General features: G+C 40.7%; 1 protein-coding gene across 2 annotated transcripts; it reads left to right on the forward strand.

Moving 5' to 3' along the window:
* Nucleotides 1–19,090: 19,090 nt before the first annotated feature.
* LOC145343079 (AN1-type zinc finger protein 5-like) lies at nucleotides 19,091–41,993 on the forward strand. 2 transcript variants are annotated; one of them, XM_080188927.1, is made up of 6 exons: nucleotides 19,091–19,255; nucleotides 24,696–24,857; nucleotides 31,518–31,614; nucleotides 33,214–33,311; nucleotides 39,089–39,214; nucleotides 40,145–41,993. In XM_080188927.1, exons 2-6 carry the CDS (start codon nucleotides 24,707–24,709, stop codon nucleotides 40,291–40,293), a joined length of 621 nt encoding a protein of 206 aa, XP_080045053.1. In that variant the 5' UTR covers nucleotides 19,091–19,255; nucleotides 24,696–24,706; the 3' UTR covers nucleotides 40,294–41,993. The 2 variants fall into 2 exon arrangements, with proteins under 2 accessions (XP_080045053.1, XP_080045054.1); XM_080188928.1 differs by having other exon boundaries at nucleotides 19,098–19,215.
* The last annotated feature ends 16,504 nt before the right edge of the window (nucleotides 41,994–58,497 follow it).

A 58,497-nucleotide genomic window follows, 5' to 3' on the forward strand; every position in this document is an offset into this window, starting at 1 on the left:
TTGGGAAAACATTATAATTGCCTCTGTCATAGGCACATTTCTATTGAATATTCAAGCATAATCCTATTGTGGAGCCTCAAGATGTGCCATGCAGAATCCCAAATTTGCAAAAGGAATTGGCAAACTTTAGAAATAATCAATGGCATCAGAATTGGAGAATTGGACTTTGGTTTCATTTGGAAGGAGATTCTTTTACCGAAAAGATTACTTTGCAGAAAAATACACATAATGATTGATAGACTATTGTAATTGATTATAAGTGGCAACAAATTCAATAGTAAGGAGATGAACGATGCTCCCAATGCAGCATCCAAAATCGACTCAGGCATATATCATTAAAAGTCCCTCATAGAATGCAGCCTTTCTACAATGTTATTAATGCTATCATTTGATTTACATTACTTCCAGCTACTGAGTTATAGAGGAAGGAATGTTATGATCTACTCAGATGTTTCAATTAAGCTTTACGTCAGTGAAATTTCCTCAAGTGCTTAGCTCAGTCACAATCATATTTACAGTTATCAGTCAATCTGCAAAGCAACAAGTGTCAAGACTAAAGCAATCAGTCAATAAAAGTGATCCCTTAGGAATTCTCCAGACAAATGTTTTTAATGAGCTCAACATGAGTGATCCAAAAAGGCAATCTGCAGATTTTAAAGGGCTGGGTATTGCAAAGAGCAATTAAAGATTATCTGGAGACAGGCTGACCTGTGTCAGAACCAAATAGTTATAAATTAAACAACTCTTGGCCTGATTATTTATAGAAATGTGGGCCATGTGGATTTATTCTGTTTAGTTGTCAGAAGAGGAGAATTTGCAGTTTGCATCCCTGTGTGGTTTATTTTTCAAGTTCAGTTAAAAGAAATGGTTACTCCTGTGGTTACCTGAAGGGTTTCCAATGGTTTCCATGAGGAACTTTCTGGGTGACAGAACTTTACTATCCTTTAACCTATTCTCATCCAAAATATTATTTTTGAAGTGCAATACGGAAATGTATACTGCAACCAATTTATTAACAGCCAATGTATTAATGAATGACCAAATAATGAGGTAGACTTTTGATGAACTATCAGGATGTAAAAACAACATAGATTAGCTGCCTATAATAGAAATTGTCTGATTTTTAATAGCATTAATTTTTTTCATGGTTAATCTGCAATGTCAGTTTTGCTTCTGGGCAACAAGTTGAAATTCCATTCCAACATGTTATGCTGATATTTGGTCAAGGGATTAATTTTAGTCAGGTTACCAGAAAATCCTTTAATTAAAAAACAAGATGTGATGCACAGATTGGGTAATGAGCTGGAACTATAGGGAGAGGTTTTTCTTCCCAATATATCAGAACAAAATAGCATTGAAAGTGCAGCCTTTAAATTAGTTTATTGTTCAATGAAAAATGACATTGGAGATGCAAGGACACAGCCATCGGGGACAATCTTACCAAAAAAATTCTAAGTGGCGATTTAAGTTTCTAAGTTAAGATTTAAGATTCTAAGTTTCAGACTTGTTTTTTCAGTGAAAGAGTCAAATCTTATAATACATTGAAAAAAAAAGAGGCAAAGTGTGATTCTCCCCATTTGATGGAGTGGACCAAGTCTGTTCATGCCGGGAAGACGGCTGCTGATTGCTTGAGGGCGCTACTGCATGTGCTTCCTGATTTCCCAGTGCACTATTAAGAATACACAGTGCACTGAGAGATTGTCACTCCCCCCACTCCCAGACGTTGCCTCCCCATCTTTCCAATTGCCACTGCCAATCACGTCCCCCTGGGCTGATCACCATCCGATTCCTAACCGGGCTTGTCACCGCCCTCTTTCATTCCCTCCCCCCTCCTCTCTCCACCAATTGCCACTCCCATTCGCGCTTTCTCTGGCTGACCACTGCCTTTTTCACCCCCCAGTCAATCGCCACCAGCGATCCCCGATTGCAAAGTACATAGGCCCCATGCACTGCCTCCCAAACAGGCTCCAACATTTCCCTTAGACTCTGCCCCTTGGCACTGCCCAGTCCTAGAGTACCAGGGTCCCAGGCTGGTGGTGCCAAACTGGCACTGCCAAAGGGGGACTGCCTTCCCCTGCCCCTGACCACCTGACAGACCCTTAAAATCCTTTCTGAGCATGAAGTCAATTTCACCAGCAAAATAAAGCCGGTAAGATTGCAAGAGGCAAAATAGCCCAATTTTTGCCTCTCACCCAATCTTTCTGGCTTACCTTACTGATTGACCAGTGGGACAAGCTGGTAAGATCCGATTGATTTCAGTTTTATTAGGGCTCCTTGATACCACAGTGAAATGTTGTATTGATGTCAGGGACAGTCAATCTTACTTCACCCTCTGAAATTCAGTCCTTTGTCCATGTTTGTCCATCGAAACACAGAGCCATAGAATCCCTATAATGCAGAAGAAGGCCAGATGGGCCTTTGAGTCTACACCAACTCTCCAAAATCAGAGCATATGTACCATGTCTAATCCACCTAACCTGGACTATGGACGGAAACCAAAGCACCCAGAGGAAATCCACACAGACACAGGCAGAATGTGCAACTCCACACAGGCAGTCACCCAATGCCATAATCAAACCCAGGTCCCTGGCACTGTGAGGCAGCAGTGCTAACTCTTTGCAACCATGGGACTTAATAGTCATGAGAGTTAAGCTCCAAACTAGGATCAATTCATATTACATGCAGATTAATATCACGATCTGCCAATTCTTTAAACTGGTGGACATCTCCTTGCGTATGCTAACATATTTACCCAAATAGAATCTGGGGTGACTTGCCCGAGAAGAATGCTGCGGTTGCCATTTTGTAAACAATACATAATGCCAAAAAATAAACAACTATAATGCAGTTGAACTTTGAAGCACAGACCTTCACATTGCATCAAAGGAATAATTAAAATTATCTGCATTCCATATATAATAAACTACATGTTTATGAAACGTATTTGCAAAAATAACACTAGCTGCTAGTGCAAAAACATGTGTAATAACAACACTACTGGCTTGCCTGCTGCCAGAGGTATTGCTGCATTATTATACCCACTTTCAGCGGTCAACTGGCTAACAGGATGTAAATGAGGCTCAGCTTCTAATATTGGCCAGTCTTTCTGTAGCAACTCCCAAGTTGGCAGCCCATGCTTACTGCCACCTTCCTGCACATGAATTAAAATTCCCCCTCATGTTGAAAGCAAAAAGAAGCCATGTAATAATTACCCAACCTCCCACATCCCAATATTCTCAGGAAAACATAATTGCTCCACATTTCAAAGCCTCAGAGCCTAATGATTAGCCCATCAAGTTCTACAAGCCCAATTTCTGGAGTTAATCTTTCTTTTTTTACTGAAACTCTAACATATGCATCAGAGACAAAGATCCCGGTGTCAGTGCAGCTACGATTATATCTAATATGCAAGAAATGTAAGACTCTGCAAGGGTGCTCATCAAAAAAACCTATGTAACTGTTCAATGCTGATTGTAAAATATTGGGCAAGATCTTGGCCTCCAAACAAAATACAGTCATACCTGGGCTGGTTAACACAGAATAAGGAGCTTTTGTAATGGACCACTTCTCAATGGACACCCAGCAGTTGTCCGATGTAATTTGTTGGTGCAGTCACACCAACACACCTGTCCTGCTCCATTTCCTGGATATAGAAAAAGCATTTGACCTAGTCAGTCAATCAGTATTTCTTTGTTGTGACACTTAAGAAATGAGCATTGGTAACATGTGGGAGGAGGGTGATTGCAATCTTTTATTCATACTTTGCATCTACATCGCACACCAATGACATGAACTCCCTATGTTTCCCACTACATCAAGGAACAAAATGTAGATGTTCCTTCTGGTTATAGAACTTCTGAGAATAAGCATCAGAGTGAACCCAGGCATCTACTTGAATAAAGTAGTAGAAAATGAACAAAATATTCTTTTAACATGTGTATGAGAGTTCTCCGGTCTAAAGGCATTAGACACCCATTAGTCAGCTGAGTTTCTTATGTTGTGGGAGTTAATGCACACTGCTCCATATTGACATGTACAATAAACACCTTGGACTGCAATGGTTCAAGAAGGCAGCTCACCACCACCTTCTCAAGGACAATTAGGGATAGTCAACAAATGCTGGGTTTGCCCACTCATATCCCATAAACAAGTGTAAAAAATACTTAGGGATGTAGAATAGAATCCACTTGTGATCCAAATGGGATATTCACATCTTTCACACAAATGTGTCTTTAATGTCCCTTAATAAAACAGAAAGTAGATTGAATATGAACACCAAAACAAAAGGAATAGATTAGAAGAATCTAGAACAAAGTCTGAGTGGACATTCTCACACTGGAACAAGTAGATAAGATTGTCTGTGTAAAACAAATGATGACCGAAGATGGCAGATGTGATGCCAAAGTCTGAAGAAAGACAGAGGTAACCAGAAATAATTTTGTGAAGATGAAGGATGTGGTAACAATAAGAAAACTCAAGTTTATAACAAGAAAAAATTCATAAAGTGCTACATTCTATCCACTTTCCTGTATGTCTCAGAAACTTGGATAATAAATAAAGATTTGTAGAAGAAAATAGAGGCCTCTGAAATGTGGAAGTGTAAAAAAAAATCCATTTACAGACCAATAAAAAGACCAATGAGGAGGTGCTTGAAATTGCAAGAGCAAAAGAAACTCTAAAACATGATATCCAGAAAATGTCAGTATTTCGGCCATCTGATCACTTTCTTGCTCTCCACAGATATATCCTCAGAAATTTGTCACCATTCTTTCACCCACTAAATGATGATACACATGAAATAATTCTAATTGGGTCATCCCAGACACTATCTCATTGAAGACTGGAGTCAAACAAGGATGTGTCATCACATGAACACTCTTCACCAGTTTTCTTCCCACAATTCTGTATCTTACATCCATCAAGGTCCCAAATTGAGTGGAGATAATTTACAGGATAAAAAGAAAATTATTCAGCCTTTACGCTCTCACTCCAAAACCAAGATCAATCAAGCTATACTAAGGAAGCTAGTCAGTCATTAGGGGCACATAGACTTCCTGAACAAGGAAAATTAGTGGCAAGTATACCTTCAGGCTCAACTACAAGCAATTAACATATACCAGTCAAAAGTGTACATTTGTTTAAAAATTATCTATATCAATTCACAATTAATAAATAGAATTACATAGTGTGGGTCGCCCACAGCACATGAACTGCAGTAATTCAAGAAAGCAGCTCACCTTTACCTTCTCAAGAGCAACTAGAGATCAATAATAAATGCTGGCCAGCCAGTGAGGCCCATTTCCCACAAATTAATTTAAAAAAACACCTGAATATAATTGTCCATTTATAATTTGGGTACATCTACTTAATTATAATATCATCTGAGTCAGCTCTTTCAAAAAGTCGGTGCAGACCCTCATGGCCTCCTTCTACACTGTAGGATTCCATGCATCAAATGTTAAATAAGGCAAAGTTATTACACTTTATTTCACCCAAAAGTGATGGACATAAGGAAAACCAAAAAGGTTTTTATTTTCTGGAAAGCATAAATTTTGAACAAGGGTGAGGACCGTGGGAAAAGATGAAAGAGAAAAAACATATTTAAAGAGAGGTTGGGAGCTGTGTTGGGGAATGATCATGTAAGACTCTGGAAATATATTCTATACTGAGAGGGAGCTGTGAAAGATGCGAAATGAAACAATTTCCAGCCAACCAAGAAAAGTGTCAGTCTGTTTTTTTTCCTAGAAAGCAGGGTTTTGTTCCAAGGGTTTTGGAATTTTCCACAACAGAATGGGAGCAAGAAGCCTGGGATATCCCTTCCCTATGACAAAAATGGATGCCAAATGGTGGATATTTTTTATAGATTAAAGCTCTGTAAGGGCTTTTGACTAAAATGATGTTTATTTGTGAGTCTATTCAAATAGGAGTATTTTTGGGGAATGTTCTATAAGATTAATTTTAATTATAAATTATATGTGTTTAAGATTACTTTCATTTTGTGAATAAATGTTTTAATTTAATACAATATTTAAAATCTCCAAATGTGTTACTGCAATTTGTGGCTCTTGATTGTCGGACATGTATCTTCTCGTAGTAAATATAACTAGGAAATAGTTGTGATAGCTTGCCAAGTTTCTCTTTGGAATTTGGTTTGCACAGCACTTACCACCTACCAGACCATAAACTACAAACATCATACCCTGTTAATCAATTATCTGCAGTGAGACCCTGGAACGTTTGGTCTACTTTTTTTTATCTTGGGAGTTGCCTCTCAATATAGGTTGACACAGATAATGAAACCACCACTGTTTTTAACATACCAGCTCAGCCTTTGGTCAACTGAGGAAAAATGTGTTCGAGAACCAGAAACTCCAAACTGGAACTAAGATCGTGGTTTACCAGATCACAGTGATCCTTGCATTCCTATAGGCATCCGAGAATTAGACTATCTACATCAAGACTTTGGACAAATACCACCAATACCGATTCCACAAAATTTCATCAGATTCATTAGCAGGATGGACAGTCTGATGTAAGTCTCCTCTCCCAAGCCAACATTCCCAGCAGTGAGGTATTAATCACCCAAAACCAGCTTCGCTGATGAGTCACATTGTTTGCATGCCGTAATATTAAGCTACTAAAATAACTGCTCAACTCCAAACCCCATTGCAGCAAGAGAGTCCCAGAAGGGTAGAGAAAATACTTTAACAATGTTCTCAAAGCATCCAGAGAGATCCAATATCTCCACCTAGTTCTTGGGAATTACTGACCCACAACTGCCCAAAATGGACAAGGAGCATTTGGGAAGACACCATGCATCTCAAGCCAGTATTGCAGGAGCATGCCAAGGCCAAGTCCAGACAATAGAAAAAGTGCACAGACCCCAAAAAACTACTCAATCATTCAAAGATCAGCTACCCCCATCAAGTAGAATCTGTGGATTGGGCATGGCACTCATTTGTCATATCAAAATACACAGTACTGGAGTCCAAATAATTGATCCTGAAGAACAGCCTAAGAGGAAGAAATGCTTCCTTTATGTCCAGGGCTCAAGTTTTGGTCTCTTTAAAAAGCTAAATTATGCAGCAGGTTTCACATCTTTGTTATCCTTGAGAGTCTAGCAGCACGGTACCTCAAACAAGGCAGTATTGACAGAAAATGGGACATAGGTTATCACCACTTTATTGCCACAGCATTAAATATGTCCTTCCAACTTTGAATGGGCACATTTGGCACCGGCCAGAATTGCTGGTTCAGAAATGGAAGGAAAATCTGCCACATTGGTGGAGTTTTCTACCATGATCCAAACTGTATATGGTCTTATCTCTGTTTGGTCACAAATATTGCACTGCTGCATAACAAAGATTGCTTTTTCTTTGTGTGATTCAGACCAAATGCCCATCTTGCCAGCAGTATCCTGAAGCTAGCTCACTGAGCTAGGGAACCTTCAGTTTGAGCCTGGGAGTCAGTGGGACAGGACCTGTATATGTACTGAGTTTGTCTGTATATAGTTTTAACATTCCTTCAATAAATCATTGTTGTGATTCAAGGCTTCCTCATTGAGATACCTCATGCTACAATTCTCATGTTTGAGTATGGCAGGCTATTAGCAACTATTGGGAACATTACAGCCATGTCAAATACCATTCATAGATTTGGGTCAGGGCCAGTTGATTCTAAGTATTAAAATCAATATTTGGTCATTAATACTGAAAAATTGAAGAAAAGGTGCAAAGTTTCAAAGATTCTTGGCCATTTCCAACTCTCAATGGGCCTCCTTAGCTAGAAGTTTAAGATCTGTGTTGCCAGGATTTGACAAAAATGATCTTCCAAATTGTTCCACAGCGATCCCCACCCTTCTTGCTTTTAAAATTCTCAGCCTTGTCTTCAAATCCCTCCATGGCCTCACCCCTCCATATCTCTGTAAACCACTTCAATCCCATAACATTGAGATATCTAATGCTGGTCTTATATCCCCACTTTTAATCCCTCCACCATTGCTGGCCACGCCTTCAGTTGCCAAGACCCTTAACTCTGAAATACTCATCCTAGACACTGTTTACAACATATCTCTTTGACCAATCTTTTGATCATCTGATCTACATCTCCTTATATGGTTTGGTGTCATACTTCGTTTTATAATGCTCCTGTGAAGTGCCTTGGGAAGCCTTTATACATTAAAGCCAGCAGGGACATAATATCCGTGAACTTTTCACTTTCTGAGATGTGCTTAATATCTGCTGGATAGATAAATATGCATTGTTGTTCTGCTCCATTACTGTTATTTACTCCATTGGCTTGTCCCAAGACCAGTTGATACTTTCAACTGATTTTGACATAGTTGTAAGTGAGGTTAAAAAACACACATTATATGTACAGAAATACAAGCCAAAAGGGAGCAGAGTAACTATTTTGCTGGTTGAGAACAGTACATGTAAATTGAGAAAGAGAGAGAGCCATATCCCTAAATACCACAAATGTCATGTTGACTGAGTAATCTGATACTCAAAACATTGCAGCTCATAACAGACTGACTCAATACTAATACATGTAACTACCAGAGAGATAGCTTCAGGACACTGCTGGCACATTAGGTATTTGGTCTGAATCATACACAGTAACAATATTTGTTATGCAGCAGTTTGTGACAAAACAGAAATAAGATCATATACAGTCTGGATCATGATAGAGGCAATGGCCTAGTGATATTATCACTGGACTATTAATCCACAAACTCAGCTAATGTTCTGGGGGCCTGGGATTAAATTCCGCCACAACAGATGGTGGATTTTGTATTTAATAACAAATATCTGGAATTAAGAATCTACTGATGACGATGAAACCATTGCCAATTGTCAGAAAAACACATCTGGTTCACTAATGTCCTTTAGGGAAGGAAATCTGCCATCCTTACACGGGCTGGCCTACAGGTGACTCCAGTGCCAGAACAATGTGGTTGACTTTCAACTGCCTCAGATTGCAAGGGACGGGCAATAAGTGCTGGCCAGCCAGTGACGCCCATGTCCCACAAATTAATTTTTAGAAAACTCTAACAGTGTGGCAGATTTCCTTCCATTTCTGTACCAGCAATTCTGGCCAGTGACAAAAGTGCTAATTCAAAAATGGAAGGATATACTTAATGCAGTGGTGATAGCCGATGTCCCATTTTCTATCAATACTGCCTGATTTGAAGTATAGTGTCGTTAGAGTCTTGAGGATAACAAAGGTTTCCCAAGGCCCATACCCTAACACCCCATAGGTGATTGTTCATGTGCATTTTCCTGATAGGCCCCAGGAGGATAATATGATGCACAAATACCCACTCCTTAAAGGGGCCAAGCTACCACAATGAGGATAACACATGAAGAATAGGCAGATGGTGAGGTATCAGAGTACACCTAGCCTCTATGGTGCTGTCCTCCAGTATGTATCTGTGCATTCAGGGGAGAAAACTGTCAGGGATGCAATATCAGAGAACTTTTCTCTTCCTGTGATGTATATAATATTTGCTGAATAATACTAAAACTGCAATTACTTACAGAAAACTGATTTGCCATCATATGTAAACAGAATTAATTTAAATATTCATAATAAACAACATTTATGGCACTTAACTAATCTCTACTGGATATATTCTATGTACAGTATTAACACAAAGGTAATGTGTTAGCTTAGTGTCAGTCAGAAAGAAAGAATTTCCATTTATATAGCACTTTCACATCCTCAGGACGCCTTAGAGCACTTTACAACCAATAAATTATTGTTTAAACAAAGTCACTTTACAACCAATGAATTCTTGTTTAAATTAAGTCACAATTGTTAAGTGGGAAAACACAGCTGTAAGTTGCATAATATGATCCCACGAACAGCCAACATATAAATATCCAGAAAATCTGTTTGTGTTGTTCCTGGTTGACAGTGAAATATTATTCTGGTCAGCAGTGAGAACTTTGTTATTCCTCAAGTAGTTCCATTAGCTCTTCTACATCAACTTAAAAACCCTACAATGCAAAAGGAGGCCATTCAGCCCATCAAGTCTGCACCAACAACAATCCCACCCAGGCCGTATCCCCACTTAATTACTTTGCTAATCCCTCTAACCCTATTGCATCCCAGGACACTAAAGGTTAATTTAGCATGTCCAAGCAACCTAACCTGCACATCTTTGGACTATGGGAGAAAGCCGAAGCACCCAGAGGAAACCCACACAGTGACCCAAGTCAGGAAGTGAACCCAGGTCCCTGGAGCTGTGAGGCAGCAATGCTAACCACTGTGCCACTGTGCCGCCCCAACTTGAGAGGGCAGGTGGAGCAAAAGGCATCATCTCCAACATCATGTCCAAATACAGCAGACCTGGATAATGTCCAGGCTTGGGCTGACAAATGGCAAATAACATTCGTGCCACACGATTGCCAGGCAATGACCATCTATCTCTAACAAGAGAGAATATAACCATCTCTCCTTGATATTCAACAGTATTACCATCACTAAATCTCCCATTATCAACATCCTGGGAGTGGGGTGTTTTAGCATTGATCAGAAACTAAATTGGACTAGCCATATAAATACTATGATACAATAACAGGTCAGAGGCTAAGAATCTTGCTAAAAATCTCTCATCTCCTGACTCCCCAAAGCTTGTCTACCATCCACAAGGCACAAGTCAGAAATGTGAAGGAATGCATTCCACTTGCCTGGATATGCAAATTTCCAACAATTCTCAAAAAGCTTGACCACTATCCAGGACAAAGCAGCCTGCTTGATTGGCACCTTTTCCACAAACATTCACTTCTTCTACCACAAACACCCAGTATGTACCACTCTCAAGATGCATCCAAGGATATCACCAAGGCTCCTCAGGCAGCACCTTCCAACCCTATGACTGCTACCACCTAAAAAGGGGAAGGGCAGCAAACGCACGGGAACACCACCAGCTGCAAGTTCCCTTACAAGCCACTCACCAAATGACTCGGAAATATGTCCCTGTTTCTTCACTGTCAGTGTGCCAAAATCCTGGAACTCCCTCTCTAACAGTACTGTGGGTGTATCTACAGCACATGGACTGCTATAGTTAGAAAATCAGCTAAACCTAACCCTTCTCAAGGCAGTTAGGGATGGGTGATAAGTGCTGTCTAGTCAGTGGTGCCCAGTTCCAAAAAGCTTTATGTGTTCAGATCTCTGAAATGATGAGCCACGAGTTTCTGACTCAGAGTTCAGGGTGCTCCCACTGAGCCAAAACAATATCATGTCTGCCATAGCCTTTATACTCAAACTGCCGTAACAATTATTTTACTATTACATGTACTAGCAATCACAAATGAGGTTTTGTCTGATTTGTCCCAAAGAAACTGCCAACAATTGTTAATATAAACAACAAACACAAGCAATGTTTGATGACCAGATATCATTTCGGGTAAGGAGATCGCTCATCCTTATGCCAGCCACAGAATCTTTGGGAAAACATGGCAATTAATTTGTACTACATGTCATTTTCTGCTTGCATTGGGTAACCTCTTAACTAGAATGTATGCACAAAGTTCACACAACTGTTTAAATCAAGTTTGAGACTTGGGAGAAGCTGCTCTGATATCAAATTTACATGTTTACAAACTTCAGCCTGTCGTATAAATGGACACTATTAGCACATTACAAAACCACTTTCAACATACAGGACAGAATTCCCATTCCCATCTTGGCAAACCAATGTTAGCACCAAACTCGGTCTCAACTTTGCACAGAGTATTCCTCACATGGCCACCTCAATTTTCAATCTGCCAGTCTACTCATGACCAGATAGCTTGCCATCAAGTTAAGGACATCGAGTGGGGTCCCAAGGCTGAAAGACCAATTAAGACCCTCCAACAATCCACCATCTGAACTGCCCATGTATGATTGAGGGAGAGAGATGGGCCAACATGGAGCCACAATGTAAAGAAAAAGTTAGCTTTTTCAAAAAAAATGTAAAAAGCCTCAGCTGCTTGGCCATGATTGTGGAAGTCAAAACCACACAACAAGCAGTTGCAGTTGTGGCCTGACAGATATGACAGTTGTCTGTAAGGATGGGAAGGCAGTGGGGGCAGAAATAATTGAAGATCATCACCCAGCTTTCCTGTGTGAGGTCACCTTGATTCACTGTCCATGATTCATCTCAATATGCAAAGGCCTCATGATAACTCCCAGTCGGTATCAGGAAGAGGCCTTAATATGCCCTTTAACTGCCATCAATTGTCCATCTGCTACTTATGCACAAGCAGCCGCCATTCCTACCTCAATCAAGTTTCTCTAAAAATTGCGCAGCCTCAGGATCATGATGCCAAACTGGCATGTTAGCCAGCAGTGTGAGATTATAAGCCCAGTAACTTCTAAATCAAACCCCACAGATGACTGAAAATCTCACCCCTATGGGGTACAACAAAGTTTGATTCAGATAATGAGTGCAAACATATTTATTTTTTGATTCTATGTCTCAGCAGAGGTGTCCCTTATATTTGATAACCAAAAGCAATTTCATCACTGTGTCTGTAAACAATTGTTCCCACTTGCAGTACTCAATGATTAAAAAATGGCTCAAGTGACTAACACTCTTAAACCTCACCCTGAGGTTTGAACACACAATTTCTAGACTGGTGTTAACATAGTTCTGAGGGAATATCTTATTACTGGAGGTCTTAGTCTTCAATAAGATTAGATTGAAGCTCTACCTGCCTTTACCATTGGGTCAGTTGGACATTAATAAATCTCTGTTGACAAGAGGTGTGAGTGTGTGTGTGTGTGTGTGTGTGTGTGTGTTTGTGTGTGGTGGGGGAGGGGCATTCTCCAATGTCTTAATTAAAATTCTGCTCTTGACAAATATCGCCATTAATAGATCAGTCATTCATTTCATTGCTCTATATGAGATCTTACTGTTCCCAAAATAGCTATCATGTTTGCCTACATAACAACACTACCTGAACTTCAAAGTGGTTAATTGAATATGAAATGCTTTTGGAACATCTGAGAGATGTGGTGTGGTACTAAATCTTTTCTACGTCCCTAATCATGCATCTCAGTTCTCCATTCATAAGTCTTTTGCACTACTGCCAGTGAATTACTGTGGTGGGATGTTAGAAAGGCTAGAGTTACATCACCCAATTTTATTTCGTATTGTGGATAAAATCTCCCACCTCCATTGCACATTCCCAAACAAGTCAACTAAGGCGACAACCTGTCATTAGGAAAATCTTAGGTAAAGGTCCACAAAGTTCTTTTTAACTTTAATCACTATTTTATCATCTTGGTTTTACTGTGCCACAACTCCAGGACAACATCAACAAGCCAGCAGCACACAGTGCCCTGCGAGTGAGCCTCTCATGCTCAGTTGCTACATCAGAAAGTCCCTTTTGTGTGACATCACTTTGGTCTGCTTGCAGTGCAGAGACTAATGTAGTTGAGGTTGAGGCTCAGTCAATTTCTACCAATGTATTTTATCCATATGTAGACAGCAAAACAAAGAGCTATTTTTTGTTTTATAAAAAGGCAGAGAAAAAATTGAGCAATTGTCAGATTTCATAAGAAATATTTGTTTATCTCCATTTCGCATCATGAAAATCAGCTCCGTTTGCATTTATTTATCAAGATATCTTTGTTTTCCTTCATTTATTCTGATGTAAAGTCAGGAGAAGAGCACTTTTGTAAAAAAGAAAAAACCTGCTACTGGGGCCCAACGATTCCAGGACGTGAAAAGAGAGGGTGACACCAGATGGCTAAAAAGTAGCAGGGTAAGCATGATAATTTGTCTTTCTCTTATACAGTTAGATTTAGTGATGGGTGATTTTCCTGAAATAATCAACAATTTAATGTAAAGGGAGCACTTAGCTAACAGTGACCCTGACCTGATGGAATTTGATTTAGGTTTGAGAAGTATAAAGGGTTGCACAGCACAATGACACAATGGTTAGCATCATGACCTCACAGCACCAGTCACCTAGTTTCAATTTCGACTTTGGGTGACTATCTCTGTGGAGCTTGCACATTCTCCCCATGTCTGCCTGGGTTTCCTCCGGGTGCTTCAGTTTTCACAGTCCAAAGGTGTGCAGGATTGACCACAGTAAATTGTCCCTTTGTGCCCAAAGACATGTACGTTAGGTGGATTAGCTTTGATAAATGCTCAGCGTTACAGGGATTGGGGAAGGGTCTAGGTAAGATGCTCTTTCAAAGAAGCAGTGGAAACTTGATGGGCCAAATGGCCTCATTCTGTACTGTAGGGATTCCATGATTCTACAGTCACAACCCAAAGTTTTACATTTAGCTGAGGCAGACACGAGAAGAATGAGGCAGACATTGACCACAGTGGCCTGATAGACATTAGACGATACACTAAAAATGAACAGTTGGAGGTGTTCAAAGAAGTATTTGGTAGAATACCAGACCTGTACATAGCCTAAAAAGTTCTGTTTGTGCAATTAAACAATGTTGATCTGAAAGAGAAGTGAAAGTGCAATAAAACTAAACTAAATGGTTTATATGGATGCAAAGAACAGTCGAGACGATGAGAGATTAAAAGAACTGCAAAGGGATAAAAAGAAAATCATAAGAACTGCAAAATGGAACGATGAGGAAAAGAACTTGTGAGGGCCATTAAGTTATTTGCAAATATACTTCAAGAAAGGAAGTGACTAACAGCATTGTAATTGAAAATCCCACAATTAACGACTTACTAAACAAATACTTTGTATTCATCCTCAGTAAATTAGAGGATGAAAATAAGAAGTCAGTGACACAAAACTAAAAATAAATCAAGGATAGGAATTTACTCAACTTAATGTAGGCTTAAAAAAGGTAATGGAGAAAATAGTTTGACTAAAGAGAGGAAGATCTCCAGGCTGAATGGTTTCTATTCCAGGAGTAAAATGATTTGAAAGGAGTAGATGAGGAAATTATGGAAGCTTTTCTCGTGTTCCTCCAAAAAGCCTATTGATTTAGGAATTGTCCTCTTGAATCAGAAGATAACCAATGTCATTCTACTACTAGGAGTTAAGAAAGGTAGGAGAGACAAACTCAGAAATTATAGCTCTATTAGTGTTGTGTGTTGTCTGGAAGCTACTAGAATCTGTTTTTAGGGGTAGAGTGACTGAGCATTTTGACAAATAAAAACTGGTTAAAGAGAACCCACATGGATTGGTAAAGGGTGAAACACAGCTAGCTAGTCTAGCTGAATTTTTTGAGGAGGTAAATAATGGATTAGATAAGGTAATGTCTATAATAATGTTATTTATATGAACTTCCAGAAGATGTTTGGAGACCTTTAGCAAAATGAGGCATATGGAGTTGGAGATAACGTTATGACATGGATATTTTTTGTTATTTCCTGGAAAGCGAGCATAGGTGGTCAGGCCAGCAGTTGGTGCCCTTGTTCCCTTATTGTCCTTAAAAATGTGATGGTGTGTCACCTTACCTCTTGAACTGCTCCAGTCCATTTGGTGTAGATACATCCACAGGGCTGTTAGGAAAGCTGGTCCAGGTTTTTGACCCAGCAATTAGTTCCAAGTCAGGATGACGTGTGACTTGGGAGAGAAACTTGTGGTTATTTTTCTCATGTGTCTGCTGCCCTTATCCTTCCAGGTGGTAGAGGTCATGTATTTGGAAAGTCTTCAATAAAGAAGATCAATACTGCTTTTAAAGGCATTTCCTTTATTATGTAAATAACTCTGAAACCCAGTGAAGCTATTGTAGCAACAGTTTTACACAATCATAGGAAACTCTGACCAAATAAGCAATTGATGTAAAATCAGAGAAATCAGCACTGCAATCTTCCGACGAACGAGAAGCATTATTGACACATTAGTCTAATGATGCTTTACATCTGCATTCAGGAAATCTACAGAGTTCTGCTTCACATATACAATTTGAGGAGGGGGTGTAGTTACAATAAGTGCCAGAAACTGGCAGTAAATTGATTTAAACCACTATGATAGACAAATCACACAACAGTATGCTTGTGACAGGAAACAAAAGGAGTAGAGGCATAAAAGCTTACAAAGAAAAGCAAAATACTATAGATGTTGGAAATCTGAAATAAAAACAGAAAATATTGGAAAAACGCATGTGTAGAGAAAAATAGCATTAATGTTTTAAGTCTGTATGGAGCTGGGAAGAAGAGTCATATGGACTTGAAAAGTTAACTGTTTCTCTCTCCAGAGATGCTGCCAGACCTGCTGAGTTTTTCCTGCATTTTCTGTTTTTATTTACAAAAAAAAGTTAGACTATTGGGACTATTAGTAAGCTGAAACTACCATGGTAGTTGACTAAATAAACAGATACAATGTATAATTCGGCTTAATTTGTAAATTAACTATCTTTTCAGAGAATCCCTACAGTGCAGAAGGAGGCCATTCAGCCCATCAAGCTTGCACCTACAACAATCAGGTCCTATCCCAGTAACACCTTGTATTTATTCTGCTAATCTCCCTATACTAATGGTCAATTTAGCATGGCCAATGCAGCTAATCTGCACATCTTTGGACAGTGGGAGGAAACCAGAGTGCCCGGGGAAAACTCACGCAGACACGGGGAGAACGTGCAAACTCCACACAGACAGTCAACCGAGGCCAAAATTGAACCCGGGTCCCTGGCACTGTGAGCCAGCCATATTAAACCACTGTTTCCCCATGCTGTCCTCTTAGGGCTCTAGATAACAAAACTTTTTGCACCTTGCGCTCTCACCTGTGCTATTGAAAAACATTGAGTGAGCTTTTGTGCTAGGGGGAGATGATAGAAGAAATTAATTTCAATCATACATAGCAATATTTATGATTGGTTTCTTCTATAGCTCCAATAAGAAAATAACTAATGTGGCCCTGTGCCAACAATACATTTGGAATAAGTTTTAGAAAGAGGAAATCTTAGTAATTTCCTGTGAACACGCAGGTTGACGGGGGAATACCCAGTATTCTTTTGTAATCCGTATGTGGTTACCCTAAAATCGAGTGATTTTTCTTTTGTTAGGCAAGGGTATAACATTATAAAACCAAGATGATTATAAGGTACAGATCAGCCATGGTGTAAGTGAATGGCTTGAGGGACTGAACTCATCATGTTCCAATATTTATAGGATGAAAAGTGGACTGAAAGTATTTTGAACAAGGATGGTGAGAGGTCAATGTGCATTTCGAAAACTTATAGAGCTCTTCCCACATAAAAGATTAGCATTTAAAATTAAAATGCATGAATTGAGGGTGATGTATTGAGGTGGATCGAAAACAGATTGGCAAACAGGAAACATAGAGTAGAAATAAACAGGTTGTTTTCCAAATGGCAGATACTGCAGGGATTAGTACTGGGACTCTAACTATTCACTATATATATTATGTTGATTTGATTTGATTCGATTTATTATTGTCACATGTGTTAGCATACAGTGAAAAGTATTGTTTCTTGTGTGATATACAGACAAAGCGTACCATCGATAGAGAAGGAAATGAGAGAGTGCAGAATGTAGTGTTAGTCATAGGTAGAGTGTAGACAAAGATCAACTTAATGCAAGGCAGGTCCATTCGAAAGTCTGACCGCAACATGGAAGAAGCTTTCTTGAGTTGGATGGTACGTGACCTCAGACTTTTGTATCTTTTTCCCAATGCAAGAAAGTGAAAGAGAGAATGTCTGGGGTGCATGGGGTCCTTAATTATGCTGGCTAGTTTGCTGAGGCAGCGGGAAATGTAGACAGAGTCAATGGATGATTAATATTAATGATTTAAATGAGGGAACTAAATGTTATATCTCCAAATTTGCAGATGATACAAAGCAGGGTGAGAGGGTGAGCTGTGAAGAGAATGCAGGGATCCTTCAGCATGATTTGGACAAGTTGGCAAATGAATGACAGATACAATTTGTGAGGTTATCCACGTTGGTAGTAAAAACAGGAAGGCTATCTGAATGCCCACAAATTAAGAAAAGGGAATGTGCAATGCGACCTGGGTGTCCTCGTGCACCAGCCACTGGAGGTAATCTTGCAGGTGCAGCAGGCAATAAAAATGGCAAATGGTGTGTTAACCTTCATAGCGAGTGGATTTGAGTGCAGGAGGAGGGATGTCTTGCAATTATACAGGGCCTTGGTGAGGTCACACCTGAAGTATTGTGTGCAGTTTTGGTCTCCTTATCCAAGGAAAGATGTTCCTACTCCGAAGCGAGTGTAAAGAAGGTTTACCAGACTGATTCCTGATACAGCTAAACTGCTGTATGAGGAGAGATTGAGTCGGTTAGGATTATATTTGCGTGAGTTCAGAAGACTGAAGGAGGATCTCATAGAAACTTGTAAAATTCAAACAGCGCTATCTATACAGGGTGAATGCAAGAAGCATGTTCCCGATTCTAGGAGTGTCCAGAACCAGAGGTCACAGTCTGAGGATACAGGGTGGACCATTTAGGACAGAGATGAGGAGAAATCTCTTTATTTACAGAGATTCAGCTTGTGGAATTCATTATCACAGAAAGTAGCAGAGGCCAAAACATTGTGTATTTTCAAGTAGTTAGATATATCTCTTGGTGGGAAGGGGATCAAAGGATAAGGGGGGAAGGCTATTGACTTGGATGATCAGCCATGATCATAATAAATGGCAGAGCAGACTGGAAGGGCCAAATAGTTTAAACCTACTCCTATTTTCTATGTTTCTATGAAGAGGATTCGGGTAGGCTGGGACAGCAAGGGTAGTGAGTTCAAAAAACAAAGTGTTTACTGCAATTGTGGCATTGGAGCAAGACAACATCTGATGATAGGGAACATGTGTGACTGTGTTGGGGACGTTTAGAGAGGATTAATGAATAGTCAGATGACACATCTCAGTGAAGATTTGTGTGGCTAGCACAAGGGTACTGCTGGGCAGAGTAACAACTGTAGTTTGAAGTCTGCTAATTTTAAACTGCAGCCAAACATCTAAATAACAAACACAGACAAACAAGCACTGTGCCCCATACAGGGCAGGAGGGACACACGTGCCTCTGAGCCACCTGCTCTTCCGGGAAGGGAAGGGGTGGAGACGGGCTCGCGCTCCGCCGCCAATCGGAGCCCAGCAGAGCCTCTTTGTGACGTCAACCTCCTCGCGCTAAAGAAGGAAAGAACTAGAACTTCTTCCTGCAGAGGCTGCGAGATACACCAGAGTGAAGTGAGTGAGAGAGCTAGGTTCCGGAATACACGGGACGGAGAGAGAGTGAGAGCCGGGCTCCGGGATACATCAGGGTGAAGTGAGTGAGAGAGCCGGGATTCACGGCGGAGGCCGAAACGGTGAGGCCCGGGGATGGCGGGCGGGCTGGGGAAACAGGGCGGTATTTCTCCCCCACCTCCGCCAGGGCCGTGCGAGCCGGGGCTGGAGGCTCCTACAGTGGCAGTTTGCTCACTCATTGTGCGGTGGCGCCGCGCCTCTTTGGGCCGAAGCCTTGGGGCTAGGCCCGCTCCGGGCGCCGTTCCCGGCTCACATGAGCCGGTGACCAGTTGCTGTTTTTAATAAATGGTGGCCAACTTTTTATGTTGAACGTGATATTTTAAAATGATCTTGACACGGATTCGAGCAGTAAGAGGGAAACTTGATTTCTATCTGGGGTATTAAATATTGAATGTGATATGGGGACAGGAATGGAAACCTGTGGGATTGTCTGAGTAACTTGCTGTTGGGCTGGGTTGTTTTCTACATGTTTCTATTCTAAATAACATTCGTCATCCAATGTGTTGGGCAATAAAGTTGCTTTGCTTAAAACCTCAGCCTAACAGAATACAGAGGGAAAAAAACTAATTCTAGACTAGACATAATTTTATAGTTGGTTTCCACTGCATTACTAAATGATGGGAGATCTACTGTCCGTTTTAAAATCAGGTTCTCACCTGCGCAAACTCACCTGGTGATTGCATTTTTATACTGTGACACTGCAAATATTAGCCGTTTTCCATGGCTGTTTTGTGGTTCAGTGCAGTCACGTTGCAGTCTTGTGGTGATCAGAATTGAATGCTTTGGTCCTTGTGATCTTCCTAAGAATGTTATCAGTAGGAATCTATTTAAGGATACTTAACTGCCCTTCTAAGTTAGGGAGCTGTGCCATCGTGCAGTTATTAATTACACTGGCTTCCTTTGTTTTTTGCTACATTTGGGGGAGAAAATGTGAATATGGTTTTGACTGAATAATTTTGATTGTATGTGATATGGGAGGTAGTGGATAGTCTAAACATCTTGGATTTTTCAAAATAAATTTAATTATTGAAATCAAGATTTAGTTACTGTCATTTTAAATTGAACTTCCAGTTGAAGGATTAGTTTATATATTTGTGATACTTTCTACTCTGGTTACTTGTGTGATTTCTGTCATGGTGCAGCAGACAAAATATTTGAAAATTAGTTTGAGATTGACATCCCTTTTGGGGATGGGGTAGAAATATATATAAAATCGGTGCAGGAGAAGGCCATTTGGTCCTGTAAGTCTGCACTGCCATTCAATATGGTTATGTTGATCATGCACTTTCTTATACCTACTTTCTCTCCATACACTTGATCCCTTTAGCTACAAAGGCCATATCCAGCTCCCTCTTGAACACACCTAACAAACAGGTCCCAACAGCTTTGTGGTAGAGAATTCTACAGATTCACAACTGAGTGAAGAAGTTCTTCATCTCAGTCCTGTATGGCTTAGCCCTTATTCTTAGACTGTGACCCCTAATTCTGCATTCCTCCAACATCCATCCTTCATCTAGCCTGTCCAGTCCCATCAGGGTTTTATGTTTGAGGTTCCCTCATTCTACATTCCAGAGAGTACAAGATATTTTTCTTCAATGCTCTATAAAACTAGCCATATAAATGTTGTGGCTGCAAGAGTAGATCTGAGGCTAGGAGTCCTATAGTGAGTGAGTAGCTTCTCAATTTCCCAAATGTTGGAATGCTCTCCATTTGCCTGGATGACTGCAGCTCCAACAACATTAAGCTCTAGGACAAAGCAGCATGCATGATTGATATTCCTTCAACAAACATTCACTACCAGTACCATCAACGAACAGCAGTGTGTACCATCTACAAGATGCACTGCAGGAACTTACCATGGTTCCTTAGACAGTACTTCCAAGCCTTTGACTGCTACTATCTAGGAATGATAAGGGAAATGGATATAAGAGAATTCCAACTGGAAGTTTCCCCTTAAGTCATTCACCATCTTGACTTGGAGACCTATCGCCTTACCTTCACTATCATTGTTCCAAAACTGTGGGACTAATGGACTGCAGCAGTTCAAGAAGGCAGCTCTCCACCACCACCTTGGAATGTGAATGATGGGTAGTATTCATAGTGCTCAATGTGGTGGCCTAGCCTGTAAATGAATTTTTAAAAAGGCTGTTGTGTTCAGGTTATTGACGCAACAATAGCTATTTAATGCTTAAAAATGGGTGTTCCCTACCTAAGCAGTGGACTGCAAAACTTGTTTTGCTCATTCATTCACGTGACCTATTCTTAGTAATGTAGGTGTATGTGTCACCAAGTATTTCTGGGCCTGGTTTTGTTCAGAGTCATAACTTGATAAAGAAATTGTACTATGGATCTGATGAAAATGATGTGGTCATAGTACATCTGCGTTAACATTATGCCAAGTATTCAGTCATCAGCCTTTAGGATGAGTGACACAACATTCTGAGGTATTGAGTTTTCTTGACAAAGCTGTATGAATAAGTTTCAGATGGCATTGTTGGAGTTCTGATGCCTGATGAAGTTAAGAGCTGAATATGGTAAACAACTTTTCTAGGATTATTAGTCAATGATTGAGGAAGTTCCTCCCAATTGTCACATTTCCAATGGTGTAGGGAGAGGTGGAAAACTGCTGAAAAATCTCCACAGCAATTGAACCATTGTTTTCATTCCAAGTATTGGATATAGTACAGTGAAGCAAACTTCTTGTGGTTTGAGGGTTTGGCTAATTAAAATTAATCCCTACTTGGCAAGTTGTCATAGAAGTGAATCATATGACTATCAAGCTTTTAAAATAAAGCTGATTATGATCCTCCCTACCTTTCTTGGCCATATTGATTCCTTAATTTTTGTCTGCCAGAAAAAGTTGTTACTAATGCTAGTTTTGCATTCATATAAAATGATCAAGTAAATGTGATCCATTGGAAGAGGTGGATGGGAAAACTGAGTGAAATGTTTTATTTCTCTATTAGGTCATAAACTGATCTGATCTGACACCATGTCACAAGCAAGACAACTTTGCACTGTTCTCATTAGACTGAGTTAAAAATATTTCCATAATAAAACTAAATTTCAGACAGGGTGCAATGACTACAGTTACCTTGATGTAAATCTGCATTTTGATTTATTTAGACTGTTCCTTTTTCAGTAAAAAAAAAGCTTAAATCAACAAATAATATGGTGTCCCTGGTTGTACCCCTTTTAGACCATTTTTTTCTGACTAGCATGATCAAATCAGTCTTGGTTTAAATTCACACATGGTAACAGAAATAGAATTTTTTTAATAAATGAGAAGGGTGATCAGCAATGCTGCCTCACAGCTCCAGAAATCTGGGTTCAAATCACGCTTTCTTTGCAGAGTCTGCATGGGTTTCCTCCCACAGTCTGAAAGACATGCTGGTTAGGTGCGTTGGCCGTGCTAATTTCTCCCTCAGTACCTGAACAAGTGCCGGAGTGTGGTGACTAGGGGATTTTCACAGTAACTTCATTGCAGTGTTAATATAAGCATACTTGTGACTAATAAATAAACTTTAGATTTTATGGTGTTTTTGCTACTTTCTAGTAATTGGAGAACACATCAAATGCTATGTGGTAGGTTAGGATTTATGCTTGTAATTTGGAGACACTAGTATACTTGATGTACTAAGAAGATAATTTTACCTGGCAAAACAAAAGGAGCGATTTTGAATGTGCTAAGCTCAGGTGTGCCCTAGTAACTGGTACTACTCGAATGGGAAGCTATACTATTGAGGTAAAGTAGAACCAGGGATTTGGCAGAACTGGGAAGACATTGCTGTCTTGATGAGAAGGAAATCTTGAACGTAGTAGCATTGATTTACTGACATCTACAAATGTGTATTGATTGATCCTGGTTACATAAAGTCTCAGCAACACAGTTTTCCTTACCAAGGTCTTCCATGGGAGGATAATATTGATAGCTAACGGAAAGATGCTGTATTGGGGAGAAGAGGTGATGCTGGGTGAACAGCAGTACGTTTTGAGATTGTGTTGAACCCAGGTCCCTGGAGCTATGAGGCAGCAGTGCTAACCACTGAGTCACTATGCCTACCCTTCTCGCAGTCAATTTAAACAAAATTCTACTTCTGTTCCTGTGTGCACATTGAAACCAGGACTGATTCTGACACTTGTCAGGAAAAAAAGCTTAAGTATGACCAGGGTGCCACATTACCTGGGAATTCCAGAGCTTGGGACCTAATAGCAAAATGGCTAGTTGTCATATAAATGCAGCTGGGGAATATGTAAAAGTTGGAGGAGTTTGAATATGTTTATGGGTGAAGCCCTTGAAGGACTTCAATGAATGAGCATTTTAAATTTGTGGTGTTATTCAGCATCTGCTGAATCAATGAACATAGGATGATGGGTGAACAAGATTTGGTGCAAATCAGGCTATGGATTATAAAGGTTTGGGTGAGATCAAATTTGTGGAGGTTGGAAGCTAAGTCCAGCATTAGAATAGTTGAGTGTAGAGGAGTTCAACAGATATTTGCATCTATCTTTATGGTGTGCTTAACCATGATGTGGAGATGCTGGTGTTGGACTGGGGTATACACAGTAAGGAGTCTCTCAACACCAGGTTAAAGTCCAACAAGTTTATTTGGTAGTAAACGCCACTAGCTTTTAGGGTTTGTCCCTTCACCTGACAAAGGGAGGGTCCTTCAAAATGTCATGGCTAGGACAGATGCTGTTGCTCAGTGTATAAATATTTATCTGGGAACATTCACAGGATAAGGACTTTAAGTATTTAAATTATTTGCAGGAGCAAGTACAATTTGAACAAGATGGCAACAGATTTGCACTGTTGGTCTTGTATTTGTGACGCCTTTTTCTTAAAAATAAGTTCTTAAATTGTGCTGACTTTTCCTTCAATTTACAAATGTTGAGACTGTCCTGTGCTGAAGTAAAACATTTTAACAGTTCAGCTGACTAAATGCCCCTGATGCATCTTGGGGTATATTCTGAATGCATGGCAGCCTTCAGTCAGGCTTTGGCTAAAAATGTCAAGGCAGTCATGATAAGTCAGTGGGTAAATTATCAATTCCATCACTTAAAAAGTTGCGTTGGCCAAATGAGGGAGCAGGTAAGATCTGGTTTGCTTTTCATTGTACTGTTGGTAGCTTCTCCTAATTAGTCTTTCGAGAATTTGTTTTTGAGTTTTTCCACGGATATCTGGCAGCTTTCAATAATTCTAATGTTTCCCAACCTCAGTTTTGATTTTACTGGCTCAAGGTAAATGCAGAAAATCTGTTGTTCAGTGATACTTAACAGTACTGTCTGCAGAACCTTGTAGTTGCATATGATTAAATGTGTTGTCTACTGTGATGTCTGAATTGTACAGTACATGTTAAAATGAAGACTTAAATATGGCTATTAAATGGTGGTAAAATTCTGTTGTAAAGTGCACTTTTTTGATTTCTGCATTCCATATTCACACTTTGTCTTACAACTGCAAAGTCCAGTCATGTGCGTGATATTCTTTTATCCACACAGTATATACAAGTATGGCTCAAGAAACCAATCAAACTCAAGTGCCTGTTATGTGTGCAACTGGTTGTGGGTTTTATGGAAATCCTAGAACCAATGGAATGTGTTCTGTGTGCTACAAGGAACACCTACAAAGACAGCAAACTAGTGGCCGGATGAGTCCTATGGGTAAGATAACTTAATTGTTTCCTTCTCTCAAACACCTTGGTGCCCTGTGAAGAATAACTTTAATATTACAGATAGTTGTGCGTGGTGTTTCAAGTTGACCTGAATACCGTTACTAGCTGTCAAAACCAGGCAGATTGGGAACATTTAGAAAAATGCAGAACAAGATGATAGCTTGAGAGCAAAAGCATTGGAGTGGGGGAAATGAGGAGAAGAAACAACAACCCTGTGTTTTATATGCAAGACTTGCACATGCATACAATCCAGTCCTGATGAATAAGAGAAACTTAACAGGGGAGGAACTTGAACCAATTACATCACTTTTTTATAATCTTCTAAATGTGTGAAGGAAATATTTGCTCCAAGGAGAACAATCACAGCCTTTCCAACCTGACCATGTAATTTGCACCCATTCCTCTCCAAACCCCTGGGACCATTCTTGTAAATCTCCTCTGTGTCGTGTCAAGGACCATCACTATTAAAACTAGATGTAATGCTCTGACAGGGGCACAACATTGAACTTTGCATTAGTTTAGTATGTAGTACTGTGCCTGGCAGCAATCAATATTCAAACATAGACTTTGAAAAATTAGCACAAATTTGGAAGGTGAAAACACATGTCCCTGTTCTGAATCATGGTACGATGCAAAAGGAAGTAATTTAGCCCTAAAAGTTTGTCCTGGCTGTTTAGCAGCCAGAGTTGCTTCAGTCTATCCATGTAACTGATTCTTTTTCTCTTGAATCTATTGGGTAGAGCCATAGCCGCCTTACCACCCCAGCCCGAAAATGTACCATTTTAGCATATTTTGCCCTGTGTCTTCTCATCCTGCCAAAACTTTTCTGAATTTTATCTGCCATGCGTCCACTGTTCCACCAGCCTGTCTGTCCCCATGAGGTTTATTACAACTGCCTTCAAGTTTTGTCATCTGCAAATTATGATCTGTACTCAAGTCCAAATCATTTAATGGGTATCAAAAATATCAGTGGTCCTACTACTGAAACTTGAACTCATTGTATATCAAAGCAGTCATTCACTGTTTTCTATGCCTTACTTTGTCCTCATGCATGGCTGTAAATCTGCAAACAAACATTATAAATGATACTTGGGCACCTTTTTATTGAAAGTCTAACTACACAACATCTTAGCTCCTAAAAATAACTGAATTTAGTCAAAAATGATTTGCTGTTAACAAATCTGTGGCCTTTATTAGTCCATACAAAGCCAAGACATTTTGGACATGTATTGTTTCTAAAGCTTCCGTGCACTAGTATCAACAGACTCATCTTGTAACCTTATTTATAGAGGGAGAATTATACACAATCTCAATCTTCTGACTATTTGATAATTGAAAGGTAATGTCTAGCACTTCTGCCATTTCTACCCTCAAGGTATATCCCATCCATTGAGTTGCCCAGTGCTTACCAACTTTTAAAGTACCTCTATTTGTGTCCCACCCAGCTTCCCAGCAACCTGCTTAATTTGCCACAGTTTTGGTAATGTTTTCCTCAATACCCAAGTATCTCAGTTATGCCTTTAGCTCCATTTTGGTCTCTAATTACCCCAGTGCTCCTCTAACAATCCTTTTACTGTTGACGTACCTTTACAAGAGTTTAAGATCCTCTTTCAGGTTGGCTGTCAATCTATTCGTACTGTCCACCTCAGTTCCTTTTCATTTATGCTTTATAGTCTTGTTCAGTTCAACTCTCATACTTAATTCAGCTGGCATCTGTCGTAAACCCCTTTTCTTGCATCACTTTAATCTAATTACTTTTGTAATCCAGGGAGCTCTAGCTTTGGTTGCCCTCACTTTTCTTCTTTGTAGGGATGTACCTAGATGGTTGAATCTCTTTTAAAAGCTTCCCATTACGTTCCATTTCTGCTTGGCAAGCTTTTGACTCCAATTTTCTTGGTCCAATTTCTTTCTCTTCCCCCTGCCAATTCACTGAAATTATTGCTGCAATTAAAATTTTTTATTCTACATTGTCTATCTCTCCAACTAATGTAAAACTAATTATGGTATGATTACTATTCCTAAACCGCGTTCTGACTGACATTTCCAACTTCACCCTCTTCATTCCAGAGCTAGATCTAGAAATGGCTCCTTCCCTTTTTCGGCAGCAAAGTGCAGATCAAGGGAACTCCCCAGAATGCATAGCTGCCCTATTCAGTATTGCAGTCGCCCAGTATCACTGCTTGTTCTGATTTCTGTCCAAATCTGCTGCTCTATCTCGTCGCTGCTCCTTTACTGTTACTTTACCTGCAACCTGATAGATTTTTTTCTTGGATCCCTCAGGGATGTTCTTTCTAGCAGTGCAAATGATATTTTCTTCAATCAAAATCACTCCTTTCCTTCCTGGCCTGGTGTTAAGGGCTAGCATATTTGTTATTACCACTCCATCCCTTTCCCTCTTACGTTACCTGTGTCTCAGTTGGTACCACACCTTAGTTAAAAAGTTGTGGATTCTCTCTCCAGATACTTGGGAGGCAAAATGCCTGAGCTGATGTTCAAATGTAGTAGTAAGAGTCCAGTGGTATTGGAGGTGCTATTTCTTTTGGGTGAGACATCAAATTGAGGCCCATCTATTCCTTGGGTGGATGTAAAAGATCCCATGACACTATTTTGAGGAGGCAAAGGGAAGTTTTCCCCACGTGCTGACCAGTATTATTATTTGATCACCATTGTGTTCCTGTGGAGCTTGTTTGCAAACTGGCTGCCAGGTTTTCTACATTGCAACAGTGACTACTTAATATTTTGGGCATCCTGAGATCAGAAAAGGCACTATAGACATGATGGCTGTTTTCTTGCCAATTTCCAACTTCATTAACCCCAGACTGGGCCTAGACCACCATTTCTGTATCATTTCAACTCTGGTTGTCTCACTTGGGCATCTGTGCAGCATTTTTCTACTTTTGGCACCTCTCCTTTGTACCCCACATTCTACCAACCTTTCATCACAGCACTTGTTAACCTAACCACAAAGTCACAACATGAAACAGTAACCTTTTCTCTTCACAGATGTCACCAGACCTGCAGAGTATTTCTAGCTTTTCAAATTTCAGCACCCGCAATATTCTCTGGTTGCAGAAGAACATTCCACTTATAAGGTGGAACCTGTCAATCCTGGTCAAATCCCTCCTGCCAGAAAACTGGTCCCAGGATGGAACAATGAAAATTACAGCACAAGAACAGGCCCTTCAGCCCTCCAAGCCTGCAGTGACCATGCTGCCCAACTTAACTAATACCCTCTATCCTTTTGGGGGCTATATCCCTCTATTTGCATCTCATTTATGTACTTGTCTTGACGCCCCTTAAACGTCAATACTGTATCTGCTTCCACTACCTCACCCAGCAATGAGTTCCAGGCACCCACCACTAAAAATCTGGCTGGTACATCTCATTTGAACCTTGACCCTCGCACCTTAAACATTGTAATTTTTAGTAATTGACTCTTCCACCCTGGGAGAAAGCGTCTGACTATCCACCCTATCCATACCTCTCAATCTTGTAGACTTCTATCAGGTCTCTCCTCCACCTCTGTTGCTCCAGTGAGAACAAACCAAGTTTCTCCAACCTCTCCTTGTAGCTAATGACCTCCATACTAGGCAGCATCCTGGTGAATCTTTTCTGTACCTTCTCCAAAGCCTCCACATCCTTGTAGTGTGGCGACCAGAATTGAACACATTTCCAAGTGCGGCCTCGCTAAGGTTCTATAAAACTGCAACGTGACTTGCCAATTTTTAAACTCAGTACCCTGGCTGATGAAGGCAAGCGTGCCATATGCCTTCTTGACTACCTTCTCCACCTGTATTGCTACTTTCAGTGACCTGTGTACCTGTACACCCAGATCCCTTTGCCTATCAATACTCAAGGGTTCTGCCATTTACTGTGCATTTCCTATCTGTATTAGACCTTCCAAAATGCATTACCTAATGCAAAATGCATTTTCTTATTGATGTCCCAACAACCTGAAACTCTTTGCACCATGTCTCCAGCCATGTGTTTATCTGTTGATCCTTAATTGTGTTCTCAATAGCATAACCCTTTTGAAGTACTACTTTTTATTTTCTTCCTAGCTCCTTAAATTCACTATAGGGCATCAACCACTTTCCTCTCTGACCCTGATTTCTCCTCCTGATATTCTGTAGCTTGATGTCCCTTAACTAGGCATCAGGGTGGCAGTGCAACAGATGGGTGTATGAGTCTTGCATTGGTAGTAGCAGTTGACCTGATTGTTAAATCCTCAATACAGTCCTTTGCCTCATCTTTGGACTGTACTACTTAGAGATATGACCTTTGAGTTGGTATTCTCCTTTTGAATATCTGTTTTGCATGCCACATTCCAGTCAGAAGGATTCCTACCCCACTTGGTCTGAAATTAAGGTCTATGTCAGTGCAGTTCTAGAACATGCAGGAGCTATGGGATTGAAACATGCACCAATCATTGAAGATGCCAGGGCAAGTTGAGGAAAATAGGTTTTGTAAAGAGACAGTATAGAAGTAAAAATTATGATTAACTTTGCATAAAATAATGTTTCTCCCTCAAATAGATTATGACCAAAGACAAACTTTAGGAAAGATGTGAAAGCATTGGAGAGGGTGCAGAAAAGATTTAAAAGAATGATTTTCAGGATAGGGGACTACAATTAAGTGGATAAATTTGCAAACTGCATTTGCTGTCCTTTGAGAAGAGTTGAGAAATTTATAGATGCTCAAAATTGTGAAGAGTCTAGGTAGTTGATAGAGACTGCTCGTATTGGCAGAGGATTGAGAACAAGTGACACAGATCAAAGTTTATTTATTAGTATCACAAATAGACTTGCATCAACACTGCAACGGAGTTGCTGTGAAAGTTCCCAAGTCGCCACAGTCTGGCACCTGTTCAGGTACACAAGGGAGAATTTAGCAAAGCCAATGCACCTAACCAGCATATCTTTCGGACTGTGGGAGGAAACTGGAGCATCCGGAGGAAACCCCTGCAGATTCAGCACAGATAGTCACCCAAGCTGGGAATCAAACCTGGGTCTCTGGTGCTGTGAGGCAGCAGTCACTGGGTTTAGGGATTAATTTAAGACTGTAAACATAGACGACAATTGTACGTTAGCTATGTTCCATTCTGCTTTGATAGATCAAAGTTGTTACTTTGGAGTGTACATGATTTTGATAGAAATATCAAAAGTGGACTTTTTTTACAAATGTATTTACAATGGTAAGAAATCTTCTGTTGCCATCTGTGACTGAAATTCTCTGGTGCCACTGAAAGTGAATGGAGTTTTGGAATGCCATATGCTCCATTCTTGCTGGAAACCAGAGCACCCGGGGGAAACCCACACAGACTGAACAGACAGCGACCCAAGCTAGGAATCGGAGGTGTTAGATTCTACAAAGCAGTGCCCAGAAGTGTGATAGAGGCAGATTCAATGTGGCCTACAAAACACAATTGGATAATTACCAGAAGAGAAATTGTTTGCATGGTGGGGGTGTGATACCAGATGAATTGCTGTACCAGAGAGCAGAAGGCAGGGATTTGATTTATTATTGTCACATGTATTGGTGTACAGCAAAAAACATTGTTTCATGTATGCTACTTAGACAAAGCATACCGTAAATAGGGAAGAAAACAAGAGTGCAGAATGTAGTGGTACAGTCATAGGGTGCAGAGAAAGATCAACTTAATGCAAGGTAGGTCCATTCAAAAGTCTGACAGCAGCTGGGAAGAAGCTGTTTTTGAGTTGATTGGTATGTGACCTCAGACTTTTTCATCTTTTTCCCTGTGGAAGAGAATGTCCAGGGTGCGAGGGGTCTTTGATTAGGCAGGCTGCTTTTCTGAGGCAGCAGGAAGTGTAGAAAGTGTCAATGGATGGGAGGCTGTTTTGAATGATGCACTGGATTTCATTCACAACCCTTTTATAGCTTCTTACAGTCTTAGACAGAGCAGGAGCCATGCCAAGTTGTGCAACCAGAACAAATGCTTTCCATGGTGCATCTGTTGATGTTGGTGAGAGTTGTAGCAGACATGCCAGATTTCCTTAGTTTCCTGAGAAAGTAGAGGTGTTGATGGGCTTTCTTAACTATAGTCTGCATATAGAGGGACCAGGATGGGTGGTTAGTTAAACTTGAAGCTCTTGACCATTTCTACTTTGCCCTCATTTGATGTAAACAGGGGCATGCCCTCACTACACTTCCTGAAGTCAGTGACTAGCTCCTTCATCTTGTTGACGTTTGGGGAAGAGATTATTGTTGTCACATCAGTTCACCAGATTCTCTTTCCTGTACTGTCTCATCATTGATTATATTGTAGTGCAAGTTGGCAAAAGGGAATATTTAATAGGGAAGTGAAGAAACAAGATGTTTAGATGAGGTGTTAACAGACTTTATAATTTGGTGCACCTGATTGCTGTCTGTTATTTCTATGGCCTGCAGTCTAAGCATTGGTTTTGACATCTGTGAAAATTGATTTTTAAGAACTCAAATCTGTGCACAGATTGCTGCATATGACTCATGTAACTAGCATTGTATCTTAAACGACAAGTTTGTTTCTAATAATGGCTGTGATTGGTCATATACACACATGCAAAATGTCTTCATTCATAACCTCCATCAATTTGTGAATAGTTAGTGAAAAATACATGAACAGCAGCTGACATTCATTTTCAACTTCTAGGTACAGCTAACAGCTCCAGCTCAGACTTTGCTCATGTCCAGCGAGCAGAGAGCTTTAAATCTGAAGGAGCCTCCATCAACGTAACTGTCAAAACAAAGTAAGTTCATATTTATCAATACATTGTCAATCTGTGCCCACTTGGATATGTATCATTTAATGATACATGTATAAATTAATACCATGGATCACGGTGTCGAAGATGACCAAGACTAACAATGTACAAGAAAACCCCATTCCTTTTTAGCAAATTTATGTTTGAGACTTCATTCTCCAAAGTTGGCTTCAATTTTTCAGCTCAAATGATGTGTTGTAAGAGTTGTACCTTTAAGTTGCTACATGGGGTCATATGATATCAGCCATGTTGCCAAGGGGATGTGCTGAAGTGCAAACCAGGCATGGCAACCAACAAACAGAAATGGGTCTACCTTTACCAACAATGGCAGTTTGCTCCGCATATAAATCACCCCCAAAATTTTTTAAGCTTTGGTTGACTTATCTGAAATCTGTGGTAAGTTGCATTCTGTGAGATAGGGGAAAGAAAATGGGTGAAAATATGTGTCATGGGTGAGGTTTGCAGTTCATCAGATAGCATTTGTTATGTGATGTATGATATTCTACACTTGACCTAAATTATTTTAGTTAGAAACCATGCCCCTGTTGGAATAACTAGGTGGTTTGAAGGTGGCTATATAAATAAAAAATGTTCACTATTACAGAATTTATTAGATAGCAGTAATATTGCAGATTTTTTATCAAATTTGTTCCTGGCTTATTTGGTACTGTGGTTCATTGTGCAAGTTTAGGTTTCAAAAAAATTTCTATTTAGCTGCAGGCTTAATTTGCACTTGTGTGAAATAGAAATGTTTCTCTTTTGTGGCTTTTAAAAGCCTTTTGGTGAAATTGCTAGCCTTGTGTTATGGACTGTTTATTACCTGGAACCAGATGGATTTTTTTTTTCAAAGTTAAAAGCAGTGCACTAGGTTGCTCAGTTTTCCCTAGCTCGATTTCAATTTTTCAATAGTGGTAATGAGTTGTATGGGTAAATTGGTAAATATGCATTTTCAATTAATGGCTGCGCAAGTAACCTTTTTAAGCATAACTTTTTCTAATTTTGAAAAAGCGCTTGGTTTTTACCTTTTTGGAGAATAGTAGCCATCCTACCTGGAGGAGATTGCAAAAAGCAACTGACCCTGCAGCAGATTTGAGTACTGAAGTCTGGATTTGAGTTAATATAATGTATTTAATGCAATGCTTGCACATATAATGTATTCACATGAATCCAAGACTGTTCATGCTGTCTACACTTAGTTTTTGAAGAGTCCAAAGACAAATTAATGTTCCACTTAAATCTTTTGTATTGGCCTTAGTGATATATGTCCTAACTAAAAACAGTTCTGCTCTATACTTTAAAAAGCTAACTATGTAAAGAGGCTGTAATTCTTGTGAATTGGCCAAATTTTGGGTGTCCTTATGTCCAAAAGACTAAGGTTTTTATTTCTTGTTGAACTTTGATTTATAATCAGGAGCTGGCTTGAGAGCAGTTGAGTTTTCAAGAAGTATTGGGCAGAGTTATATGCATCTTCATTAAAAATTGAATAAGTAGTGGAATTAAAAAATTGAGAATTTTTTTCTTGGAGATCATCATCTCAATGTGAAGAGTTCATTTTCCTCATGATGTACTTTTTGTACTTGGCAGATGTATGTCTGGATCAACCTTGCCTGTGACACAGCAGATGACAGAAATGAGTATTTCCCGAGAGGAGAAAAAGGCAGAAGTTGATGTGGCAGAGCCAGGTATGCTTAAATTTTGAGGATATTCCAAAGAAGAATCTTATTACTTGTTATGCAATCAACAGATTACATTACACTAAATTTGCTTAAGTTAAACAAAAGTTTTTTAATAGCAGATTTGAGTCACTTCAAGTTGTTTCCATTCAACATGATTGTGACTGATCCTCTATCTCGAACCATATTCCTGCACACTCCCCATGCTCTTGGCACCTTGAGTCTACATTTTTGAAAGGGAACTAGCAGATGTGTAACTGACTTTGTAAGCAAATATCAACGATAACTCACTACCATCAGACCAGCTGAACTAGCAGATGTGGTGTATTTGAATTTTCAGAAGACTTTCATTAAGGTCCAATGATGAAGGGAAGAAAAATTTAGAAACCAATGCAGTTGGGAATAATATACTGACATGGATTTGAAATTGGCTAACAGAAATCAGTCAAAATAACTGGCCTATTCTTTAGGTTGGCAGGCTATGGGACCCCAGTTATTCACAGTCTACATCCTTGATTTGGATCTAGGGGTCAAGTGTAATATCTCCAAGTTTGGTGACATGGCTTGGTGTGAGGTGATGAGAATAAGGCTTCAAGAGGATTTGCACATGGAGACTACAAAGTTCATAAATGCTGAACAGGGTAGATGGGGGAAGGATTTCCTGGCTGGAATCTAGGATACAAAGTAGGTCAAGAGATGTGTGGGGAAAATGGCATTGAGGTAGATCAGCCATAATCTAGTTGAATGGCGAAGCAGGCTTGAGGGATTAAATGGCCACCTATGGCTCCTTTGTTCACGTGTGTATGTGTCCTTGCTCAAACTGAGCTCCAGATAATTGAACCCCCTCTCTGAAGCCTGTGAGAAAATGGGCCTTTCACTCATGAAATGCTAATATTGTCTTTCAACCTGCTCCTGCAATACAATGCTATTTTTCTGAACCTCGTCAATTAAGATCAGCAACAATCTCTTGCAAAACGTGCACCATTTTTCACATATTGGAAGTGTTCTCTTGATGAAGGCAGATGCAACAAGTAAAATTCTTTGCTTCTACTGTGACAGCTCAGCATTTGGCAGACTGAGGAATAGTATTCGAGGACAGAATCTCAGTGGAAGTTATGTCATGGTTTACCAGGCAGCAGTGATCCTCATGCTTGGTCACTATAGAAGGCACCTCAAAAAGCATCCACCAACTTGGTGGTAAGCAAGGTGGTCCAATAGCAGCGTCAAAATGTTATCACTAACCAGCTTCAATGGGCAGTACATGTCTGTTATATGCCTGACACCAGCCTCCCAACTGCACTATTCAAAAGCTCAGTGGTGGCAGGAGACCCCCTAGGAAGGCATGGATACTTTGAAAACACTCCTCAAGCATTTCCACCAAGAGGTCAAATGTTCCTCCCAACTTGTGGGATAACCCTGGCTTATCAACCAAAATGGAGAGAGAGCAGGCATAAAGTCAGACATTAGTGGGTTTTTTTAGGTACCCTATTACCATGTCTTGAATGAGATTTTTAGTAGTTTCCCTCACTACTGGCAGGCCTTCCTATTCCCTATTATCTCTCTGAATAATGAGGTTAAATTTGCTACCTGCCAATCCTTGGGGAACGTTCTAAATTCTGGACGATCAAATATCTGCAGTTGTCTTTTAAAAAAATCTAAAATATGGCCCATTAGTTTAAAGATTATGCTGGATTTTAGTCCCACTAATTTCTCCAGTGCAGTTTACTGATTACTTCACTTCAAGTTCCTCAGATTTTTAAATTTAATATTTGTCATTGCTTGGCTATTAGATTGGGAAATTAAAATTAAGTTTATCATAGCCAACTTTCCCCTCCAAACCACATGTTTGGATTGACCTTGCATCAATCCTTATTTCTATAAAATTGCTCATGACAATTTTTTTCTGCAGAAGATCCTTTACCATAAAATTCATTATCCCTGTCCCATTAAACAATATTAGATAGCCTATTCCCTTGTTGGTTCCTTGGCATTTGTTCTGAAAAATGTCCCTCATCCTCAGAACACATGCTGCACAGTAGAATGACACAAGATGATAAAGATTGGTGGAACAGCAAATTGTGCAGAGGGTGTGGAAAGTCTGCAGAGGGATCTAGATAGGCTGGGCGAGGAACTGGCAAATAGAATTTAATGTTGGCAAGTGTGAGGTTGTCCACTTTTTGGTGGGAATAATGGTAGGAAGGACTACTACTTACGTGGCAAAGCTGCAGCATGCTACAGTGCAGAGGGACCTGGGGGTCCTTGTGCATGAGTCGCAAAAACCCAGCCTGCAGGTGGTCAGGAAGGCAAATGGGATGCTGGCCTTCATAGCGAGGGGGATTGGATGTAAAAGTAGGGAGGTCTTGCTGCAACTGTACAGGGCACTAGTGAGGCCGCAGCTGGAGTACTGTGTGCAGTTTTGGTTGCTGCACTTGCGCAAGGATATTTTGGCCGTGGAGGGAGTGCCGAGGAGGTTCACTAGGCTGATACCGGGGTTGAGCTATGAGGAGAGGCTGAATAAACTAGGCTTGTACTCTTTAGAGTTTAGAAGGATGAGGGGAGATCTCATTGAGACGTACAAGATGATGGATGGGATGGATAGGATAGAGGTAGAGAGTCTGTTCCTGCTCAGAAAGGACATTAGGACTAGAGGGCACAGCCTCAAGATAAGGGGGCGGGGGGTGTGCAGTTTAGAACGGAGTTGAGGAGGAACTTCTTCACTCAAAGGGTGGTGAATCTCTGGAATCCTCTGCCTGTTGAGGTGGTGGAGGCTGCCTCGCTAAATATATTTTAAGACGCAGGTAGATAAGTTTTTGATAGGCAAGGGGATTAAGGGTTATGGAGAGAAGGCGGGAAAGTGGAACTGAGCCTCTTCAGATCAGCCATGATCTTATTGAATGGCGGGACAGGCTCGAAGGGCTAGATGGCCTACTCCTCCTATTTCTTATGTTCTTATGTTAGAACAATGCATTCTATGAACAATTCATCCATACTTGCCAATCCTATATGAGAATTGAAATTACTGTTATTCATACTCCTGATTTCCTAATTTATATACACTTAAACACATCATAGCTGCAACACCCTTTCCCATCAAGTTTCACAACTGATTTTATTGTTGCATGATTTCCTGGCTATTGTTACACCACTAAAATTCAGCCCATCTAAAGTTGCTGTCCATGTCTTGTGTACCAAGCCTTGTTTGCCTGTCCCTCCCACTCTGTGTGGGGGGAAAAAAAGAACAATGCAGTGAGAAAGATCCATTGGTAGCTTACTGGGGGAGCTGAGTATTGTATTAGATTTGAGGCTCATGTTGCAAAGAGTGGTAGGTCTGAGGATACAATTTTAGAAACTGGCAGAGTGACTAAAGAGTAAAGGGGGGAGCGCAAGTAAGGAAGGAACAAGTAGAATGAGGTGTAAATTAGACAGGGCAGCATGGTGATAGTGGATAGCAGTGCAGCCTCACAGCACCAGGGATCTGGGTTCAATTCCAGCCTTGGTGACTCTGCAGTTTGCACATTCTGTCTATCTGCATAGATTTCCTTCCACCCTCAAGATGTGCCTATTAGATGAATTTGCCATGCTAATTGCCCCTTACTGTCAGGGGAAATTGGTGGGTTTATGGGGCTAGGGACTGAGTGGAATTGTTAGTGCAAGCTTGGGCTGAATGGCCTCCTGCACTACAGGGATTCTGTTATCTATTAGAATATAACAAACTGTAAATGCTTTTACAAATGTTTTTAATAGCTAAAGTAAACAATTTCTTTGGCTAATATGGGAAATGTAGAAATATCATTGTCTCTATTCACAATAGATTATATAAATTGCATACCAGAAATAGCTAGTAACCAAGAGGCTGTTAAGAGAAGAACTTTATTCAGTATCAGCAGTAGAAATCAAGAATTGGAAAAAATTTGAGGGATGAAAGGCCTGCAAATCATCAACCTTACAACCTACGTTTTAAGATTTAAAGGTAGCTGCAACGATAGTGGAGCTATTCACTATCTAAGATTGTCCAAAATTCCCTAAATCATAGAATGTCTAGAGTACAGAAGGAGGCCATTTGAGCCTGCACTGGCAACAATCCCACCCAGGCCCTATCCCTGTAACCCCATGTATTTACCCTGATAATTCCCCTGACAATTTAACATGGCCAATCAACCTAACCTGCACATCTTTGGACTGTATTTGAAAGGTGGAGAGAGAAAATTGAAAATGTAGCAAAGTTAGCCTGAGAGCACAAAAATTTGGAGTCCTAATGTACTAAAAATTAGTTTCATGACAGTCAACAGTTATTTTGAAAGCAATGATTGACAGATTTTAGTTTGGTAAGAATGCAACTGGTATGGTTAATGGAAAGTCAGCAGATGTAATATACCAAAAGGCATTGCAAGATACTGTGAGATATTAATGTTCTTGGAGTGAGTGGCACGATGTTGGCATGGATGGCAGCTTAGTTAATAAAGGAACCAGTGGGGATATGTACAACTAAGTTGGCAGGTTATGGCTGGTGGAGTGCCACAAGAACCAGTATTAGGACCTTGGCTATTTATAATCTCTACTGACCACGACTTTGACAATGAAACCAAAGGTATTATATCCAGGTTTGCTGACAATAGAAAGTTAAATGGGATTGTATTCTGTGAGGAGACAGGCATGTTAAATGTGTGGCCAAAAGCTAGCAGGTGGGGTATCATGGGGAAATGAGCTAATTCACTTTTGTAACAAGACAAGGAAGGTATTGGAAGGGTCATCTAGACTCAGCGTTGGCTCGATTCTCTCCATAGATGCTGTCAGAGCTGCTGAAATTTTCTGGCATTTTCTATTTTCGTTCCAGCTTCCACAGTATTTTGCTTTTTATCCAATGATTCTCCCTGGCTATTCTGGATGGATTCTGTCAATTCTTAAATAGCTGAAGGATGGACTCAGATTCATTGAGTTGCCTTGGCTTTGCAGACCAAAACTGCCTATTTGCAAGATTAATTTTTGTAGGAAACGCATGAATGACTTCCCCTTTCCCGTGGCAACATGAAACTCAGTAGCATTTTTGTCCTAATTAATGAAGAAGGCTCATATGGTCTACTCCTGTTCCTGTTTCTCAAGTTCTTGCTGCCCTGGATTTGGTTCCTGGATCCCTAACATCTGAAATCTTGTTATATTCTTCCATGACCTTGTCCAGCACTAAACACTTATCACTCACCTCCCCATGATCCATGCCTTCAGCCATCAGGGCAATGCTCTAGCATTCTCTCTTTTAAAATACTAATTTAAACCTAGTCACAAATGGGTTTTTGCTTACCTCCTTTACTTGGTCTTATTCCTGTTGGAAGTCTGTTTTCGCTTATGCGAGTTTCTTTAAGGTGTAACTTAAGTGCAATTTGTTCTTTCTATTCTTGATGCAAATCCAACATTTATTACCCATGCCAAATGCTTTTGAGAAGATGGTGAACCATTGCTGTTGGGTACTGTTAAATACAAACCCAAGCTTTATAAAACAGACTGCACCTGGGAGTTGTTCATAACTTCCTTTATTGTGCTGTATTACTGCCATTCTGCATCTTTAATGTTACTGTGAAATGGAAAATTCATCATAGCAACACGAGTGCTAGAACTGTTCTGATTTTTTACAACGCTTCATTGTATTGAATGTTGACTAGGATAATGCATGTTTCCAAAATTGTAAATCAGGATAATGTTTACAGTAACTACAGCATGAATTGCAATTATTTGCTATAGATGTCTATAACTGCAGAATTCATGTAACTTAAATCACCTATTTGTATTGATAGTTATAGCACAGCCATCTGCATTAGCTGCACCATCTAGTACATCAGAGAGTGAAGAGAAGTCTCCAGAGGTATCCCGACCAAAGAAGAACAGATGTTTTCAATGCAGGAAAAAAGTTGGTCTTACAGGTGAGACTTACTATGATGTGTTATCCTTTGGCAAAATTGGATTCCTTTTTAAGGTTTGTTTTTAAATAGATCCACTAGTTGCTTTTAGATTTGCCAACAAGCTAGTGTTCTGCTTGATTACTGTTTAACAATTCCAAAAATTTAATTTTTTTGCCATTGGAATAATCTATTCTATATTCATTTCATCAAACTTAAGCTATGGTGAGAGGAATTTGATAGGAAGGAGAAAAATATTTCTTCCCTAGATGTCTTTGTATTCTGCAGCAATTACTCTGTCAATTTCAAATTAGTTTAAATTCTACTAGGTTTCTTTGCCCATCTAGTTCACACCCATGATCAGGTTACAATCATGCATAGTGTTTTCATCTTGATGCCTTGATCATTATGGAATACTGCTTCCTTCCTGTAACAACAGGAATAATTAATGAACTATATCTTATAGTTTTCATAGCAACTGCTGCTGCTGTCAACCCCTTTTCTTTTCCTCCCCACCAGGACCATTACCTGACTTCCTGCTGATTCAGTGTCTTTCTTCTCCTATCCCTCTGCTAAATGTCTTGGAATATCTTTTAAAGTTGTAGAGTTTTCTTCTCAGCCTATGAAAATCCTATTTTGGATTCTGTTTGCCTAGCTGGAGATCTTCCAGCTGTCACTTCCTTATGCTGTGGGAATAGATTTGGCTCTGATTCTGGAAGTTTATCAGTATGGATAGTGGATCAAGTTGAACCGAGCTTGATTTTTAGATGTAAAGATAAAATGGAAAACTTAAATGCTTAAATTTGCCATTAAATAGCCACTCGAGTTACAGACTTGACTACATTAGGCAAAGCTTGATGCAACTACACTAATAAAAGGTTTTTTTAAAAACTCATTAGGATGCATTTATAGACTACTTTGTGTGCAGAATAAAGATTTTGTTTTCTGTCGCAGGTTTTGACTGTCGATGTGGGAACTTGTTTTGTGGACTTCATCGTTACTCAGATAAACACAATTGCCCTTATGATTACAAGGCGGAAGCAGCAATGAAGATCAGGAAAGAGAACCCTATTATTGTGGCTGAGAAAATTCAGAGGATTTAAATAGGCAATTGAAGAGGACTATCTATCAAAGACTGCATTTATTTCTTTATCCCCTGACCTATTTTGGGATCCTTCATAGAGCAGATGCATGGGCTGTTTTTAATCCTTGTCTGTTCTCCAATTGTGCTTTAACCCTAGTTTCTTCTAATTGTAAGGTGGCTGGACATTATTAGATGCAATTGAGCACACAGTATTAATCACGACAAGTGAAACCATTGACCTACAAAATAAATGGAATGAGCTGGTTAAATGGTGATTGCTAGCAGTGGGTGATCTGCCAAGCTAGCTTTGACAACATGTTGTAGTGCTTTTCAATTGAGTAAAATGACCAACCAAAAACTTACTTGGTAACCTGAAAAATGTTTCTAGTGCCTAAGCAGACTTTATTCTTTGGACTTGTGTGTGTATATATAGTCTATAGAATTAAAAGGATGTAATAATACAATTGAGCATATCTTTGAATAAACAGGATTTTAAGGCAGGTAGCAGATTCCATGAAGATTCTGGGAGCTGCCTTCACTTGGGCATCCTTCAAGTTTTGTAGGTTAATGACTTTCATGCCGGGGTTATTCAGGGAAAACTTGTGCAAATAGGGAAGGCTTCCAAAGTAGTAAACTTTTGTTCGGTATTTAATTAGAAAGCAATTTTCCTTGCCTGTACGGAACACAGTCAGCCTGTAATGTGTTCAGAAAGTATTTAACTGTGGCAGTCTGAATAATAGAATGTTATAGAGGCCAATGAATGAGCCTCTTTTACATTTCGTAGAACAGTCAAGTCTGCCTTCATTTATCAAAGCATATGTACATTAACTTTGTGTAGCTCTATGATAAATGCAGGCTATGTTTACAAAAGTTGCACATGCTTTTTAACAGATGTTAATGAATTAAATTACACAAACTGTCCAGGCAACTAACTTAATGTCCCAGTTATACTGCATGTTGGTACATTGTCTTGTGCCACATGGTTTCCAAATATGCAATAGAATGCCAAATTTCAGAAATTGGTGGATTTGTATCACAGGAGAACCTGGAAGAGATGGCCTTGCATGGCTCGTGACTGCATGTGGCACCCAGTCGTTTTCCTTGAATTTATCGGTCCACTAACTGATGCATCCTCTGATCAAGCAGCTAAGGTGGCTCAAACATGTGCTACCTTGCTCTGAAATAATGAATTATGAGCAGGCAGTATATTTCTGTCTTCTGGTAGCGCACTCCCATCTTCATCAGTCCCACCTCTACCATAGTGCATTATAACTGGGCTATATATTCTACAGTGATAGGAGTGTAGCATTGGCTTATTGCATGGACTGCACATCCCCAGCAGTGTAAAATGTTGAACTGTAGCAATGACAATATACTTAATTGAAGCTATTGTACTTTTTAAATCTGTTATTGGAAGATTTGTGGTGTACGAAATAGTTGCATTTTTAATCCAGTACAATTTAGACATGTAGCGTGATCAGAATCTTAACTATTTTATCTAAGCTGTGATTTTGATTACTGTTCATTCTTGCAATAACTGCATATTTAACTACAGTACACAGGAGCTTTTTTGTTGACAAACTACAGTATGCCTTTTTAATTTTTAATCTTGGGTATGTAATTTGTACAGAAGTATTTATATTTATGTAATGCATATAATCATGCTAGTTGGCATTTATGCGAAATTGGATGTAAATAAATATGTACAGAATAGTTTCATTGCGCATTTGTATTTTGTTTCTTTGATCTTAAGGAATTGTACACACTCAAGATGGACCATATACCTGTTTCTTTTCCAGAACCACATTTCTGCATGTGCTCTTAATTTTACACTCTAATGTTACTGTTAGCCTGTTGGTTTAGGCTGAAAATAAGAAGCAAACTAGCGCAAGCACAAAGCTTGTTCTCTCTTCCTACATTAGGTGCATCACATTTGGTTCAGGTTACTTGCATATAACTGCAATTGATGCTTAAACTGAAGGGTATCGAACCCCTATCCTTGTAATCCCATGCATTTACCATGGCAAATCCCTCTAATCTACACATCTTTTGGACTTCAATGCCATTTCCCATAGTGCCTCATATCCTTTTATATAATTGCCAGTTAGAAATGTCATTCTCTACTTTAAAAATATTTAATTACTGGGCTTATTGACCTCTGGGTTAGAGAAATCTAAAGATTCACAACCCTCTGAGTAAAAAGAATTCTCCTCGTGGTCCTAGGTGACCTTCCTCCTTATTTTTGAAAATGTGTCCACTGGTCTGGACTTTCCAACCAGGGAAAACATCTTGCCTGTATCTACTCTGTTCATCCCCTTAAGTATTTTGTATGGTTCAATGAGATCAACTCATCCTTTTAAACTCAAGAATACAGGCCCAGTGTCTTCACAGGACAGTCCCGCTATCCTAGGAACAAGTCTGGTGAACCTTTGTTACAATCTCTATGACAATAAAATCCTTCTGCAGGTAAAGGGACTAAATCTACCCACACTACTCCAATAGTAGTAAAGAACCTTGATTAGACAGCATCTGAAGTAGAACTTCAATCCTGTATTCAAACCCTCTTGTAATAAAGGCTAACATACCAACAGCCTTCCTAATTGCTTGCTGCACCTTTTCATGTTGGTCTTCAGTGACTTACTGACAAGGTACATGGGTCTCTGCACATCTACACTTTCTAAACTCTAAGAAAAACTTGGCTATGTTGCTCCTTTTGATAATATCACCCTTATTCCATTTACCATGTTCTCACCCACTCACCAAGCCTGTCCAAATCCTTTTGAAGTTACATCTTCCTCAACAAACATTCCTGCCAAGCTTTGTTTCATCAGTAAACTTGGAAATATCATTTGGTACCCACATCAAAATTACTGATGTATTGTAAACAGCTGGAACTCAAGTACTGATCCTTGTACCCCACTAAAACCCTGCCAATGCATGAATTGAACTGTTTGCTACTGTTTTCTGCCTGTTAGTGACATGGATTAAGGACTAATTCACCTGTCCTGTGTTTTTTAAATTCTCCCATAGGAGGTTGGAAAGCAAAATTTTGTCAAAAGCCTTCTGAACATCCAAATATACTGATCCAGTGATTCCCTATCATCAATTCTATTAGTAACATCCTCAACTTAACAGTTTGAAATATAATTTCACATTGGGCACAGTCAACAAGAATTTACCAATTGAATCATTATTCAAGTCCAGCTGTCACAGTTCTTCAAATAGATTTGAGCACTCCTCTGCTACTGATGTAACAGGTTTGCAATTATCTGTTTTGTCTCGCAAAACAGTACAGTAAATTTGCTACCTTCCAATCTATATTACTCCAGAATTGGTAATGTTTTGAAAATGATATTTTACATCAGTGTTCAAGATCAAGTCCTGAGGACTTACTAACATTCAGTCACAATTTCTGTAGTAACCTTCTTGGTAGTAATTTCATTCATTTTATTACATAGAACACTACAGCACAAACAAGCCTTTTGGCCCACAAGTTGCGCCAATCACATCCATACCTACCAAGCCATATAGCTATCTGTAACTCCCAATCCCATTAAATCCCATATACTCATCCAGAAATCTTTTAAAAGACCCCAGTGAGTTTGCCTCTACTACCACCACTGACAGCAGCCGATTCCACCCACTCACCACCCTCTGAGTGAAAAACTTACCCCTAACATCTCCTCTGTATTTACTTCCCAGCACCTTAAACCTGTGTCCTCTCATAGCGACCATTTCAGCCCTGGGAAATAGCCTCTGAGAATCCACCCTATCTATTCCTCTCAACATTTTATAAACCTCTATCAGGTTGCCTCAACCTTCATCTCTCCAGGGAGAAGTGACCTAGCTCCTTCAACCTATCTTCATAAGGCATACCTCCCAATCCAGGCAACATCCTTGTAAAGCTCCTCTGCACTCTCTCAATAGCTTCCACATCCTTCCTATAGTGAGGCAACCAGAACTGCGCACAGTACCCCAAGTGGGATCTGACAAGGGTCTTATGAAGTTGCAGCATTACCTCCTGACTCCGAAACTCAATCCCTCAATTAATGAAGGCCAGTACACCATATGCCTTCTTGACCACACCCTCCACCTGCGAGGCCGATTTGAGCGTCCTATGGACCCGGACCCCAAGATCCTTCTGCTCCTCAACACTGCTAAGACTTCTACCCTTGATATTGTACTCCTTCATCCCATTGGTCCTGCCAAAATGGACCACTACACATTTATCCACGTTGAAGTCCATCTCCCACTTCTCCGCCCACTCTTGCATCCTATCTATGTCACGCTGCAATTTCTGACATCCCTCCAGACTATCCACAACACCCAACCTTCGTGTCGTCGGCGAACTTACTAACCCATCCCTCCGCTTCCTCATCTAGGTCATTTATGAAAATGACAAACAGCAAGGGTCCTAGAACAGATCCCTGGGGCACTCCACTGGTGACTGACCTCCATGCAGAAAAAGACCCACCCACAACCACTCTCTGCCTTCTGCAGGAAAGCCAGTTCTGGATCCACAGGCCAAAGCCCCTTGGATACCATGCCCTCTCACCTTCTCAAGAAGTCTTGCATGGGGGACCTTATCAAATGCCTTGCTGAAGTCCATGTAAACCACATCCATTACTCTTCCTTCATCAATGTGTTCAGTCACATTTTCAAAGAACTCAACTAGGCTCGTAAGGGACCTACCCTTGACAAAGCCATGCTATTTCTGATCATTCTAAACTTCTCTAAATGCTCATAAATCTTGTCCCTCAGAATTCTCTCCATCAATAACAACATTTCATTTTACTGACATTGAGAGAAATTTCCACTGTGCTGACCAAAATTAGAATAAGAGAATGACAAAGACCCTTAGCAAAATGCTTTAATATGACCATTAAATTGACACACCCATGTAATGGTTTTCAAAAAGCGCAACTTATTCAGCGTGGCATTTTTATACTTTCTTAATCCTAACACTACACCTTTATGCAGCCCAGCAGGGATAGAGGCAGCCTGCAGATTGCCCTGACCTGATGTCAGCTATGACTTTGGCGGACATTCTCTGGTGGCCCAAGCCCTAGAAAGACCTGGCATCATCAAGATCTCCTGCTCTGGGGCATAATCATCCTCAGGGACTTGTGCTGCTGGAGTTGATTTTGGCGCAGGCAGAGAAGACTCTGAGCAGGTGCACACAGTTCAAATGTCTTGTGTGGAAGTCCCAGTGTACCCCGTTGACGCTCATCCTGCCTCCTGGTGCCAGAGGACTTGGCGTGACTCAGGAGATGGCGTACGAGGAGGATGGTTAAGGTGTCTCGGCCCATGTGGCCTACCTGCTGATTGTGCCCAACAGTTTTTGGCCATGGAATGCAATGCCAAGTGAAAATCCAGCAGGACCTGCTAGACCAAGATCTCCATGATCGCCTTGAGGCACTAACATGTTAGTGCCATAATATTAAACTGAATGTGGAGGGTCTCCTCCACTTTGCACTCTACTCTGACGTATGACTGTCGAAGCTTTGCCCAGTGTTCTACTGCCTCTGTTTTCATCTCCACCAGTGAGTTAGTTGCTGCTTCCAAAGACTCAACAACTGGCTGGAGCTGAGTGCTTGGAGCCCTCCAAGTGCTGGAGACCCGGGCTTTCCTTGCCCCTGAATGCAGCGGAGACGTGTCTGTGAGGTGCTCCCCAGAAAGTGACCTCGATTCTAACCTTGATTTATATCCCACCCATGCGGGATATCTATGTGTTGGTGGAGGATGTGGGTATTTTGACTGTTCTTCCTGAGTTCCCTTATTCTTTGATGTGCTTCAGCAGCTTGGAGGGCCACTGGGCTAGTGAGCTGGCTGGCTGGTCTGCTGGTGTCTGAAAAACACAAAAGGACAATTGCAGTGGATAAGCTGAAGCTAATTTAAATTACATTGTCCCTGCTGTGAATTTCAGGATTGCGTGAAGTGATGTGGTTGAAATCCATGCTTGTTGTGAGAACAAGCTCTGCCGTAGGAGTGAACCCTGTCCTCGTGATGATCTCTGCCTTCCCTCTCCTGGTCTGGACTAGCTCAAGTTTGTTGTGTGCAAGTTTGGCCTGTATGTGATCAGAGAGGATGGAGCAGACTTTGGGTGAAATGCATATTCTGTGTGTGTGATGTGCCCTACCCAGAAGGGACAGAGCTTAGAGTGTCAGCAACAAGACAGATAGTGGTGTTGTGAAAGTCTTGGTGAGAGAGTAAGTGTTGATATGTGTCCCCTGCAATTGAATGTATGAGATCCATGAAGAATATGGCATGGGTGGCACAGTGGTTAGCACTGCTGTCTCACAGCTCCATGGACCTGGGTTCGATTCCTGGCTTGGGTCACCATCTGTGCAGAGTCTGCATGTTTTCTCCATGTCTCATGGTTTCCTCCAGGTGCTCCGGTTTCCTCCCACAGTCCAAAGATGTGCTGGTTAGGTGCATTGGCCATGATAAATTGCCACTCAGTGTCAGGAGGATTAAAAGGTTAAATACATGGAATTATGGGGCTAGGATCTGAATGGGATTGCTATCAGTGCAGACTCGAAGGGCCAAATGCCTCCTTGTGTACTGTAGGGATTCTATGAGTAGCCATTTGAGTACAAGATGCCATGCTGTGAGTTTGATAACAGAGGGAGTTGAGAGAGGGCTTACCCTGGTGATGAGGTCAGTCACCTGCTTCTTGCACTGGATGGCTCTTTGTAGGTGGGTGACAGCCAATGCTGACCACCTGGGCAATGGCCTTCCAGGCTGGAGATTTAAGGTTCATTTGCTTCTTTGAATTTTCCTTGGGGTACAGAATGTGCTGGAGGGCCCAGACCCCCTGAATAAGCCATATGGCTGAAAGCTAGTGTTTCTTCTAGAGGTTACTGGCCTTTGGCTTCTGACTTTCAGACATACTGCATGGTTAGGTGAAGACAGGTAGGTTGGAGGGTGTGATATTGAGTGTGCTGGACTGGTGTTTAAATATGGTGCAGAGATCCACCAACTGACGGTGGGTGGATGGATTAGCCGTTGGCCTGCCAAGTAAATGACTGGGAGGAAAACACGGTCTGTGCATAATTAGTGAGCTTCCAAGTGTAGATTCTGGGGTGGGATCCTGCCATTCTGGGCAACAGGAAAGGCACTGCCACAGCTCCCACAAACATATTTAATCTCAAGAAGAGAGAATTCCAGCATCAGTCTGAATCACATGATGCACTGCATCATTTTCCTTCTCTTAATGTACAACATAACCACACCCACTTAAAGATGTATTGCAAAACCAGGTTTAAATTTTGGGTGAGAGATGTGAGGAAGAAGTTTTATACAGTGAGAGGTAATGTCCTGGAGCTCATTGTCTACCAAGATGGTGGTAGCAGAGATAATCAATGATTTGAAATTGGATGGACATTTCAGGGAAATAAACTTGCAGGTTCTAGGTATTGAACAGGAGAATGTAACTGACAGATGATTCTACAAAGAGCCAGCATTCGCTTGATGGGTCAAATGGCTTCCTTCTATGCCACCATTTACAAGGTTCTGGATCACAGCAACACAATCTGACTTTCCCTTTGAATTTCATTACTGTCTCCTTGGAAAGCACCAAGCCCTCACTGTGAATTCCCCAAATCTCCAAGGTGATTCTGGGAATTTACCACTTGGGTGACTGCATGCGAACATAAGGTTACCAAAGTGTGTCACTGGTCACCGCAGACATCCTCTGTTGTGAATCTTTTGTGATTATTTTGAAGAACTGAATATTCTCCATAGAATTTTGTTTCTAAACTGTTGGTTAATTAAACTGCTTTGATAGCCAAGAATCCACTTCTATATGTGGGTCAGATGAAAAGAACTGCCTGTGGACATTACTGCAGTTCTTATATTTTCTGTGGACTCCCATTCACTTTAACATTTGTCACTACTTTCCTTTACCATGCAGACAAATATCCAAACAGCACTTTATTCCAGTCTTACACCCTTTTTGTCCCATTAAATTAAACCATTGCTGCCAATACTTCTGCACCCATGGTCATGCTGAATATTGCACAGAATATATTGTAATTTTGTCAGTGCTGTGATTGCACTTAAAATAAATTATAGGTCATGCATATGAGTTCAGTTCTATTAACAAAAATCCTGTCCATTATCAATGCAGGTACAAAACCAGATTACTGCTGGTTTCTTTTTCTGGGGCAGACAAAGCCAATCTCAGAATAGTCCTGTTGAACTAGATAACTAATATAAGCATGTCTGACAAAAGAAAAATGACAATTTGGCAGTTGCTCAATATCAGCATTGTAGATTGGATGGTCACGTGGGCACTGGGATCCGGTGGGTACAAAAGGGGTCACATGTCGGGAACGTGGGAGTTCTTCCCGGGGTGTAGACATACATGCAACATGTAAGAGCTGCTCAGAGTTAACACTAAATCTTATTGTTCCCTGGTCCCTTGTCACCCATTATTGCAATCCAGTATTTTCTACAAGCATATTTATTATCAAGTTTTTAAAATGTAAATTTTAGCCCTATATGCATAATAATAATCTTCTGCAATCATGGTACAAATATTCTGTATGGTTCCATCTAAACCCCTTCAATTCCTCTCTCCATGAAACATAACAATGGGAGTGTGAGTACAGTATATTCTTGCGCAACATTCAGCATGACCATGGGCGCAGAAGTAATGGTAGCAGTGGTTTCATCTAATGGGACCAAAAAGATGTAAGACTTGAGTAAGGTGCGGTTTGGATAGTTGTCAGTATGGTGAAGGAAAATAGTGACAAATGTTAAAGTGAGTGGGAATCCACAGAAAATATAAGAACTGCTGTGATGTTCACAGACAGTTCTTTTGATGTGACACAAGTATAGAACTGAATTTTGGCAATCGAGGTAATTTAATTAATCAACAGTTTAAAACAGAGTCCTATGAAGAATATTCAGTTCTTCAAAATACATAATCACAACAGCTTCATGACAGAGGATGCTGTGGTGACCAGTGGCACAACTTGGGTAACCTTAAGTACGCATGCAGTCACCCAAGTGGTGAATTCCTAGTCCTATCTTGATTGGGCTTGATAAACCTTATCCCTATTCCTCATTGTCCCGTCTCTAAAACCAGCTTAGCCAATCCTAAACTACAAGATTCCAGACATATTTTATGACAATGATCAATGGTTATCTCTTCTGTCTTGGAGATAGTACCTTCTTTCAAAATGGAAGATAGAGAGTTTAGAAGAATGAGGGGAGATCTCATTGAGACTTATAAGATGATGAATGGGATGGATAGGATAGAGGTGGAGAGACTCTTCCCGCTCAGAAAGGACAGTAGGACTAGGGGGCACAGCCTCAAGATAAAGGGGGGGGCGGTTTAGAACGGAGTTGAGGAGGAACTTCTTCACTCAAAGGGTGGTGAATCTCTGGAATTCTCTGCCCGTTGAAGTGGTGGAGGCTGCCTCGCTAAATATTTTTAAGATGCGGGTTGATGGGTTTTTGATAAGCGAGGGGATTAAGGGTTATGGGGAGAGGGCGGGAAAGTGGAACTGAGCCACGACAGATCAGCCATGATCTTGTTGAATGGCGGGGCAGGCTCGAAGGGCTAGATGGCCTACTCCTGCTCTTATTTCTTATGTTCTTATGATATTTTGAAACAGGTTATCCTCTGCTGTATTCCCCTGGCTCTGACTTTTTTGTATATACTCTTCGCCTTTTATTGACAACCATACTTCCAGCCACATAGGCCAGGGTTTGGCAATCTTTCTATAAATCTTTTGCCCCTATCCCCTTTACCACCTCTAAGATCTTGGCAAATTCGAACTTTCTGACATTCCCTTCCCTCTAATGACAGCCTCTTTGACTTGGAGACCATTTTCTGCAAGCAGCCTTCGATATTAAAATTGTATTATCATTTCACAATACCAACACCTACCATCCAAACAACATTCATTTGAACTAATACATAAACTACTAGAGACAAAGCCCTTAGATTAACTGAGATGGGTTGTGTGTGTGGGGTTGGGGTGGGGCGGAAGTTTTGGTCAAGAGGTGTGCACCCTTTCTTCCAATGGATCCCTACCCAGAAGCCAGCTTGGTTGATAGGGCTGACACCCCATCAGGTTGGAATGCCCCAGAAGGGTTCAGCGGCCCAGAGGATGTGGAAAGCCTGCAGCCAAGTTAGTGGTAAGATAACAGCGATAGATGGTGAGAGTTTGGTCACTGATCCTAGGGATGTCCTATCCAGTAGGAAAGTGGGTCTGATTGTGGTGGGGCATGAGGTAGGGTGGTCCAATGATAGGTTGGAAGCTGGTAAGGAATTGGGCCAGGAAGAAGCACTCCTGCTTCTCCTGTCTCCATTATGACTGCATGTGAACAGGTTGGGATTTCATTCAAGATTTTAATTTTTTTTATTTCACCTTTGTGATAAAGGGGGGGTGGGGTTGGATTGGATTTTGTTATCAGCTCACTGTTCCTAACAGCGTAACTGTGCATCCCTTCTGCTCTCTTGCTTTTTTCTATTTTCCATGCAATCAAAATTAAAATGTAAAGTGCCAGCATTGTGCAAGGTAGGCATATACAATTCTGTAGTGGGGGTTGCTTTTCAGCGGTGATCGGGTTAAATATCAGAGACATGCTGCAAGAATTTCTGTGAAGCAGCTGTGAATGCACAGTAGAATAATGGACAAAGACAGTAACTTTGGTAGCCACAAGGGAGTCTCAAGTCACTGCTCCAGATAACAGTTACAGACCGTCAAAGACTTTGAATACATGCTTCAGTAACGATCGGATAGTATATGATGTAGACATGCCTTGTTAGTACTCAGATGTTGTAATTAGGCAAGTGTACGATGTTGCAACTGGTTAACTGAACTCATGTCTGTTGAATGTCATTAGTGGGAATATTGATTGTAATAAGTTATAGTTAATAGTAAATTTCAATGTTAGTTTTTGATTAATGTGTGTAAATCACTTGTAACTAACTGTGCCTGAGGTATAAATGCCACTGCAAAGCTTTGTTTGGAGAACCTGCAAGCCCACATAGCTGGAAGGCGGTATCTCAAATAAAGATCTTGAACTTGAACTCCAAGTGTGTTACGACCTGAGGTACACTATAGGCAAATAGCTGTGAAACTCTTGCAACACCTACTGTCAGCTGGCTATGCAGCAGATATAGTTGGGCTATAAAAGAGACTCATGGTCAAGAAGGGAGGCTCTGCACCATGACCAAACGTTCCCTGCCAACTCCATTCCATTAACATAAGCCTGGGTGCACAAAGGTGGCACGAATGCTTTGTAACCTTAAATTTCATCCATAAACATTTTACATTAGATTGGTTTTGTTTTTTTCATATGTGCATCTTCATTATTTGTTGAGACTAGTTTAGTCAGACAGCTGGCACACCTCATGGTCACTACATATCGATAATTGCGGGGGAATCAGGAACATTTTTGTCATTATGGAAGAAACAATGTGGGGTTTTTCACTCTTTATTGAATGCTCATGTTAGTGTTTAGTATTGTACTCGCCATTCTGTACGAACTGGCTCAGGTTCAGGCTCAGCTTTTTTATTCATTCAAGGGATGTTGGTTTTGTTGGTTAGCCATGATGTGAAGATGTCGGCGTTGGACTGGAATAAGCACTGTAAAAAGCCTCACAACACCAGGTTAAAGTCCAACAGGTTTATTTGGTAGCACAAGCCGCAAGCTTTCAGAGCGCTGCCCTTCATCAGGTGAAGACCTGATGAAGGGGCAGTGCTCTGAAAGCTTGTGGTTTGTGTTACCAAATAAACCCGCTGGACTTTAACCTGGTGTTGTGAGCCTTCTTATTTCGCTGGTTAGCCCAGCATTTATTGCCTTTGAGAAGGTGGTGATTCACTGCCTTCTTAAACCATTGTAGTTTCTGTGGTGAATGTACACCCACAGTACCATACGAGAGGATTTCACCTCAGCAACTGTGAAGGTACGTTGACATATTTCCAATTCAGGATAGGTGAGTGGATTGGAGGGGAATTTCCTGGTGGTGATGTTCCCATGTATCTGCTGCCCTTGTCCTCATGGTCCTGGTCATGGGTTATGGAAAGTTCTTTCTAAGGAGTTTTGGTGAGTTTGTGCAGTGCACCTTGTAGATGATACACACTGCAGCTACTATCCATTGGTGGTGCAGGGAGTGTATGTTTGTGGAAGGAGTGCCAAACAAGTAGGCTGCTTTGTCGTGGATTCAAAATTCTTGAATGTTGTTCAAGCACCTATCAACTAGTTAGGTGGCTTAGTGGTGGAATTTGAATTCAATTAAAAAAAATCTGGAATGAAAAGTCCAATAATGACTATGAAACTATTGTTACAAAATCCATCTGGTTCACTAATGCCCTCTGCTATCCTTTCCTACTCTGGCCTCCAGATTCAGTGTGGTTGACTCTTAAATACTGTTTGAAATGGCCTAGCAACTCATTCAGTTATATTAAACCACAAATAAAGTCTCAGTTGGCCCTCCCTTTTGTGTATTGTAAAGGATACTGTCCAAAATCACTCTTTTAATGATTGAAATATTGATGAACTCTAAGCCCTGTAAGGATTTTGCCAGCCATCATTCTGAGATGGACACACAATCCTGACATTGTTCTTTAGGCCCTTCATTTTCTTACCTTGACTGATTGTTTGCCACCTTCACCCCCACAACACCCAGGACATCAGTCCCTTCCCACTTCACTCCTTCATATCCTTGGCCTCCCCACCTTCTGTCTTCCCTTGGACCCCTTTTCCATTTCTTTATGACCTCGATTCTGCTCCACACAACTGCGCCCACAACCTCACACTTGCTGCTTTTGGCCCCGATACAAACTGCCATTCTCCTGACACCATCCCTTGTGACAGAGTTAGACCAGGAAAGTTATTGGCTTTACACACAACTATACAAAGCTGATTGGTACACGCCATCTTTAAACAAATGTGAACCAGGAGCCACAAGCTTCTCATGTGCCAATGACTTTATCTTGAAGGTAGGATGTCATTTTAAAATGTTCTATGCTAATGAGTATTTGTGGCATGCAAATGCATTGTGAGTAGGAACCTGCCACAGGCTGGCATGAGCCTCGGCACATCACAAACATGCTGCTGACTTTATTTCTGTATCTGCATCACATGGGCATGTGTGGGTTCACTAAAGAAAGCCAACATGGATTCCCTAAAGGAAAATCATGTTTAATTAACTTGCTGGAACTTTTTGAAGAGGTAACAGAGAGGGTTGTTGAGGTAACAGTTGATATGGTGTACACGGACTTCAAAAAGACAAGATGACACAACAGTTACCATTGCTGCCTTATAACACCAGGGACCCAGGTTCAATTCCGGCCTTGGGCTGCTGTCTGTGTGTAGTTTGTATGTTCTCCCTGTGTTTTCATGATTCCTCCAGATGCTCTGGTTTCCTCCCATAGTCCAAAGATGTGCAGGTTAGGTGGATCAATCATGCTAATTTGCCCCTTAGTGTCCAAAATGTGTAGGTTAGATGGATTAGCCATGGAAAATGTGCAGGGTCACAGGGGTAGCAGGGAGGTGGGCCTGGGTAATATGCTGTTTTGGAGACTCGGTGCAGACTTGAAGGGCTGAATAGCCTCCTTCTGTACTGCAGGGATTCTATGATTTGATACAGTGCCACAAAACAAACATCTGAGCAAAATTATAGCTCGTGGAATAAACAGGTTAGTAGCAATATGGATATGAAATTGGCTGAGTGACGGGAAACAGCGAGCTGTGGTTAATGGATGTTTTTTGGCTGGAGGAAGGTATCTGACTGGAGTTCCCCAGTGATCAGTGTTAGGACCTTTGCTTTTATTTATTATTAGTGACTTAGACCTTGGTGTACAGGACATAATTTCAAAATTTGCTGATTATGTCTAAATTGGAAGCATTGGGAACTATGAGGAGGATAATATAGAACTTCAAAAGGATATAGAGAAGTTGGTAGAATTTTTGGATTGGTGACAGATAAAGTTCAATGCAAAAAAAGTGAAGTAATTTATTTTGATAGAAAGAACATGGAGAGACAATGTAAACTAAAGAGTACAACTCTAAAATGGGTGCAGGAGCAGAGGACCTGTGTATATATTTGCACAAGTCATTAAATGTGACAGTACAAGTTGAGAGTGTGGTTAATAAAACATACAGTATCCTGGGCCTTATTAATGGGGGCTTAGAGTACAAGAGCGAGGAAGTTATGTTGAATTTGTTTAAGCCATTTGTTTGGCCTCAGCTGGAATATTGCATCCAGTTCTGGGCATCACACTTTAGCAATTTGCAGAGAGTGTAGAAAAGATTTATGAGAATGGTTATGGGATGAGGAACTTCAGTTATGAAGATAGAATGGAGAGGCTTGTTTTCTTTTCCTTGGAGATGGATGAGAGGAGATTTGACAGAGGTATTCAAAATCATGAAGCATCTGAACAAAACAGATAGGTAGAAACTCTTCCCACTCATGAAAGGATCAAGATCCAGAGAGCAAAGATTAAAGTAATTTGCAAAGTAAGCAAGAGTGATACGAGAAAAAGCTTTTTCACACAGTGAGTGGTTACAGTCTGGAATGCACTGCCTGAGATTGTCTTGGAAGCAGGTTCAATCGAAACATTCAAAAGGCAAATAGATTGATATTTGCAATGCAGGAATGTGTAACCTTATGAGAAGCAGGTGCTAGAATGGCACTAAGCTCCTTCAAAGTGCTGGTGCAGACATGATGGGCCAAATAGCCTCTTTCTGCATTGTAACAATTTTGTGATTCTGTGTGATCTTAACTAGCCATCTGGATATTGCTATTTTGTATGATTATGTCACCCCACGTATCATGTTTCCTGCTCTTGCACACCCCATAAAATTTCACCCACAACTTCTGATCTACTTATTTCATTAAGTTCAGCTGGCGGGAGTAGTCGCAGACATCTTCAACCTCTCTTTACAACAATCTGAAGTCTCTACCTGCTTCAAGAAGGTGACCATCATCTGAGTACCAAAGAAAAGACAAGCAGCGTGACTTAATGAGTATCATCCTGTGGCCCTGACATCCATCATTATGAAGTGCTTCGAAAGGTTAGTCATGGCATGAATCAATTCCAGCCTCCCAGATTGCCTGGATTCACTACAGTTCGCCTATCGCTGCAACAGGTCCATAGCAGCCGCCATCTCCCTGGCCCTGCACTCAACCCTGGAACACCTCGCTAACAAAGGCACCTATGTCAGATTTCTATTTATTGACTACAGAGTTCAACACTATTATTTCTATGAAACTCATCTCCAAAGTCCAAGGCCTGGGCCTCAGTTCCTCCTCTGCAACTGGATCCTAAACTTTCTAACTCACAGACCACAATCAGTAAGGATGGGCAACAGCACCTCCTCCACAATCATCTTTCACATCGGTGCCCACAAGGCTGTGTTCTCAGCCCCCTACTATACTCCTTATACACCTATGACCGTGTAGCTAAATTCCTCTCCAACTCAATTTTCAAGTTTGCTGCTGACACCACCATAGTGGGTCAGATCTCAAACAATGATGAAACAGAGTACAGAGAATCTGGTGAACGATAATCTCTCCCTCAATGTCAACAAAATGAAGGAAATTGTCATCGACTTCAGAAAGCATATGCCCCTGTCTACATCAATGGGGACGGAGTAGAAATGTTTGAGAGCTTCAAGGTTTTAGGTGTCTAGGTCACCAACAGCCTGACCTGGTCCCCCATGGTGGTACTATAATTAAGAAAGCCCACCAATGCCTCTATTTTCTCAGAAGACTGAGGAAATTCTGCATGTCAGCTATGATTCTCACCAATTTTTACAGATGTACCATAGAAAGCATTCATCATTTGGTAGGGCTCCTGCTCTACCAAGACCACAAGAAACTACAAAAGGTTATGAATGTAGCCCAATTCATCATGCAAATCAGCCTCCCATCCATTGACTCTGTGGACACTTCCCATGGTCTCAACAAAGCAGTCAGCATAATTAAGGATTCCACACACCCCATACATACTCTCTTCCACCTTCTTGTGTCGGAAACAAGGTACAAAAGTCTGAGGTCACATACCAACTGACTCAAGAACAGCTTCTTCCCTACTGCCATCAGACCTTTCAATGGACCTACCTTGCATTTAGTTGATGTTTCTCTACATCCTAGTTCTAGCTGTGACTGTAACACTACATTCTGCACTCTCTCATTTCCTTCTCTATGAATGGTATGCTTTGTCTGTATTGTGCACACGAAACAATACTTCTCACTGCATGTTATTACATGTGACAATAATAAATTGAATTAAATCAAAGTTGTATTTGGAGATTTTCTTTTAAGCCTTTTGCATTTTAATAATTAAATTATCTCTCACTACTGGCTTTGAAGTGACATTTGATTCTTGTTAAAGTTGTCTGAGAGATCCAAAAGCAGCTTGTCATCATAAAAGTAATATTTTCCCATGCCTACAAAATGTAAGAAGCCATAAATTATTTGTTGAGGCAAATAAATTGTTGACATATCTGAGGGGAATTTCCATTCTAACTGGAATTCCCCATTCTTTATGTTACTCTGTTGTTTTCAGACATCAAAAACTAAATGGAAGTTTTTTTAATACAGAACTATGCTGTATACTGTACATTATACTGTATATGGCAGAACTCTGAGGAGCATTAACATACAGACAGATTTAGGCATGCAGGTCTACAGTTGACAACACACATGGCCAAGGTGATTAAGAAGGCATACAGCATGCTTGCCTTCATTGGCCAGGGCATTAAATACAAGAGTTAGGAAATCATGATGCAGCTATATAAAACCTTGGTTAGGCCACATTTTGAGTATTGCATGCAGTTGGGGTGGCAAGGTGGCACAGTGGTTAGCATTGCTGCCTCACAGCGCCAGGAACCCATGTTCAATTCCTGGCTTGGGTCGCTATCTGTGTGGAGTTTGTACATTCTCCCCTGTCTGCGTGGGTTTTCTCTGGGTGCTCCAGTTTCCTCCCACACTCCAAAGATGTGCGAGTTAGGTTGACTGGCACTGGTAAATTGACCCTAGTTTCAGGGGGATTAGCAGGGTAAATGTGTGGGGTTACAGGAATAGGGCCTGGGTGGGATTGTGGTCGGTACAGACTTGATGGCTGAAGGCCTCCTTCTACACTGTAGGGATTCTATTAAAGTTCTGGTCACCACACTACCAGAAGGATGTGGAAGCTTTGGAGAGAGTGCAAAAAAGCTTCACCAGGATGTTGCCTTGTCTCGAGAGTGTTGGCTATGAGGAGAGGTTGAATAACCTAGGATTATTTTCATTGGAAAGACAGACGCTGAACAGAGACCTGATAGAGGCCTACAAAATTATGAGATGCATTGATAGGATGAATTAATGTGCTTAAAAATCGTAGAACGGAAATAATTCCTCAATAATTCATTTCTCTGTCCTTCATCGAGACTGTACTCAACCCAGAATATGTTTCCCTATATTTAAAAAGTAAAATTGCACTAGTCCACCCCCGTGACACTCGAAAACTGTGTTGGCCAACATTGTCAATCTCATACCTGTCTCTGACATTCTCAAGTTGCAGTTATTCTTTTTCTCTTGTTTTGTTTATAGTTATGTCTCTCGTTCTGTTCTGTTTCTCTCCCGTTTGCTCTTTTTTTCTTCTCCCTCTGTCTTTATCTGCCTTGAATCATAAAGCCCCTACATTGCCAAAAGAACCCATTCGGCTCATGGAGTCTGCATTAACCGTCCAAAAGAGTATGTCACCCAGGCCTTTCCCTCAGCCATAATCCTATAACTCCATACATTTACTTCACTAATCCCTCTAACATACATATCTTGGGACAGCAAGGGGCTATTTAGGATGGCCAATCCACCTAACCGGCATATTTTTTGACCGTGGGAGGAAATTGGAGCACCCGGAGGAAACCCACACTGACACAGGGAGAGTGTGCAAACTCCACCAAGACAATCACCCAAGACCGAATTAAACCAAGGTACTTTGTGCTGTGAGGCAGCAGTACTAACCACCATGTCACTGTGCTGCCCATCTCTCATTTATTCCAACTGAGAGATGGTGCATGGCATGACACAGTTTTATAATGGAGAAAGGAACAGCACAGCTACTGACTGCATTTGTAATGACTGGGACACTTTCCATCCCCGTCCCTAATCAATTGCTCATACCTCACTGCATCTCATATACTTGCATCTTGCTATATTCTCCGTCCCTTTCTAGTACCCATTTAACTCCATCACATCCCATTCCCATTG

The sequence above is a fragment of the Carcharhinus amblyrhynchos genome, chromosome 5 (assembly GCF_965287045.1).
Source record: "Carcharhinus amblyrhynchos chromosome 5, sCarAmb.v2.hapA, whole genome shotgun sequence".
Lineage (NCBI taxonomy): Eukaryota > Metazoa > Chordata > Chondrichthyes > Carcharhiniformes > Carcharhinidae > Carcharhinus > Carcharhinus amblyrhynchos.

Bases quoted from the DNA above. Each gene is read 5' to 3' on its own strand.
- LOC145343079 (XM_080188927.1), top strand. From the start codon at position 24,707: ATGGCTCAAGAAACCAATCAAACTCAAGTGCCTGTTATGTGTGCAACT. The intron at 31,615-33,213 runs GTAAGTTCATAT...TGTACTTGGCAG, and splicing joins AACGTAACTGTCAAAACAAA to ATGTATGTCTGGATCAACCT. The intron at 33,312-39,088 runs GTATGCTTAAAT...TTGTATTGATAG, and splicing joins AGTTGATGTGGCAGAGCCAG to TTATAGCACAGCCATCTGCA.